Below are 72,089 nucleotides of genomic sequence, written 5' to 3'. Positions count from 1 at the left end.
CCAAACACAAAGGGAAATAATTTAATGAATGTCCTGTTGGCTGAATTTAATACAATGGCAGTACATCACTACATCAGTGACTCACTTTAAAACTTATGTTCAAAGAATGTACCAGGTTCAAAACAAGTTAAACTCAATCTACAGTATTTGTGGCGTGAGGTTGATTACCACAAAAAAAATAAAATAAATAAATAAATAAATAAATAATAATAATAATAATTTCATGTAATCCCTTGTTTATATAAAAAAAATAAAAATAAAAAAACAATCACTATATCCAGCATTTACAATGGAAGTGACTGGGTCCAGTCCATAAACATTAAAATATACACGTTTCAAGTAGAGCCATAAGATGTAAACATTGTACATGTTAACAGGATTTTAGTGTGATAAAATCAGGGTTTTACTGGCATTACAGCGTTTACCAGATTACAGGGTTTACTGGTGTTACGTCATCATGACAATGGAGTTGTAATATTGGATATAACTTTACGCAGATAAAGTTAGTAAGCAATTTTATCACACTAAAATCATGTTACCACTTACACTGTTTACATCTCTGGTCTATAGTTTTGAAACTTTAATGTTTTTAGACATAAATTCACTTCCATTATAAGTGCCTTAGTGTAACCACAATTTTTGCTTTTATAAATAAATGAAGAACAAGTCAAAATTATTATTTTTCGCAATCATCATTATGCTCACAAATTGAGCTTTACTCGTACTGAACCCAGAACATTCCTTTAGTAAAGCACCCAAAAGTGTCCATATGACTTATGTGTCACACCAAGTCATTATTCACTCTCAAATCAAATCATTGATTAAGTCCATAAACAGCACTGAAACCAAATATTGCGGCTATGTCAATAACATCAAACCTCACTGGTTCTTACGGCATGACATCAAGAAGTTTGGTCATGATGGATCTAAAGATCTGAGAGAATTTGAGATTTAAAAGCAACCTGAGAGTGTTTGCAGCTTCAGGAGAGCAAACATACATCTGTGTTATACTTCAATTGTTTCTTTAATTCTTTATATATTCCTATACATTAATTTTATACATTCAATTTTTATTTTTTCTTACTCTTGCTATGCATTATTATTTATGTTTAATGTTATGTTGTGTGCTGTATTGTCTTCACAAGTTGTCTCCATTTTACAATCTTCAACAACACAGCAAGATGTTATAATTTTCCATTGTCTTTGCTTGGTATAATAACACTATTGTTGATTTTGTGCTGGTCAGACAAAGTCAGACTGAGCATTGAGAAGCGCACAACTAATATTATTCAATAAACTCTGCTCACTTTTTACCATAAACTTCTCCTGCCTTCTGCTACATTCCCCTGCTGACTTTGCCCACTCTTTGGCTGGTAGAAGAGTTAACATAAGTAGCTGTTGATGTTGACTGATTTTGGACATCAGACAAAACTCTGATATTTGGATATCTCCTGATGGAGAGAGAGGTCAAGTGGGAGACTGGTTCTAACATTCCTGGCGTTGTCGGTCAGGATAGATGATTTAACATTCATTCAGCAGGGTGGATGATCTAACGGTCACAAGACACACAAGAAAGAATGAGGTTAATGATATGAACATAGCAGCCATATTGGATTGCAGCTGTTTATGGACTTTTTCAATGATTTGATTTGAGAGTTAAAAACGACTGTCCATCATACAAAGTAAATGTATGCCTTCAGATGACTTGGAATATGATGCACGAGTCACATGGACTACTTTCATGACACTTATGGATGCTTTATTAAGTGTTAAATTAAGTCGCTGTGTTCTATCATGGTATTGAATTCAGCCAATGGGACATTCCTTAAATTACTTCCTTTAGTGTTCTGCAGAAGAAAAAAAAAGTGGGGTTTGGAATGACATGAAGGTGACTGGACCGGAACTATCCATTTTAAAATTACTTGCTTAACACTTGAAAGGAGGCTACTGTCAGTATATCTTGCCCATAGGGGTCAGTAGTGCCTCATCAAATTGTAAAAAATTGGTACATGGTTTGACCATTTTAAAATGAGGAGACACAAATACACTCACGTTTACATCACACTGAAAATGTTTAGGTAACTGTAAATAAAGAGAATCCTAATTTGTATCCCAAAATGTCTGAGCATGTGTGTGTGTGGTGAACATGGCTGATTAGTGGTGTTTTGGAATATAAGTCGTCATCTCTGGAAAATCACCTACCCCAGCACCCCCCTCCGGTGTCCCTCATGCTCGGCCCTGGCAGGAGACACAGGCCTCCAGCCAAATCACTGCCACATGCAAATGAGCCCTGTCCATTCAGGCTGAAACACAGAGACAGAAGAGCGTATGGCCGACCAGCGGGACCACCCCTCCCCTGCTAATGTCACCCGCTCAGCGTACAGTCATGAGTGTACGCACACATAAACACACACAAACCCCTTTGTTAATGTAAAGTGCAAAAACCGTGACTTATCTCTCTCTTTCACTAGCAAACAGACCATAAACTCACATAGCCTCTCACATTGAGTTAATGGAAGACTACGTCACATATACACATGACCCCATATGATTCAACACTTCATGCTACAAAAATCTTTAAAACACTTAAAAAAGAGCTACAACATATTTAATTTGGCTATTAGGTAAAACGTGAACAAAGAAATGAACAGGGAAAGTATTTCTAATTAGATAATTTAGAAAGATCAAAATTATTCAATTTTTATTTGTTTATTTCCATTAATTCGATGTGTTTGAACTTCTCACATCAAGAGAAAACTTAATTTTCAAGAAAAGATTAACTGATTAAACAACTACCAGTAAACCTATATTTCTGAGAAAAGCTGTTTTGTGTTGACTATTGGCTGTACACTGCTTTGTTCTCATTCTGAGAGGTGAATGAAATGTCCCTCCCGCAGACAGAAATAAAAACATAAAGCTATTCTTGTTTGAGAAGCTATCAATACAAACACACAACATTCAATTATTTTTGTTTTAATGTTAAAGAAACAGCTACCCTCATTATTATGAAGCCATGGTAAACAAACACAATTATAGAGCTGTCACTATTTGTCGCAAAAGAATTCCAATATTAATATTTGATTTCAGATTTAACAGTATTGATACATTATCAGTCTAATGTAATAATAATACGGTGCATAACATGATGTTTAAATGTAGTTGAATATTTATTAATTTATTGTATTCTAAATTAATTAAAAATAATTGAATTTTAAATATATGTATGTGTATGTGTGTGTGTGTGTGTGTGTGTGTGTGTGTGATGTGTGTGTGTGTGTCTATAGAAAAATACATAATTAGACATATGTCTGTAGTGCTACTAAAAGCCAGTAAGTTACAAATGATAGGCCTAATAGAACAGTTGTTCACAATCATATTATTTAGTTTTTTTATTGTGTCCATTGCATTGCTATTATTATTATTATTATTGTTATTATTATTATTATTATTATTATTATAAGAAAAATAATTAAAATAGTTTAATTTTTGTAATTTAATTCTGTTTAATTCAAATCTGTGTCCGTTTTGTAGCTTTAAATAAACAAAAAGTGTAATAAATCCAATCAGTTGCAAAGTTCTCTCAGAAAATTCAAATTCCTCTCTATACTGTATATGGAGACCTTGGTAGAATCATGTGTATTTCCTGCTTTTCAGTCTATGTCATCAAAATTCCCCTCAATCAAAACACGCAGCACTGTTACTGTACATTCAGGAACACTGGATGCTGCTGTGCTTATTTTCACCCTCTGACTGAAGTTCTATTTCTTCGTACTTCACTGATTATTTCACTGGTTATTTAGTTGAATTAAGCTATAAATTACAAATTAAAATACAAATTTGTATTTCAAAATTATTGTTATTTCTTTCAAAGCAAAACATCAAAGGAACACAAAAAAATAATAATGAGACAGAAAAAAAAGAAAATTATGGGATTTCTGAAATTACTGATGTGAAAAGATCGCCCCTAAAGCGACGCAATAGAAGATCCCATCACACAGTTTTAACGTGACACATCTATTTACCCTTGTTGTGCGACCTTGGGGACATTTTTGTCTTTTTCATTTTCATTTTTTCGATCATTTTGGCTGTTCTAATGCCAACAGCATAAATTTTGCCAAAGGTGTGTATTTTGGGGGGAATTTTGATATTTCAACCTCAGTTCCTATAATACATCTAGAAAACACCGTGTACAGAAAATAGTTACACTCAGGACTTTAAGGACAAAAATATCCCCATTGAAACCCATTAAAACTGCAATAGTTGATCCCAGTGCCATTAAAGCATAAAGTCATGCATGCATATGATATTATGCTTTCATTCCAGAGCCTTGGCTTCAAAATTTATTTATTTTATATTTTCCACCAGATGGCGCCATTTGACTCATATTTAGCATATGGAGCAAATACATGCTTTTTTCCTATTTTCTGTTTGCTGTATTATAGAGCACTGCAGGCCAATTGAATAAATGATGCAGCTAAAATTGTGTGGGTGTGTTGGTATGGATGTCAGAGTGTGTTTTGTATGTGTGTATTGAGAAATTTGTGTGTATGTGTAAAAAACAACAGTGGCATTATGTAAACAAATTGGCATTTGAAGGGTTAAAATCCTGGTTAAAAAATCTAAGTCAGTGAAAGTGGAAAATAATTTTAATATATAATATTTTTATGGCAGTTTTTTGACACAGACTTTTTTGTCCTCTAGGGTCCTGAGTGTGAGTTTTTATTTATTATTTATTTATTTATTTATTTTAAATCTGACAAAAATATAATAATGCATTTAAATCAATGTTGTTGCTAATCATTGACATATCCCAGACTGTTTATTCCCAGATTTTGTATATGGAAAATAATTCTTTTTTTGGGGGAGGGAGGGGGATGGGGGGGCAACAGTGGCATTAATCAAACAAGCTGGCATTTAAAGGTTAAAATACTGAAAATTAATGAATATTTGGTAGTTATGATCAGGACTGATGTTAGTTAAAAAAATTAACTAATTGAAAGTGTAAAATAATATTCATATATAATATTATTATGGCAGTTTTTTACGCTAATATTTTTGTCCTCTAAGGACCTCTGAGTAACTTTTTTTTATTGACGCACAAGGGTTAAAGTTGTTGTCATCTTGTCTGTTTCTTTTCCTTAGCTCTACTTTCTAGGATTATGTCAGAATGAGCTGAAATATTAATCCTGTGTTAAAAAAAAAATAAAAAATCTGCTCTCACATAAAATACATTTTACTGAGGCCAAGGTTCATCTGCTTTGTCTAGGTTGGTTACACATTTGACCTTAAACAGTAACCTCATGGCTACCGAGGATCCAGTCTCTCTCTCTGTATCTTAACTGACTGAGGCATGATGGAACTCAGTGAATGTCTGACCAAATAGAGGAGAGAGATTCCCATGAAAAGAAAATGAGAGAGATGGATGAAGAGAGAGAGAGAGAGAGAGAGAGAGAGAGAGAGAGAGAGAGAGAGAGAGAGAGAGAGAGAGAGAGAGAGAGAGAGAGAGAGAGAGAGAGAAACAATAACAACAAAAACATAAGGGGAGAAAAATATTGCTTCTAGTATTTGTCTTGAACCAATGAGAAAACAGTGTCTCACCTTTGCGGTGCATAGGTCACACTCTGCCTGAGGCTGACGCAGCATCTGGAAGACACTTACTTGAAGAAGAAGAGAGAGAGAAATGGGAAGGAAGAGAGATATATCCAGAGAAATCTTTAGCAGTTTCATGCAAAAAGCCTCAGGAGACTTCTTTACCAGCCACTGTCAGTCAGCCAGGTCAGGCTGTTTGTGTCTCTTCCATCTCTCCCTCTCTAACAGGCTGTGATAGGTGAGCACAAAAGCACACAGCCATTGTCACGGCCACTGTTCCTCCATCTCTACTCTTTAAAAAGCTCCATGAATGGCTCAGATTCAGACATACCTCCACTTTCCTGCCTTCATTAACACATCTGTATGGCTGATCAAGGGATAAGACAGGCCCAGGGCTTGAAAGAAAGGGGCCGCTGACAATGAGAAGGGCTGCTGGTTATAGAAAAGAGGGAGCCATTTGATTGCCAATGAATAGGCATGAGTAAGAGATGGAAAGAAAGAAAGAAAGAAAGAAAGAGAGAAAAAGGGGGAGAAAAAGCATGTAAGTGAGAGAGGGTGAAAGGGAGAGAGAAGGGTCCGATTAATTATTGCAAGGCTGCTAGGTGCCGATTTCGCTTCTCACTCCATTGGCCCGGTGCGGGGCTCTTGCCTCCGGCCGTGACGGTGGGCCTCATTAGCTGGCCTCTTGGGACCTGACAGAAATTGTTAGCTGGATGTGATGGCCAACTCTGTCAGCCCCAGACATTCCCCTCTGCAATCCCCCCCACCACCCCGCCTCTTGTCCGGACAGAAGAGAGGATTCCCTCAACCAGTGAAAAAGAGGCCTAACAAGGCCGCCTGTACAACACCTGTAATCAAACCACTCAAAAAAGTGCCCAGGGAAACCATCAGGGTGGGCGTCTGATTGGAAGGCATAGCGGCTGAAAGCTAAGGCCGATCCATAATTGATGTGTGTGCACAATTATGGGCCTCCAGACATGGGCAAATTGTTGCACAAGTGTGCCTCAAGGATTGTTGAAATTTATCTGCCGTTGCATAAAATCAAGGTTTTCTGCGATCTGGAGATGTTTTGTATAAGAAACCCGGCTGATCTCCATGAGTGAGCGCCTCGCTCAGATAGTTATGCATGAAACTGCGCCCCATCTTTGATTTTTTTCTTGATCTCATTCACTTACAATTCATTAGCCTGCACATGTTTGCGGCACTAATTTGGTCCAAGGTTTTTATCTGGGGTGTTCATTTGATTTTCTTACTTGATGCTTTTGGCAGAGTTTATTTGCCTGCCTGTCCCAAGAGGTGACCATCATCTAGGAAATAGGAGGGTATTCATGCTTTCAAACAAACAGTAGAGGACAACTTCACCTCAAATGCTGTGTAACAATGTTTGGTAGATTTGTGCTAGCAATGAGGTACATCACTGTAGCAACTTTTCATCCACTGTAAATATGTCAGGAGATATACCTCATGCACACAAACACATCAGCACCCTGAAATGACAGCGCTTTGTAGTATGCCAGATGCACTACGTGTCCATACGGGATAAATCTGTACACAGTTTACGTTGTTCCATATATCAGTACTGAGAGCAGCATGACACAGTGTAAATCCTGCAAGCAAAGGACAGAGAAGCTGAGAAATGGAGAATGTGAGGGGAAAAAAGGACATAAAGCTCTGGGGGATAAGGACTGCTCTGAGGAACATAACAACTCACTGACATTTACAAATAACAGAACTGAGAACATTTTGTCCCACAGCTATGAGCTGTGAGTTTGTGATGAGAAAACTACATGATATATCCAACATAGCCTCATGAGAGTATGTCACAATAGTACAAGGTGGCAAATTCGTAGGACGTAATTCATACGAAAATGTGCGACTTATACATCAACCAATCACATACGCTTCACAAACACATGTTTGGATTTAAGAGATTTTATATAGTCATAAAAAATATTGTGATGTTATTTGAGCTTAAACCCTGGATGTGGGCTATCTGTACGCTGCCTGTGACATCAGCAATAACATTCTATTAAGCAGTATTCTAGTCTCTTCAGTAAGGAGCAAACTTAACGGGGAAAAAAATCTATGGTTTTGGATTTGATGAAAAGTCGATGACTTTATGTAAATTCAAGTATGTGAAACTAATCCAAATAAAGAATATTACTTGATAAAGTAGAGAATTATTGATTCTACGGTAACATGATTTCTTGCAGAGAACTGCCAGACCAAACCATAAACCCCCTTGAAACCTTTCCTAAAAAATGTGTGCAAGCAAACAAACAAACAAAGCAGTTGTACAAATTCATAATAAAACGGTGTAGTTAATAAGCTATTATATATAATTATTATTAAAAGCATTCTCATTATAAAAATAATGCATTATGATACTGTATATCAGGGGTCAGCAACCTTTTTGACATGGGGTTCCATTTTTTATTTTCCTGGTCACGATGTGGGTTTATGTTTTCTTTTTTAATCGTATATTGTAATTTTGAAGTGACCATGGTTTAAAGAGGGTGTACCTGTATGCTGGGTTGGAAATCTCAAGGATTAATAGTGGTGTTTTCCTTATTACATCACATGTTGTTCTGAAAGCAAAAAGAAACAAATGAAACACAGAATGTAGTCAAAGTGGGCGCGTATACTCGCATGATTAACCGAAAGTGAAGTGCTGACGGCTCGTGATGCACGAATGGTTTGCATGCGCTGCATGAATCTGTTGGGTATACTGCAGTCTCGTCACATTTTAACTATTTGTTTAGCCACCCATTCAGCTCATTGAAACATGCTGCATGATCATGAGATGTAGATTGGAATGTAGGTGCAGAATTTATATAAATAAAATAGTCTACACCTCTCTCGCCATTGCTGGCATGCCAGTGATTACCCCTGTGCCATAGGTTGCCGACCCTGCTGTATATTAAAAAGAAAAAAATGTAATGCAAAAGCTATTTTAAAATTGTACATGATGTTGTCAAAATGTATGTTTTTTGTTTTGTTTTGTTTTTTGTCTGTGGACTTGCTTACCACAATTACCCCTCACCCATTAACCTGCTGCAATACTCTATTGAAAAGATAATGTCCTGGTTACTTTCGTAACCTCCGTTCCCTGATGGAGGGAATGAGACGTTGTGTCAATATAGTGACACTAGGGGTCACTCTTGGTAGCCTGAAACACCTTTGGTCTTTGAAAAAAGGCCAATGAGAATTTGCGAGTGGTATTTGTATACCACTCCCCCGAACATATGGGTATAAAAGGAGCTGGTATGCATCCACTCATTCAGGTTTTGTTGTATTTTGAGTGGAAATATGTCACATGGTCTTGCCGAGCCTTGTCGAAAGTATGCCATGTGGAGAAGTCCCATGGTAGGTCCTACCCAATGGGGGAGGAGTTTCTACAAATATGGTGACTGGGGCAGTGAGGCCTCTGCTCAAGGAAGATGCAGTTTACCAACAGGGAAATGAATTAGCGGAAGATATACGTCGCATGGGGTCACCTATGGGGAACCAACACATGCGGAGCACCTACCCCAGTACAGGGCTTAGTTAGCACATGTACTGAGCCGGCAGCGAGTTTCTCCGCACACTCGTCTACCACAGGGCTCGGAGGAATTCATCCAGGGAACACACTTTGTGAACACTACTGGGAGTCAACAGTGCATGTCTTCAGCTCAGGGGAGGTGAAAGGCGCTATGTGCAAGCGATACACCCAGCCAACTGTCCTGGACTTACCTGCTTGTGCCTGCCACTACACGGGACAAAACCGGCTCAACCCGGAGATTGTAGAACCTCGCAAAAGTGTTGGGTGTTGCCCAGCCTGCTGCTCTGCAAATGTCTGTTAGAGAGGTGCCACTGGTCAAGGCCCAGGAGGCTGCCACACTCCTGGTAGAGTGGGCTCATAGCCCTGCGGGAGGTGGCACGTCCTGAGTGTGATATGCCATTGCTATGCCGTCAATGACCCAGTGGGCGATCCTCTGCTTGGAGACAGCGCTTCCTTTCTGCTGTCCACCAAAGCAGACAAAGAGCTGCTCAGAGACTCTAAAGCTCTGCGTGCAATCCAAATAGATGCATAAAGCGTGCACCGGACACAGCAACATCACGGCTGGGTCTGCCTCCTCCTGGGGCAGCACTTGCAGGTTCACTACCTGATCCCTAAATGGGGTCGTGGGAACCTTGGGCACATAGCCCGGTTGGGGTCTCAGGATCACGTGAGAGGAGCCCGGACCAAACTCCAGGCAGGTTTTGCTGACAGAGAATGCTTACAGGTCTCCTACCCTCTTGATGGAAGTGAGCGCAGTCAGGAGGGCAGTCTTTAAAGAGAGTGCCTTAAGCTCAGCTGACTGCAGGGGTTCAAAGGGGGCTCCCCGTAGACCCTGAAGAACTACAGAGAGGTCCGATGAGGGAATGAGGCATGGTCTGGAGGGATTCAACCTCCTGGTGCCTCACAGGAACCTGTTGATCAGGTCGTGCTTCCCTAAGGACTTACCATCCACTGTGTCGTGGTGTGCCTCTATAGCGGCTACATACACCTTCAAGGTGGAGGGGGACAGCCGCCCCTCCAACCTCTCCCGCAGGAAGGAAAGCACCGACCCGACTGCACATCTCTGGGGGTCTTCGCATCGGGAAGAACACCACTTAGTGAGCAGGCACCACTTCAAGGCCTACAGGCGCCTCGTAGAGGGAGCCCTAGCCTGAGTGATCGTGTCTACCACCGCGGGTGGTAGACCACTTAAGTCTTCTGTGTCCCGTCCAGGGGCCAGACATGGATATTCCAGAGGTCTGGTCGCGGATGCCAGATGGTGCCCCGTCCCTGAGAAAGAAGGTCCTTCCTCAGGGGAATTCGCCGGGGGGGGGGGGGCTGTCTTGAGGAGCGTGAGGTCTGAGAACCACGTCTGGGTGGGCCAGTAGGGTGCTACCAGGACGACCTGCTCCTCGTCCTCCCAGACCACAGGGTCTGTGCAAGTAGGCTCACTGGGGGAAATGCATATTTGCATAGTCCAGGGGGCCAGCTGTGTGCCAGCGCGTCTATACCGAGAGGTTCCTCGGTCAGGGCGTACCAGAGCGGGCAGCGAGGTCGGTCGCTGAGCACAGTTCCTGCATCAATCCCAGGGCGGAACTACCCTCATGCAGTTCCTTTAGCGCCTTGGCTTAGTGGACTTGCAGGAGAGCCATGGCGTGCAGGGCGGAGGCGGCTTGTCCAGCAGCACTGTAGGCCTTGGGCGTCAGGGACGACATAAACCTACATGCCCTGTACGGGAGCCTACCAGGTGGCGGCACTCTGCGGGCATAGGTGTAACACAAGCGCCTTATCCACTGGGGGGATCACCGAATACCCCTTGGCTGCCCCACCATCAAGGGTAGTGAGGGCAGGGGAGCTGAAAGATCGGGACCGGACAGTAAAAGGTGCCTCCCACAACCTTGTCAGCTCCTTGTGCACTTCCGGGAAGAAAGGAACTGGGGCGGGACGTGGCTGTGAGTGGCGCCGCGGGCCCAGGAACCAATCATCGAGCCGTGAAGGTTCAGGGGAGAGCAGAGGGTTCCACTCTAGCCCGACGCTCGTGGCTGCCTGGGAAAGCATGTCCATCATCTCCGCGTCAGCCTGTGACTGGCCGACCGTACCCGAGGGGGGAAGCCCAGCTCTCCGATGAGGCGCTCGAGAGCTCATCACCTTCGCGGGCTCCAAACAATAGGTCGAACTCGCCGTGTGACGAGCCGGCAGACTCATCCGGAAGCCCGATCGGGGCAGACGAGCATGCTGGGGAATGGGAGGTCCGTGGGGGGATACCCGGCGGAGGTGGTCCCATTGAGGTCCCCCCAGTGCTAGCCACGCTGGCCTCATACCCGTAGGTAGAAGGACCGAGGCGGGGAGCCTCTGGGGTGGCTAGCTTTCTTACGAAGGCAAGCCGCGACTGCAACGTTGCCATGGTCATGTTCTCACAATGAGTACATGACCCATCCATGAATGCTGTCTCCGCGAGGGTAGCGACCAGACACGAAAGACAGCAATCGTGACCGTCAGAAGGCGAAAGATAACGACCGCAACCAGGAATAACACACAAACAGAAAGACATCTTTAAAAAGACGTTCCATATGTGCCGCTCTTTTAGAGAAATACAGTGCATCTGGAAAGTATTCACAGCGCTTCACTTTTTCCACATTTTGTTATGTTACAGCCTTATTCAAAAATGGATTAAATTCATTATTTTCCTCAAAATTCTACAAACAATACCTCATAATGACAACGTGAAAGAAGTTTGTTTGAAATCTTTGCAAATTTATTAAAAATAAAAAACGAAAAAAAAAAAACATCACATGTACATAAGTATTCACAGCCTTTGCTCAATACTTTGTTGAAGCACCTTTGGCACCAGTTACAGCCTCAAGTCTTTTTGAGTATGATGCTACAAGCTTGGCGCACCTATTTTTGGGCAGTTTCTCCCATTCTTCTTTGCAGGACCTCTCAAGCTCCATCAGGTTGCATGGGGAGCGTCGGTGCCCAGCCATTACCCACTGTATACTCTTTTTTTTTAATATACTCTTTTATTTCTGCCGAAGCGCCCAGGGGCATTCTCTGCAGTGCACCAGTGCAGAGGGGCAGAACCCGCTGAAATGTGCCATCAGATCCAGCAGAGGTGAATGAACAGCCGTGAGAATTCAGCTCAGTGAGCATCGACCGTTTGACTCCGAAGAGAAAATCTGAATGAGTGGTTGCATACCAGCTCCTTTTATACCCGCATGTTCGGGTGAGTGGTATGAAAATACCACTCGCCAATTCTTACTGGCCTTTTTTCAAGACCAGAGGTGTTTCTGGCTCCCAAGTGTGACCACTAGTGTCACTACATTGACACAACGTCGATTAAGTGACAGATAGGGAATCTCACTTATCCAATTATGAGAAGTTTTTCTTGAAACAAATTAGAAACAATTCATCTGCTTAATACAAATTATCTGACCTCTGTATACCCACCAGAGATAAACTATAATTGGTATGTAATTAGAATCTTTTAAAATTTTTGTTTAACCCTAGCATATTTTAATTGCACGCTACAGCAGCATATTCTAACCTTGATGGCAAAGTAAAACAATGTACAGCTGTTTATTTCAGCTACAGTAACTATTCAGAAAGAAAGGATATTAATTTGTTACATGAGTGAATTTTAAGGGTCTGACACAGAATATTTTACAGTTGAAATAATATTTATCTTATTATAATAGCTACACAAGAGCAATAGAATACATATACCACCAATTGGCCCAAATTAGACAGGATTACAGGCCAGGGAGTGCTGCTGATTTTATGAGGAGCGATACAGAAAAAGTGTTTGAAAGCATTTATAAATGGCAATAAAAGTTGCTCAGAAAATCTCAACTTCTCAATCTTCTCAAGTATAATCTATTCTATCACCCTAAGTTATCTTATTAAAAATATAAGTTTTAAAAGTTTTCAAACACCTACTCATTCTTTATTATAAAAATGTTTTCTTCACATTTTAGAATAATAGTAAAGTCATCAAAACTATGGAATAACATAAATGGAACTACGGGAATTATGATGTGACTAAGCCAAATACAAAATAAATAAAAACTGTGTTATATTTTAGCATCTTCAAAGTAGTCATCCTTTGCCTAGAATTTGCAGACATGTACTCTTGACATTTTCTCAACCAACTTCTTGGGGTATCACCCTGGGATGCTTTTTAAACAGTATCGAAGGAGTTCCCATCTATCTTGGGCACTTATTAGCTGCTTTTCTTTATTATTTGGTCCAAGACATCAATTTCAAAAACTTTTTTTATTTTTATTAAATTTTAATTTTATAATGAAATAAATTAATATGGTGGCACAATTATATTTTTGTCAACAAAAATAATTTCAAACATTTAAGCATACACCTTCAGATCAAAAGATTTTTAAGATCATGAGAAACATTTCAGTCAAGTGTTCCAAAACTTTTGACTGGTAGTGTATATGATAATAATATGATAATATAAGTATGGAAAGCCTAATCATTTTTTGGTAATTATTATAGAATGTAATAAATTAATTACAATTTGATTCTAATAAATTATTATAGAATTTTGGTTTAACTGTCATGCCAGTTAAACAATTTACATTTTACACTTAAAAAATAATAATAAAGAGGGACCGAAATGGACAGAGACAGATGGAGAGAAAAAAGAGATAGAAGAGTGCGAGAAAGAGAGGGAACAGAAAAGGCAGATAGAGACAGAGAGAGTAAGAGTGAGAGGTGTACATAAGTAGCCAACGTGCAACTTTTTGCAGCTGTGCTGCAGTATCTAGAGTCTTCACCCCTGGGTGTCAACAGGTGAGAGTGGGTGATAAGAGCTTTTGATGTTGCCACACATAATTTATACCTACCAACTTTATTTCTTCTCCTAGACCTCTCTTCAGACTTCAAAGCCCCCCCCCATCTCGCTTTAATCCAGGAGCACACAGGCCCTTCAGTTCAAAGCTCCTTCCCCTGCTCAGAAGCCCCCTCCTCAAAAAACTGCAACCCAAACTTTTCCTTTCCTCTCCTTCCACAGAGTAGCAATTACAACCTCTCTCATGCATTGACCAACCTCTGTTATTAATTAATCCTACAAAGCAGGCTCATTTCCTGCCTCTCTCCGATTGACAAGAGACGCAGGAACAGAGGAGGCTCTTTTCAAAGGCCACTCGGCTCAACCAGAAAAAGAGGCTGTAAAAAAAAAAAGAGTATTGTAGATGAGAAGAAAGACTTGCTCTCCCAAAGTGAGGAGGGCGGAGGGCACATTTGATACCACACTACTTGGAAGTGATTGAATGCTTTGTTGCCAAGAGCTCTTTACTAATCTTCTACCTGGCAAAAAAAAAAAAAAAAAAAAAAAAAAAAATCTTAAGCTCTAGAAAGAGCAGCTGAAGAGAGTGTGAGAGGAGCTGAGAGGGGCTGTCCTGGGTGGCTGCCGGTGGATGCGTTTCTCTGGCGCAGTACTCTCGTTTCATACAAACCTCCGTGCTTGCAGAAAAAAAGCTTTTTCTCAATGAGACTGACAGTTGGAAAGGCACGGAGAGAGTGGAAATGTGAAAGAGAGAATACGGCGAGTGGGAGGGACGGAAAGCTGGCATGATAAAGAGATGCAGGGAGGAGAATTGAAGCAAAGAGATTAAAGTCTTTCATTCAGACAGCGTGATTGTGAGTGGAGGACAGCGAGCAGATAGTTAATTAAGAAGTACTTTATTTGTGTTGGCAGTTCATTGATATGGACAGTGATCTGTGGGAGAATGATGCGGTCCACTGCTTTCTCTGGAATTAACACTGTGAGAAAATGTAATCATATCTAGTAGGGCTATTTCTCTATGTGTTTCTCAAAAGCAGGACGACAATCAGTATGTTTACAAGCACTTTTAAAAGTTTGATTTCAGTCAGACTGAAACATTAATTCATCATGTAAACGCTTTAGCCTAATCTAAAATGTTCCAGTCCAATCTTTGCGAGGTTGGACTAACAGACCTAAAAAATGCAAGGGTCATAAAAATCATTTTGCAAAAACGTAGATGTAGTAACGTGATTTTATGAGACCAGGTTGGTCCAGTATGTATACACGTTAATCGAACCACAATTGGCTTCTGCATTGTGGGCATGCTCAATACGTGCAGCATAGATGAGCATTCTTAAATAATTTCTACACTTCCTCAGCTGATGTCCTTCCTTCAAATATTTGATTACACATTGTGTCATGTATTGAACAGACAAATGAAGGGTGTAGCTCGAATATGCAAAAACCCACCATAGCTTGATTAAAACTGTGCATGTAAACGTACTGAGTGTTCTGTTGTTGTAACAGAGAAACATGTCCAGTTGACTAGAATATCCTCCCTAGATACCCTTCAGTGACCTGGATAACAAACAATCTTTAGTGACAAACTTAAATCTTATAAACAGTCCTGATAAATCTTGGTTCACTAATGTTATTCCACATTGTTATCCTAAATAAAACACACCAGATTACAAAAGGCTTATTATTATCCGTCGAGTATTGACCCTTGAAAATAGTGTGATATTTTGTGTGGAGTTGAAGGCTAAAGGTGGTGCAAAACACTGACAAGTGTGAAGGCCTCTGCCCCCAGCACCCAAAAAACTCCACACAGGAAAAGAAAAAACGAAATATTCAGCTATAGGGACAAACACATGGGCATTCACAGGCCCTGAGCACTGACCCCTAAAAAAGCCAGATGTCTGTCAGGGCCAAGAGCACATTTGCTTGACCCGTCTGCTGATAGCTAGCACTGTTAGCCGTGCTGCACATGGCAGTCTGTGTTTTTCTATAATTTATCAAGCTGGTGTCACCAGAAAAGGTTGGAGCACTCATTTTCTCCCTTTGCAGCAGGTCAAGTTAAATGAAGGGTGAAAGTCTAAAGCAAACAAGATTAATGGCAATACCTGATTAAGAGTGATTTCCTTTTCCCGTCTAGTGTGTGGTCAGAAGCAGTAGTTAGTGCTGTTTCATTACAGAAGCTAACTCACTGTTTTTCCAGCCAATAAAATAAGATAATTTAACCACTCCCGCAAACACTTGGATTCCTAACAGTCAAATGGTCTACCATATTTGAATGGTGTAGAATATTCAGCAGGAAAAATGAGGGCTGGCACTCTGCATACTGAGCACTTCCTTCTTGGTAATATGCTCCCATGGGAGGGTCTTATGAACCATTAACAAACTTCCCACTTCAGATGGGCAGCCATGATGGCAAGATAAACAAACACTTTAAAAAGTTAATATTCCTCGCCTGTTTGCATTGCCTGATTACTTGCATGCTAATTCTGCCTGTGTGTGTAATTTATCAAACTGCCTCTTCTGCTGAAGATCAGGAACTGGCCTCACACTTTGGCAGGTTTGCCCCTCTGTTAAAATCGCCCCATCAGATTATATGAAATATTAGGCCTCATTATTAACAGAACTTCTCTGCACACTGGAAGATTCATACATATGTAATTAAATGATCATCTCATTAATGTTATATAATGTTTGTGTTATGTTTCTGTTCATGGTATGGAGGCATTTAGTGAAAAAAAAATTCCACTTAAGTAAAATATAATAAATTATTGCTTCTGCTTAACATAAGATTTAACAGGCAACAGACAGTTTACAATATAATAAACAATATAATTATAATATGAAATACTATCAATATAACTACATTAAGAATGTGCAAAATCAACCAATGATTTTTTTTTAAAACACTTTAACATTTTTATTTTTCTTTTCTTTTTTTTTTTTTTTTTAAACAAAAAACCAACTCACATTCAAACATATACATACTGTACGCGCACACACACTCCAGCACCTTCTCCCTTATTCATTTGCTTCTGAGCAGGCACTTTTCTGTTATCTAATTAACCCAGATTTGGGGAACTTTAAAGCTGTGGACAGATGCTGAGCCTGTAGAAATGAAGCCGAGTGAGGAAGACACTGAAGAAGATGAGCAGTGATGAGAGAATGACGAGAAACTGAAAGCGATCAAGGACTTTAGGAAGATGCAATGACTATGCTTGTCGTGTACTAACCAAATGATAGAACATTGTTAATATATTCTAAATTGTAAACACATTAAAGCTACATGTACAACATTACATAGTCTGCAAATGTGTTTTATACAGTACATGGTAGAACTGTTTTCTACATGGTAATGTAGTTTAATAACACATTAAGCCACAAGAAGCTGTGTGTTATGGCCGAATTATAGTTCTTTGTCAAACCTACGGTGTAACCTATAAGCGGTGGCCTACGTGGTTGTTTGCGTTTATAGCTCTACATTCGTGTGTCGCGCTGTTCTGTGAGTCCACAGCCAAAATGCTAGTGTATTGAGAGAAAATGCCTTCCTTTATTAAATAATTGTACATTTCATAAACAAAAGCTATATAATGTGTATTTAAATTATCTATTAAATTATTGTAGCATTAATCTAGGTATGTGAACATGTTGACATTTAGACACGTATTATTTATCATACAGTACATGTTGCTTGCTTTGAGGTGAGAAAATAAATCACACATATGCTTGCTCTTGAGTTGCTTAAAAAATAATTAATACATATTTGGCATACTGTGGCACTCCTGGCTGAAAGGGGAAAAAAATCCCATCAAATTAATTAACTCCTTTGACCAACACATGAGTGTTGTTTTCAAAACTTAAAAGCTGGACTTTACAATGCAGAAAGGCAATATAACCAGCTTTGAACAAGTGCTTTATAATTTTCTGACAAATTAGAAGCAGTGGTAGAAATGGCCGAGATTCACTGGGAGTCTCTAGTTGAGGGGCTTTGTTCACTGAGGATGCATTAAATTGAAAATTGCATTGATTGAAAATTGAAAAATTACATTAAAGGCATTTATAATGTTACAATTGACTACTTTTAAAATAAATTGTTTTCTTCGAACTTTCTGTTCATCCAAGAATCCTCTACTTGCAGCAATGCAAGTGTTTGGCATATACTGTTAATTAAAGCTGCAAGTTTAGGACCTGTGAGGAGTCTGTTTCTCAAATTAGAGACTCTGATGTACTTGTATTCTTGTTGTTGTGCACCTGGGTTGCACATCTTCTCTCTCTGTCCCTGTTAGATCAAGTTTGTTTTATTCTTTCAAAACAGAAGTGCATGGCATAGCCTTTATCTCCCAAAAGAAAAATAGATTGATGCATTTGAGGATAAATATGTTTCTTTTTGGTTATTTTTAAAACTGAAATTTGACTTGCAAGTGTAAAGTGACTTATAAAAAAATGTAAGTGTACTCAATACCTCAGCTGAAAAAAGACACTATATTGTGATTTCTACACTTAATTAAGTAGCACAACCATTTAAACGGTTCTAACAAAAATAAATGTTACTAAGTTCACATATTAAATAATTTCATAAGGATTATGTGACATATTATTTTCTAAGTAGACTGGAGTAAAGACAGATGAAAATGGAGCTTTGCCATCATAAATAAAAATGCAATTTAATAATAAAAAAAAGAAAAACAGAACATTCTGAACAAATGTTTTTTTTTTTCGTCTTAAAAAAAAAAAAAAAAAATAGCAAATCTACTGGATATTTCCCTTGATTTTAATGAATGGGCTTTTGCTGTCAGCCACGCTAAACCACACTCCCAGCATTGTGCTTGTGTGTATGTCAAGACTGCAGACATTCTCGAAGAAGAATACGAATACAAATGGCACAGCGTTAATTTGTGCATTAAATTACACACACACATTATGTACTTGTGGATGGTATTGTGAGCAAAGAAACCCGTATATTTGTGCATTCTTGTGGTGTGTGGATTTGTGAATTGAGTGCGTGTGGATCTGCTGCATGCATGTGCCCGTGGATTCCTGTGTGCATTTGTCGATCTGTTGCGTGAATGTGTTCTGGCCACTCACATAGTCAACACTGCACAACCACAGATGCAGAAGATCCCACACATTTATGTGCGGAACCCACAAAGCTTTTGTAGGCAATTTAGTGGAGAAAAAATAAAAATACTCTTTATTCACCTAACAATATAGCCAGTTTGAATGGGAATGCCATTCCTCCATGTTCCCCCCATTTCCAGCCCTGATTAGAAGTGTTGTGGTACAGATTAGAAAGCTCTTGGGTCGAATACAATAATAACAAGTGAAATACAATCAAAACATATCATGTAAAAGTTGTGAAACCCTGTGAGGTTATATGTTGTCAGCAGATATAGCTTTTTGTCATGTTTTTGCTTGTAACTTTATGAAACATAAACAGAATACTGTATAAAAGCAGTACATGCTCCCACTTAAAACAAGACCAAATACAATGTAATATGATGCATAGATCTAAAAATAATCTTGGATAAGAAGTGAAGCTACCTCAGGTATCTTTTTAATCATCCTGGGGTCTCTGGTTACAAGCGGACAGCTGTGGATGTGTTACATTATAGTTACATTTTTGGAGAGGTGCGTGCCAGGCTATTATATAGGCTGAGCCGTAACAGGGCTTCAGACTAACATTTGAGAGCGGTAGCACTGGTGCCACCAAGTTCTACAGATGGTTGCACCAGCACCTGAGTTACCGCTATATTCATACACTAAAATGATTATAAATGACAAAGAAAGCAGATGTTACAACAATCAGATGGAACAGTCTGTTTATTGAATGTACCTAATTTTCTCATTGAAGCTGCGTATGGACACTCTCTATGGCAAACCTCAAGGGGATAAGTACACGATCACACATACACAGGGCAAAGTTACTTAATGAAATCGCATCAAAATTCAGTCTATTACCATTTTTTATGTTAATGCACTCACGCAGTACTTTGTTGTTATTTCGTCGATATCCATGTGACAGGGAAGCGGAAGAGAAAGTAATTATGAGCTGCCGGTGTGTGTGTATGTGTGTGCGTGTGTGTCTGTGTGTGTCTATAGAGGTCCGGTTGAAGAGAACGAGACCTCAGTCACAAAATTTTGTAGGTCTGTGACATCCTCTGTTATGCTACATTCAAAAAACACATCCCAAAATTTTATTGTATTCCCTCACTACCCCGATATATTGATATAAGTTCATGGTAAATATTTTTAAATATCTGTGATGTATGGATTGAAACCTTGGCTACCTTTTGTTGTGGCCATTTAATACAATTTTAAACTAGTTTAATCATCGACACATTATGGATATTAATAGAGGTTTTTAGCAAATATTCAGTGCAGAATCCACGACCCAGCCCATGCTTCTCACAACGCTGTATATGATGATCTGCGAGGCTGAGTGCTCGAGACTGGTCCACGAGTAAATGCACGTCTCTGCGCTGATCTGTCCATTGAGCCTTGAGCTGTGCTGACTGATCCGGATAGAGCTGTTTCCTTTCGCGTTTTGAATGTTTGCCGTTTGATATTTCTCATATGCAACAAAAAATGACAGCGCACAATCAGAGAGTCGGCCAACTTTGTAGTCGCACCAGTGCGACCTCTTGCAAAGTTTAATCGCACTGTTGGGAAAATTTGGCAAAATACCATTTAGTTGCAGTTTGGAGACCTGCGCAACTGCCATAGCTATGCTGAGCCTACAGTCAGGGTTCGACGCAGATGTATAAACTAGCCTTTACAGCACTGGCAAGTTGGCATGAATGTCCTTTAACAACACCCTTGTCCTAATTAGGCCATTGTGCACTGAGCATGGCATTGTTGGTTTCTTCTGTAAGCCATCTGGCATAACGCTGGCAATGCCATAGACACTCAGCACAATACTCCCTCCAAAGGAGGCAGCCACTAAAGTACCAGGGGCCATTGTGGAATAGAAGAGGCTGGGTGCAGTGTAATGGCAGGTGCTATCGCTAGTGCAACAGAAATGCAGAATGAAGATTTGTCTTTAAAGCTACATTGTTCAGGAGTTCCAGAAGTGTCCACATTTTTTGACTCCCTCCTTCAGTCTCTCTCCCTTTTTCTAATTCTCCACCTTTTTGGCCCAAACTTACAAACGTTACTTTCCTCTTATCCATTCAGGGCAATCAGGTCTGTAGGCGTGCGTCTGCCAGAAAATGCCAAAAATTATTCTCTCCTCTTGTTAGATCTTATGCACTAAATGGAAGTGACAGTTTTGCATTTGTAAAGCTAAACTAAGAAAAGAGTAAAGCAAAGCTGCAGAGAAACAGTGTTACAGTGAGACCCTAAGTATTGTCATCTTGAGGGAGACAAATCTCTGTAAAAGTAGGTGGTAAACAAATAAATTAATATATAAATGAGGATTACTGTAGGAGAGATAACGTCTACACAGATTTCGGGTTGAACAGTCTTCACATTTTAAAATACTAAAACTCTTTTCTGAGAAAAGGAGAAGATTCTCGACTGAAACATTGCTGTTGTTGGCAGCATCCAATTAAAGACCTTATAACCCATGGACACACAGTGCCGAATGTTTACGCATGCATATCTTTTCAGCAGCCAAGACAGCATGTCTGTGGATCTCATTAGTGTGAGAGTGTGTGTGCATCTATATGTATGTGGCATAAGTGGCTAAGGTAAAGGAGTAGATACACTTGAGTAACTAGAGAGACGTTAATGCATGTGTGTTTGTATGTGTGCGTGGGTGTATTAGGTCTGTTGAAAGTTTAAAGATTGTTTTGAGGTTGCAATTCCTCTCCCCTTATTCACCATGCGGCTTCGCTCTAGACCCTGCTGACATCACAAAAATCATGCCCTTCCAATCTCAGCCCTCTTTTAATCATTCCTTCCAAACCTAACAGCAAATGCCCTCTCTTCCCCTTCCTATGGTCTCTCTCTCTCTCTCTCTCTGCTTCTGTCCCTCCCTTCAGGCATCTCTTCTATGCTCCTGTCAGTTCAGCACTTTAGGGGAACGCTGAAGCTTTGAAATGCATATTCAGGGCTGCTGAACGCTGGCATGTGTACTCTGCTGAGTAATTTTGGAGGCCAAATGTTTAATTACATGTGACAGGCACAGCAGTGGGGGGCCACAGAGTAACGGCCTACAAAACAACACCCAGTTCTCTTTAAAACCTCCACTTATATTATCACCTCAAACATGGGAAAGCGAGATAGAGGGGCAGATTTCTTTGACTAGAAGTACTTGCTGAAAGTTTTCACCCTTATCATATATTATAGTACACTTTAAAAAGGCCACCATTCATTCAGTGGGTTGCCACTGGTTTTAAGTTATATCAAAGGAATCAACTGTCTGATGTGTGTGTGTGTGTGTGTGTGTGTCTTGTGTTTAGGGATCACCCCTTGTACATGACCCCAATGTAGACCAGAGGGAAGAATTGGGTTTGAAACAGGAAGTGGACCGCAGAGAGGAAGTAGCGAGCACCTGTGCAGGTCAGCGCCATACCATCAAGCCATGCTAATTCCAAACTTACCCTTTGACTTACCTTTTGATTACCGCATTGCCTTGCAGAGTGACGGCAGTGAGTTTAGCACTGTTTCTGATTAACTGAGCTCAGGCTTAAATCTTTATTTGATTAACTTTCCTCATAAAATCATACTACTTACACGTATGTTTCAACGGTCATGGCAAATTATCCTGTTAGCAGCACAACAGGAATGGAGAGTGAGATTTAAGTGCTCAAATTCCAAGCCTGTAATGATCCCATTGGTCAGCTCTGTATGAGACCATCTTGTCATTTAATAAGCTACTGTATACATTGTTAAACGACACAAGAGCCTTTTGTACTCTAATGGCTTTTAATGATGGGCCGAATTTGTTCTAAAATGTAGCATTACAGCTCTGCTTTTGAAAAGACAGATTGTTTACCTTTGTAGGATTCAGGAGTGCTTACAGTTGGTTGTAGGCTGATTGACTGTTACGTAAAAGCACCGAACATGATTTCAATACAGATATTTGTGTTGAACGTTCATCTGGCTTGTCAGTGTAAACGCAGGCATGTCTGGCCAGTTAAAAACATGAAAATTCAATCTAACTTGTTAAATTTGACCCACACATGGGGGATCAGAAAGAGGAGTCTTAAGGCATTAGTGTGTGAGTGTGAGCATGTGTGTGTGAGCAGCAACATGCTGGAATGTTGCGGTGAACTTGCAAGCAGCCACCTCTGCTGGTCTTTGACCACCTTTTCTAAGCACAAAGCAAAATATTCTTTAAAAGCCACAGAATTAAATGGGCATTTTTTTTCCACTGCCAATTTTTTTGTCATGTTTTTTTTTATTTTTATGATCTTTCACTATGTTTGAAATTGATCACACATCACATCGTATTTTGTTGTATATTTATAGTTGTACTATGGCTTTTATTTACAGCTTTAACCCGTGTTACATTTGACCCGGCTAGTCAGTAGTAGTAGATTAACAGAGAGTGGTTGAATTGAAACCACTGTTTGTTGTTATTATTTGTGACATGCCTTTAAAGTTACAGAGGATGGTGTGGAGTAGTAAAAAGCACAAGTTCTTTGGAAACACATGTGGACTGAAAACACGTGTGGATGGCTCTGGTGCAGTAGTCCGCAGATTAGAAACTTGCTTTTTTCTTATCTTTGGATACATGTGGAAAGTAAAGTACTTCCAGCAGATTCACAAAAAGCCATTTCACGCTGTGGCTGGTACTGACACTGTGTCCTGTAAGATCATTGTTGGTCATTTGGTCTTATTACAGTATACTGTATATAATCAATATTTATATTTATGGAATTTAATCTTATATTTGTCGCCACGATTGTGTTTTAAAGTTAAAATCATAGGCACATAGTGTGGCAGGATTCATGATTATATGATAAAATGTATGATTCAACTTAATTACATTATAGAGTACAACAGGGGTACAACTAAACATCTGTTAAAGGGTATGCAACATCAATCTTGGTGCCCCCCCACCCCAACAAATACACACACACACACATGTTGGTGCGGCTATCCTTATGAGGACTCTCCAAAGACATAATGATTTTTATACTGTACAAACAATAGATTCTATCCTCAACCCTAACCCTACCCCTAAACCTAACCCTCACAATAAACTTTCTTTGTTCTCCAAAAACATAGTTTAGTATGTTTTTTTTAAGCAATTTGAATTATGGGGACAATAGAAATGTCCTGATAAACCACATTTATAGCATAATACCCTTGTAATTACCAGTTTGTAACCTAAAAAAAAAGTCCTCGTAAACCACCCAAATCTGCCCCCAACCCACACACACACACACACACACTCACTAAGGAAACATCGATCACGCTGCATAATTGCTTTTCTTATCAAGCCTAGAGTGTTCTCTCTCTCTTTCTCTCCCTCTTCATCACTCCTAGCATTGTCAAAACGACTTTGCACAATCAAAACGAGGGACTGAGCAGTCTTCTACTTTTGATCTTAGAGTAACATAAAATGAATACTACTTTCTAGCTTCCTGAGCTCTAGTATCTCTTCTCCTCTCCTCAGAGGGGAGGTTAGGTTAAATCTCTGTTAGTCAATCGTGTAGGGTACCTGTACTTTAGAGTAACACACTGCAGTCAAGGCAAGTGAGGAAAAAAGAAACAAATGATCAGCACTGTGTATATATGTTGGTAGTTAGACCAAAGCAGATTGCAATAAGTGCAGTACGAACTCTGCAAAGACACACAGACTTAGCAGCATGTTGATCCTCACCTCACCCCTCATTGTCACTTACTCACGAATCCTAGCAGCCTAACTGCCTCAGAGTGAACTTGTTCTTAGGATGTGTCAGTCAGATGGGGGGGGTCGAGGCAGTTGAGTACCCTTCAGAGTCTCACCTCTAGGAACGAACTGCCATCCACTGGAGATCTCTGTCCAGACTGAAGAGTAGAGCAGGGTTTAGAGATAGGTAGCAGTACTCCTAACACACACACACACACACACACACACACACACACACACAGAGAGAGAGAGAGAGAGAGAGAGAGAGAGAGAGAGATATGCATAAAACAGACATTAATACATCCAATCAACTCTTTGAGAATAGCAACAAATATGGATATTTTACATAATAGCTTATATTATTGTATGCTACCGTGAAAATGTGTCTTTTCTTCTCACACATATTTACAGACAAATACAGAAATCACATGACAATCACATAAGACTAAGTGCATTCATTTAATGTTCCCTTTGTTAAGGATTTATAAAGGGGTTTATTAATGACTAATAAGTCATTTACAAATGCATTATATATATATCAGAATCAGAATGAGCTTTATCGCCAGGTATGCTTACACATACAAGGAATTTGTCTTGGTTATAGGAGCTTCCATTGAACAACCATACAAAAACAATACAAAAACAGCAGCAAGACATAGATAATAATAAAAAATAAAAAATAATTATACACATACTTACAGACACCCACATACATACATACACACATACACATGGGTAGTGCAAATCTAATACAATCTGTTATGTACAGTGTAAATACAAATCTGTTATGTACAGTGCAAATGTTTTTTTTTATTTTTTATTTTATTTTTTTTCAGAGGAATGAAATGGCAGAAGAGGTTGGATGTGTTGGATAAATATAAGAAAGACTAAACTGTGTATTGCACTTAGTTATTGCTCAATGGGGCAATTTAACTGTTCATGAGATGGATAGCCTGAGGGAAAAAACTGTTCCCTATCTGTCACTCACTCGACGTTGTGTTGATGTAGTGACACTAGGGGTCACTCTTGGGAGCCCGAGACACCTCTGGTCTTTGATAAAAGGCCAATGAAAATTGGCGAGTGGTATTTGCATGCCACTCCCCCGGACATACGGATATGAAAGGAGCTGGTATGCAACCACTCATTCAGATTTTCTCTTCGGAGCCGAACGGTCATGCTCACTAAGCTGAATTTCTACTCTTCATTCACCTCTGCTGGATCTGACGGTGCATTTCAGCAGCTTCTCCCTCCTCTGCACTGGTGCATTGCAGAGAACGCCCCTGGGTGCTTCGGCAGAAAAAAAAGAGAGTATATTTTCTGAAAGAGGTTTTTTCTCTAAAAACAGTATATTTTTCTAAAAGAGCGACACACACGGAATGTCTTTTTAAAGACGCGTCTTTTTAAAGATGCTTTTCCGATTGTGTGTTATTCCTGGTTGCGGTCGTTATCTCTCAACTTCGGATGGTCATGATCGCTGTCTTTCGTGTCTGGGTGCGACCCACATGATGGCAGCGTTTGTGGATGGTTCATGTTCTCACTGCGAAAAGATGACCATGGCAATGTTGCCGTCGCGGCTTGCTTTCTTAAGAAGGGAAAGCAAGCCTCCCTTCCACCTTGAAGGTATACATTGCCGCCGCCATAGCAGCACATCACGATGCAGTCGACAGTAAGTCCTTAGGGAAGCACGACCTGATCATCAGGTTCCTAAGAGGTGCCAGGAGGCTGAATCCCTCCAGATCGTGCCTCGTTCCCTCATGGGACCTCTCTGTAGTTCTTCGGGGTCTACAGAGTGCCACTTTGAGCCTTTGCGGGTATCCCCCCGTGGACCTCCCATTCCCCAGCACGCTCGTCTGCCCCAGTCGGGCTTCTGGATGAGTCCGCCGGCTCGTCTCACGGCGAGTCTGGCCTCTTGTTCGGAGCCCGCGAAGATGATGAGCTCTCAAGCGCAGCATCGGAGAGCGGGCTTGTCCAGACGGACGCAGAAGCCTCAGCTGGGCTCCCCCCCTCAGGGACGATTGCCCAGTCACAGGCTGATGCAGAAATGATGGACATGCTTTCCCAGGCGGCCGCAAGTGTCGGGTTAGAGTGGAACCCTCTGCTCTCCCCTGAACGCTCGCGGCTCGATGATTGGTTCCTGGGCTCGCGGCACCGCTCAAAGCAGCCATGCCCCACTCTAGTGCCTTTCTTCCCGGAAGTGCACGAGGAGCTGACGAAAATGTGGGAAGCACCTTTACTGCCAGGCCCCGATTCCGCAGTTCCCCCGCCCTCACTACCCTCGATGGCGGGGCGGCCAGGGGCTATACAGCGATTCCCCTGGTGGATAAGGCGCTCGCGGTGCACCTACGCCCGCAGAGTGCCGCCACCTGGCACGGACGCCCTAAGCTCCCGTCCAAGCCCTGTAGGTTCACGTCGTCCCTGACGGCTAAAGCCTACAGCGCTGCTGGACAAGCCGCCTCTGCCCTGCACGCCATGGCTCTCCTGAAGGTCCACCAAGCCAAGGCGTTGAAACCACTGCACGAGGGTAGTTCCGCCCCAGATTTGATGCAGGAACTGCGCTCGGCGACCGACCTCGCTCTCCGAGCGACTAAGATCACGGCGCGCGGACGATGGCCACATTAGTGGTCCAGGAGCGCCACCTTTGGCTCAACCTGGTCGAGATGGGTGAGGCCTACAAGACACGGTTTCTTGCTGCTGCCATTTCCCAGGCTGGCCTATTCAGCGACACTGTCAAGGACTTTGCCCAGCAGTTCTCGGTGGTGAAGCAGCAGACAGAGGCTATCCGGCACATCCTGCCCCAGCGCGGCTCAAGATCCCACACCCCGTCTGCTCGTCGCCGAGGGCATCCCCCTGCGGTGACTGCACCGACTCCGCTGCAGCCCGCCCCTTCGGCCCGGCCCCTGCGTGGAGCCCATCGCAAAAAGCAGAAGCCACCCGTCTCACAGTCAGCCGCTAAGGTCATCAAAGCGCCCCTGAGATGGGCAACCCAGGGACGATGAAACCCACTCACCTGGAGCTGGTAAGACCACTCCATCCCCCGGTGGAGGGCCAGGTGGAAAATCTTTTGTTGCCATTTTGTTTGATTTCGCCACATGCCCAAGTGGCTGCGGTACCCAACAGTTCAGCAAAAGAGCGGTTTCCTTCCTCCCTGGGTCACATACCCGGTGTGCACGGTCGTTATCATGACTACCGTCCACAGGTTTTTCCTTGCAGGACTGGCGCTCCAGCGGTGGTCTTCCCGCCCCTGAGCGCCCAGCTGTGGCACACAGCCGCCCCCGATATGGCAGTCTCCACGTGTTACGAGGACAGGCCTCTTCCTCCCCCATCCCAGGCTGTTCCGGGGTGGTCACAAGGAGCCAGGTAAGTGCTTCGATGTCCCTAGACTCAGCACGGCCACGATGTGGTGTGGCACCTCGAGCTCCGCCCCGCCGCGAGGCCCCACCTGCTGGTATGTCTGAAAACGTTGTTCTCTTGGTCCCCCTTGCTCGGAACTTGGATGCGTGGCTTACGCTTTCCAATCCGTCGCGATGGCTGATCCGGACTGTCCGACTCGGCTACACGATTCAATTCGCCAGGTGCCTGCCCAGGTTCAGCGGTATCCACTTCACCTTGGTCAAGAACGAAAACGCTGCTACCTTGCACGTGGAGATCGCTACCCTCCTACGGAGGGTGCGATAGAACCTGTCCCTCCGGCCGAGATGAAGAAGGGGTTTTACAGCCCCTACTTCATCATACCGATAAAAGGCGGTGGGTTGCGGCCAATCTTGGACCTGCGAGTACTGAACCGGCCCTTACACAGAGTCCCGTTCAAGATGCTGACGCAAAAACGCATTCTGGTGAGCTACCAGCATCAAGATTGGTTTGGGGTAGACCTGAAGGACGCATACTTCCATGTCTCGATCCTTCCTCGACACAGACCCTTCCTGTGGTTTGCATCCTAGGGTCAGGCATATCAGTACAAAGTCCTCCCTTTCGGCCTATCCCTGTCTCCACACATCTTCACGAAGGTTGCAGAGGCAGGCCTTGCCCCGTTAAGGGAGGTGGGCATTCGCATTCTCAACTATCTAGATGACTGGCTAATCCTAGCTCACTCTTGGGATATGTTGTGCACACACAGGGACGTGGTGCTCTCACACCTCAGCCAACTAGGGCTTCGGGTCAACTGGGAAAAGAGCAAGCTCCTCCCGGTTCAGAGCATCTCTTTTCTCGGTTTGGAGCTGGACTCAGTCTCTTTGACAGCACACCTTATGAACGAACGCGCCCAGTCGGTGCTGGCCTGTTTGAAGGCGTTCAAACAGAAAACAGCGGTTCCACTGAAGCTTTTTCAGAGGCTCCTGGGGCATATGGCATCCTCAGCGGTAGCCACCCCACTCGGGTTGATGCATATGAGTGCTGTCACAGCAGGTTACCCTCAGGTGAGAGTGGAGACTCCACCCTCAGGTGGTCCAGCTGATTTGGAGTCGATTTGGACGGGCACAGGTGGACCTGTTTGCCTCCCAAGAATCCTCCCACTGCCCGCTCTGGTACGCCCTGACCGAGGCCCCCCTCGGCATAAACGCGCTGGCACACAGCTGGCCCCCTGGCCTGCGCAAATATGCATTTCCCCCAGTGAGCCTACTTGCACAGACCCTGTGCATGGTCAGGGAGGACGAGGAGCAGGTCATCCTTGTAGCACCCTACTGGCCCACCCATATGTGGTTCTCGGACCTCACGCTCCTCGCGACAGCCCCCCCAGCGAATTCCCCTGAGGAAGGACCTTCTTTCTCAGGGACGGGGCACCATCTAGCACCCACGATCAGACCTCTGGAATCTCCATGTCTGGCCCCTGGACGGGATGCGGAAGACCTATGCAGTGGTAGACACTATCACTCAGGCTAGGTCCCCCTCTACGAGGTGCCTGTATGCCTTTAAGTGGCATCTGTTTGCTAAGTGGTGTTCTTCCCATTGGGAAGACCCCCAGAGATGCGCAGTCGGATCAGTGCTTTCCTTCCTGCAGGAGATGTTGGAAAGGAGGCAGTCCCCTTCCACCTTGAAGGTATACACTGCCGCCGCCATTGCAGCACGTCACGACGCAGTCGACAGTAAGTCCTTAGGGAAGCACGACCTGATCATCAGGTTCCTAAGAGGTGCCAGGAGGCTGAATCCCTCCAGACCGCACTTCGTTCCCTCATGGGACCTCTCTGTAGTTTTTCAGGGTCTACAGAGTGCCACTTTGAGCCTTTGCAGTCTGCTGAGCTTAAGGCACTCTCCTTGAAGACTGCCCTCCTGACTGCGCTCACTTCCATCAAAAGGTTAGGAGACCTGCAAGCATTCTCTGTCAGCGAAACGTGCCTGGAGTTCAGTCTCCGGGCTACTCTCACGTGATCTTGAGACCACGACTGGGCTATGTGCCCAAGGTTCCCACGACCCCTTTTAGGGACCAGGTGGTGAACCTGCAAGCTCTGCCCCAGGAGGAGGCAGACCCAGCCCTGTCGTTGCTGTGTCCAGTGCGCGCTTTACGCATCTATTTGGATCGCACGCAGAGCTTTAGGATCTCTGAGTAGCTCTTTGTCTGCTTTGGTGCACAGCGGAAAGGAAATGCTGTCTCCAAGCAGAGGATCGCCCACTGGCTCATTGACGCCATAACAATGGCATTTCACGCCCAGGACATGCCGCCCCCGGTAGGGCTACGAGCCCATTCTACCAGGGGTGTAGCGGCCTCCTGGGCTCTGGCCAGGGGTGCCTCTCTAACAGACATTTGCAGAGCAGCAGGCTGGGCAACACCCAGCAAGGTTCTACAACCTCCGGGTGGAACCGGTTTCGTCCCAGGTAGTGGCACACAATACAAGCGGATAAGCCCGGGATAGCCGGCCGGGTGTATTGCTTGCACATAGCGCCTTCCTTTTGGGCTGAAGACGTGCACCATTAATTCCCAGTAGTGTTCACAAACTTTGTTCCCTGGTTGACATCCTCCGAGCCCTGTGGCAGTCAAGTTTTTGGAGAGACTCGCTGCCGGCCCAGTAAACGTACTAACTAAGAGTCCTGTTCTGGGGTAGGTGCTCCACATGTGGTGGTTCACTGTAAGGCTAACCCCATGCGATGTATATCTTCAGCTAATTCGTTTCCCTATTGGCAAACTGCGTCTTTCTAGGGCAGAGCCCTCTGCCCCAGTCTCCATGTTTGTAGTAACTCCTTCTCCGTTGGGTAGGATCTACCTTGAAGACTCTCCACATGGTCGGAAAGACCATGTGATGTATTTTTCCACTTAAATATCCCCCCCTCTCTTTGGGCGAGGTGTGGTCTCCGTGGTGTCTTCCCCTTGGGAGGGACACCCCACGGCTAGACCTGGTGGACCAGTCGGATAATCCCCCTTCTTTTTTAGGGAGTGGAAAAAAGAAGGGGAAAAGAGGCCACGACTGGGTTAACCTGTCTCTATCTTTTGGATAGTCGACTTGTCCCCAAAGGGCCACTCGACACTCATAACTATGTTGGGGGAGGTTACATGTCGACCTGGTATACTGGCTACGAGGCACACAGTTCAGCCAGTTGTGGCATTTCGTATAGGGAACCCTAGTGTCACTACATCGACACAACGTCGAGTGAGTGACAGATAGGAAACGTCATGGTTACTTGTGTAACCTCCGTTCCCTGATGGAGGGAATGAGATGTTGTGTCCCTCCTGCCACAACGCTAAACTACCCGCTGAAATGGCCAGACCTTGTCTCGGCTCCTTAGCATAAAACCTGAATGAGTGGTTGCATACCAGCTCCTTTTATACCCGTATGTCCGGAGGAGTGGCATGCAAATACTACTCGCCAATTTTTATTGGCCTTTTATCAAAGACCAGGGGTGTCTTGGGCTTCCAAGAGTGACCCCTAGTGTCACTACATCGATACAATGTCTCGTTCCCTCCATCAGGGAATGGAGGTTACACAAGTAACCATGATGTTCCTGTGCCTGACAGTTCAGGTGCTCAGAGCTCTGAAGCATCGGCCAGAAGGCAACAGTTCAAAAAGGGAGTGGGCAGTGTGAGTGGGGTCCAGAGTGATTTTTCCAGCCTTTTTCCTCAATCTGGAAGTGTATAGTTCTTGAAGGGGGGGCAGGGGGCAACCAATAATCCTCTCAGCAGTCCGAACTGTCCTTTGTAGTCTTCTGATGTCTGATTTCATAGCTGAACCAAACCAGACAGTTATTGAAGTGCAGAGAATAGACTCAATGACTGCTGAGTAGAACTGTATCAGCAGTGCCTGTGGCAGGTTGAATTTCCTCAGCTGGCGAAGGAAATACAACCTCTGCTGGGCCTTTTTCACAATGGAGTTAATGTGGGTCTCCCACTTCAGGTCCTGTGAGATGGTAGTGCCCAGGAACCTGAATGACTCCACTGCTGCCACAGTGCTGTTTAGAATGGTGAGGCGGGTCAGTGTTGGGGTGTTTCTCCTAAAGTCCACAATCATCTCCACCGTTTTGAGCATGTTCAGCTCAAGGTTGTTTTGACTGCACCAGACAGCCAGCTGTTTAACCTCCCTTCGGTATGCAGACTCATCGTCATCTCGGATGAGGCTGATGACAGTGGTGTCATCTGCGAACTTCAGGAGTTTGACAGAGGGGTCCTTTGCGATGCAGTCATTGGTGTAGAGGGAGAAGAGTAGTGGGGAGAGCACACATCCCTGGGGGGCACCAGTGCTGATTGTACAGGTGCTGGAAGTGAGTTTCCCCTGTCTCACAAGCTGCTGCCTGTCCATCAGAAAGCTGGTAATCCACTGACAGATAGACAAGGGAACAGAGAGTTGGTCTAATTTATTCTGGAGTATAGCTGGGATGATGGTGTTGAAAGCAGAACTGAGGTCCACAAAAAGGATCCTTGCATATGTCCCTGGTCTGTCCAGATGTTGCAGGATATGATGCAATCCCATGTTGACTGCATCATCCACAGACCTGTTTGCTCGATAAGCAAATTGAAGGGGATCTATAAAGGGTCCAGTGATGTTCTTCAGGTGGGCCAACACCAGTCTCTCAAATGATTTCATGACCACAGACGTCAGGGCAACAGGTCTGTAGTCATTAAGTCCTGTGATTTTTGGTTTCTTTGGGATGGGGATGATAGTGGAACATTGAAGCAACATGGGACTTCACACTGCTCCAGTGATCTATTGAAGATCTGTGTGAAGATGGGGGCCAGCTGGTTAGCACAGGATCTAAGACATGCAGGTGAAACACCATCTGGGCCCTGTGCTTTCCTTATCCTTTGCTGTCAAAAGACACGGCTTACATCATCTTCACAGATCTTAAGTGCAGGTTGAGTAGCAGGAGGGGGGAGGAGGGGGGTTGCAGGAGGTGTTGGTGTTTGTGTGAAGTGAAGGTCAGAGTGGGTGTGGGGTGTGAGATTGGGCCTTTCAAATCTACAGTAGAACACATTCAGGTCGTTAGCCAGTTGTTGGTCCACCACAGGGTTGGGGGCAGGAGTCCTGTAATTCATAAGTTGTTTCATGCCACTCCACACTGATGCAGCATCGTTAGCTGAAAACTTGTTTTTCTTCTTTTAGCCACTCTGATTCCCTTATTCAGTGTGTTCCTGGCCTGACTGTATAAGACTTTATCCCCAACTCTGTAAGCATCCTCTTTGGCCTGACGAAGCTGCCTGAGTTCCGCTGTAAACCATGATTTGTCGTTGTTAAATGTTAAATAAGTCCTAGTAGGAATGCACATATCCTCACAAAAACTGATATATGATGTAACAGTATCTGTGAGCTCATCCAGATTGGTGTCTGCAGCCTCAAAAACACTCCAATCAGTGCAGTCAAAGCAGGCTTGTAGTTCCAGCTCTGCTTCATTGGTCCATCTCTTTACAGTCCTTAATACAGGCTTAGCAGATTTTAATTTCTGTCTGTAGGTTGGAAGAAGATGAACCAGACAGTGATCAGATAGTCCCAAAGCTGCTCTAGGAACAGAGCGATATGCATCCTTTATTGTTGTGTAGCAGTGATCCAGTATATTTCTGTCTCTGGTTGGGCATGTAATGTGCTGTTTGATCCCCAAGAATAATAATAACTGAGTCCGGGTATTGTTGTTCCGTGTCTGTGATTTGATCAGTCAGCTGTTGCAGCGCTGTGTTCAAACACGCGTTTGGTGCGATATACACACTCACCAGAATAAACGAGGAAAACTCCAGCGGCGAGTAGAAAGGCTTACAGTTATTAAAGAGCGCTTCCAAATTAGGACAGCACATCCTCTTTAATGTTGTTACATCTGTACACCAACTTTCATTGATGTAAAAGCATGTTCCACCGCCTCTCATTTTAACCGTTAACTCCGCGATGCGATCCGCTCTGAACAGCTGAAAGCCCGGCAGATGTAACGCGCTGTCCGGAATGGCTTCATTCAGCCAGGTTTCTGTGAAGCATAAGACAGCAGAGTTTGAAAAGTCCTTGTTTGTGCGGGTGAGGAGATGTAGTTCATCCGTTTTGTTAGGGAGAGAGCATCATTTGCTAGATGAATGCTCGGCAGCATTGTTCGAAAGCCACACCGATGGAGCCTGACCAGCGCGCCTGCTCGTCTCCCTCGCCTGCGTCTCCTAGCGCGTTTAAACAACACAGCCACGCCTCCGACTAGAATGTCAAACAAACGTCCGAATATTCAAAATCCGGGAAAATATTGACTGGTGTATGCTGTCGAATGTTCAGCAGTTCGTCTCTGGTAAAACTGACTGAAAAAAGATTACTAAACACAGGACAAACAAACAAAAATAACAAAACAATAGAAGCGCTCCACACCGCGGCGGCCATCATGATGTGGATATAACAACATGCATAAGAAAGGCAACTTTTCATGCAATGCTTTTCAAATAGTGAGCAATTTTTAACTTACATATTATAACTGCTAAATAAAGACATAATATAAAGGTTACATAAAGATTTACATAAAGGTATCTTTACTTTTAATTACTTTAAGTATGATTATTGGATACTTTATACAACATTAATACAAATAAATTTGCCATTATATTCTTTAAGCAGTTTGACAAAGGGAACTAAGTAATTATTGCAGATCTTTTTATGTGATTATTTGTGTAGCCTATACCGTCTCGCTCATGAGAGTATTGCAAATTTAGGGTGAAGTATATATATTTAGATGAAATATTCCTTGCCATTCTGAAAATTGAATTTTGATGCACACTGCTGTGGTGTTATTTTTCCAGCAATTTTGTTTTATCACAATTTTTTTTTTAGTTGATTCTTTACCAGACTGTACCATGCTGTACATTACTATGTACTGTAATTGTTGACAAATGTTAAAACTAATGAAGAAATAACATGTGTTTAATGTCAGTAAAAACATTCCATATCAAAATAATTCCAGATGATATATTCACCACCAGTACAGACAATGTTTTCTCTTTGAACATTTTACATGATCACACAGGAAGCTGATATGTTGGTTCCAAATGTTCATGTCCCTAAAATCTATCCCATTTTGCTGAATTACTGACAAGCATCATCCCCCATCAGACATTTTTGCATTAATTCAAATCTTTGCATCTTTCCCTCTGGCACTACTTATAGAGCATTATATGAACCACCTACAAAACATGGGTTCTGGTCCCATGGAAATCAAGAAGTAATTCCATTCTCTATGAGATGTTCATATAGATGTTCATATAGACAATGGTGAATGTTATTTGGACGTTGAATTTTTGCTCTAAAATTACATTTTTACTCCACTGATATTTAGGTTTAGGGTTGGAGTTTGGGTTAGGTTAAAATGCATTCCTGACTGTATAACACCATTTACAGCTAAAAGTGACACCCATCTGTGGACATTTATCCTGGAAACTGGAGCTCGCCCTTGCCTGTATGTTTAACAACACTTCCAGCTTTTGCCACTGGGGGCAGTGGTTTGAATTTTATCAAGCACAGACGAATCTCAGCTGCAGATCTTCAAAGTGTGATCATTCTGGACAATATGCAGTTGTTTATATGTATGTGTTGAGGGTGGTGAGGTGGTACAGAATTTCTTGTTCATGCTCATTAGAACAGAGGTGCTCAGGATGGATAGGCTTGTGGCATTTTGTGTTCTGACCAACTGAACCTTACAACATTATTAGAAAGTCCTATAGAAACATCTTTTCTTTACTTATTTTTTTATCAAAACATGTACATAAATAAGATAGAGCTTTAAATATCACCCTTTATAATATGAAACATTTCTGATCTGAGAGTTTATTTAGTATTGCACAGGAGTTACTCATTAGTCGGTTCATCGTATGAAAGGGAGGTGGATTTGGCAGTGAAGAACAAACCCCTGCTGCTCTGGAAACATCATTTGCCGGACACATCAATTTGTTCCTTTGCTACAGAGATCTGGGAGCAATTGGCAATGTTCCAGCTCTCTTTGCTTCGTCTCTCTCTTTTTCTCTTCCCCTGTCTCTCCCCCTCTCTCATCTACATATCTTTGTTATCAGGTTGGTTTTTGTGCGAGTGTGCGGCAGGGTTATCATACCATCTGGACTGAGGCTCCTCGCCACCTCTCACAAATTAAAACCCAACCTGTAAAATCAGCAAAAGAAACAATAAGCACCTTTAATCTCACACTCCATTCACCTGCTTTTCAAAGGGAAAAGAAAAGCCCTTTATTAATTAGACTGGCATCAAGTGGCTGTACATAAAACAATGCCCCTCTCTTTTTATTCTCCTCTCCCATATGACTTTGGGACTGATGGAAAGGCCTCTTTTAAGATGACATTCAAATTCTGACATTTGAATTATTTTGTTTGTATCAGAGAGTCAGGCCTTTGTCAGGCCTGTCGTGGTGTGTGTATGCAACGTCAGGCTATCTCTTTGTAAACCACCGCTGACTGCGTTTGTTTATCCACCTGTGGGAGTTGTGATTGTTTTGGGTTTTTTATTTTATCATAAGAATTTTATGACATGGTAACTTTAACAAGTGTTATTTTGGGAAAATGACAAAAACATATCTGTGAATTTAAGCCTATGGGTTTTCAAGTGAGTCTCAAGTGTGTTCAAAGTAAAATAATTCCAAAATGTACAAAATGAACAAAAAATATTTTATATAGATATGTTTTTAGTGTCAGTTTGGTGTGATAAGTGTTTTATCTCTTAGAAATTGCTAAGAAAGTGCTAAACTGGGTTTCCTCAAAATTGGTTAATTATCAGGAGTGAAAATATTTTTGTTCACGTAAAATATGCATCAAGAAAATTTATTGTCTATCAGTAAGTGACAAGCAATGCCCAGCACAAGCCACCTTTGTGAGATTTTTCCTTTTTTGCCTGTCAAAGTCACGATCTAAAATCAGAATAATCCATCTTGTTGTCGTGTAAAGAATTATGAAATGCTCTTTGGGAAAATGTATTCTTCAAAGAGAGGTAAACCGACTATTTACAAAAGCATTTTAAAGCCAGCATTAACTAGACTGCAAAGTATGCAGATAAGGAGAGGAAGGGGAAAAAAGTTGTGGAAGGTAAAAACGTCTTGGTTACTGATATAACCTCTGTTCCCTGATGGAGGGAACGAGACATTGTGTCGATGTAGTGACACTAGGGGTTTGCTCTTGAGAGCCCCAATCACCTTTGCTTTATTCAGAAAAGGCCAATGAAAATTGGAATTTGCATGCCAATCTCCGCCCCAGACATACGGGTATAAAAGGAGATGGCATGCACCACTCATTCAGAGTTGTGCTGAGGAGCTGAGAGAGAGTCCCAGCCATGTCAGCGGTTGGTTCAGCGCCGCGGCAGGAGGGACACAATGTCTCATTCCCTCCATCAGGGAACAGAGGTTACATCAGTAACCAAGACGTTCCCTGTCTGTCACTCACTCAACGTTGTGTCGATGTAGTGACACTAGGGGTTCCTATACAAAATGCTGCAGGCACTGAACCGTGTCACAAGGTACGGAGGAACGGACACGGCAGGCTGCTGCGTGCCTCACAGCAAGTGCTCGACCACGTTGTGACCTTCCAGCGAGTTAGGTAAGGTGTCTCCCGGGTCCCAATAATGGTGGGAGGAGGATTTACTTGAGGGAGCTACAGGCGGTGGCCTTTCCTGATTTTTGTATTAAGCAATTTCCCGCCGAGCACCTGCTAGAATAGCACTGGGAAGTGCTCTTCCCTCTCCAGGAGGGAGAGCACTACGGAGACCACATCCTACCGGAGTGAGGTTAACATGTGAAGAATACCTCACATGCACTTACCGACGGGGAATCATACCACTAGGAAGACCCTATCTATGGGAGAGGGTACACAGCCACAGTGGCTGAGGCAGAGCAGAGCTCTGATGAGGGGAAACACAGGGTTCACTGAGGGGAACAGTGAGAGGACTCTCAGGAGGCGAACAGGTCCCCCTGCACCTCTCCGAATCTCTCCCAACTCAGCTGGACTGCGTGGGGGTGGAGTCTCCACTCTCCACGGAGCGTTACCTACCATGAGAGTGTGTCCGCTGCATGGTTGAGGATGCCCGGGAGGTGAGTGGCTTGCAGAGACTTCAACGTCTGCTGACTCCAAAGGAGGAGGCGGCGGGCGAGTTGCGACATGTGACGTGAGCGTACCCTGCCCTGGCGGTTTATGTATGCCACATTTGCTGCGTTGTCCATCCGGACCAACACGTGCTTGCCCTGAATCAACGGCCGAAGCCTCCGCAGGGCCAGCGATACTGCCAGCAGGCAGTTGATGTGCCATTGCAGGTGGGGCCCTGTCCAGAGCCCCAATACTGCCTGCCCATTGCACACAGCGCCCCAGCATGAATTTGAGGCATCTGTCATGACCACAACGTGCATTGAGACCTGCTCTAAGGGAACCCCTGCCCATAGAAACGGCAGGTCTGACCAAGGACTGAAAGTTTGATGGCACCGTAGTGTGATAGTCAGGCGCTGGGTGCCGTGGCACCATGCCCACCTCGGGACTCGAGCTGTAGCCAGTGCTGGAGTGGTCACATATGCATCAACCTGAGGGGGAGTACCACCGTCGAGGATGCCAGATGCCTCTGAAACTGTTTCACCAGGACCGCTACCTTCTGCCTGAAGGTTTTCCGAGTCCAACTCCATACCGAGAAAAGAGATGGAACGTGTCAGGAAGCAGCCGCTGTGGCTATCTGCTTCACGAAGAAGGAAGAGAGCCGTGACCGCAATGTTCTCATGGGCATGTTCTCGCAGTGAGAACATGACCCCTCCACGAAAGCTGCCTCACCGTGCTGGAGACCCAAGCACTCGAGACAGATTTCATGGCTCCGAAAAACCAAGTCTGAATGAGTGGTACATGCCATCTCCTTTTATACCCGTATGTCCAGGGCAGAGAGTGGCATGCAAATTCCACTCACCAATTTTCATTGGCCTTTTCTGAATAAATTAAAGGTGATTGGGACTCTCAAGAGCAAACCCCTAGTGTCACTACATCGACACAACTTCGAGTGAGTGACAGGCAGGGAATATTGGTCCCTTAGTCCATAGGCTGGCCACTAGAAAAATACATATGTTGTAAACTCCAAAAAAAAAAAAAAAAAACACATGTTTGGACATCAGCATGGTACTGAGATTTATGGAATCACAGGAATCACCCCCAAGAAAGGTTTACAAATAGAAGATAATTTAAGAGGGTTAAATCTGCATCCCATAAAAAAATATACTGGCCTGATGAGATGCAAGCATGAGAAAACAAAATTAGATGTTTGTTGAAGGAGGAGAGAAGAGGAGGGGGTACCTGCTTTAAGGGGTACCTGGAGGGTAGTGGTAAGGAAGAGAAAAACACAGTAAAAAGGAGGTTGCATTCACAAGAGAGGATTCATGGCCCCTGACCTCACAGGAAAATGGAATCAGCATGCGCTAAGTACAACATCTTGCAGGTTTCAGCCAGGCTTTCAGCAGGAGCTTGGGCCCATAGTGTGCAGAGGGAACTCTGGGGTATCCACCTGAATTTGAACACTATGGAGAGGAAAAAAACGGGAACCACGCTGACCTCTGCTACCAGGCGATGGTATTGACTGTACCACAAACTTTACTAATTCTGTTCGTCCTGACCTTTTTTGTAACTATGAAAAACTGCTCTAGTTATTGCTACAGTAATGAAGCCGCTAAGCTGATTTCTCTTATTTCAAAGCAGTCATATTTATTGTGATATACACTGTTATGTCCTGTCCCAGTCTAGGGTTGGGAAGGAGTAACAAAAAGGTTGGAGTTCCCTTCTCCTGTCCCAGCACTCAAAAATAAGTCAACTTTTAAAATCAAATAATACTTTTATTTAGTTCAAGAAACAGAAAGGAAGTATCAAAGGCTTTAGGAAGGGGCAAGGCCAAAACAACAAACAAATGTACAATTACTAGTGGGAAGTCAGAACTAAATTACCTCACAAACAAAATGCAAATAAACAACATACATCTACCCTAGCTCCCTCACTAGTTAAACACAGGAGAAAATACATGACTTAACAAAATGGCTCCCACCTCCCTACAACTTCCAGATAATTTTACGTGACCAGTCAAGTTCTTTCACACCAGAGTCAATAAACCTTTTCTTTATGGACCTTGCTGTATTAACAAGGGCATTGCCATGCTGGAACAGAAAAGGTATGACTTTTTTAATGGGTGAGGGATGGGCAAGGAGGAGGTGGGAACCGGCAGAACAGTCAACATGACTTTAATCACACACACAGTGGCCGCGTATACACTATATTGCCAAAAGTATTCACTCACCCATCCAAATAATTGAATTCAGGTGTTCCAATCACTTCCATGGCCACAGGTGTATAAAATGAAGCACCTAGGCATGCAGACTGCTTCTACAAACATTTGTGAAAGAATGGGCCGCTCTCAGGAGCTCAGTGAATTCCAGCGTGGTAATGTGATAGGATGCCACCTGTGCAACAAGTCCAGTCGTGAAATTTCCTCGCTACTAAATATTCCACAGTCAACTGTCAGTGGTATTATAACAAAGTGGAAGCGATTAGGAATGACAGCAACTCAGCCACGAAGTGGTAGGCCACGTAAAATGACAGAGCAGTGTCAGCGGATGCTGAGGCGCATAGTGCGCAGAGGTCGCCAACTTTCTGCAGAGTCAATCGCTACAGACCTCCAAAGTTCATGTGGCCTTCAGATTAGCTCAAGAACAGTGCGTAGAGAGCTTCATGGAATTGGTTTCCATGGCCGAGCAGCTGCATCCAAGCCATACATCATCAAGTGCAATGCAAAGCTTCGGACGCAGTGGTGTAAAGCACGCCGCCACTGGACTCTAGAGCAGTGGAGACGTGTTCTCTGGAGTGACGAATCACGCTTCTCCATCTGGCAATCTGATGGACGAGTCTGGGTTTGGCGGTTGCCAGGAGAACGGTACTTGTCTGACTGCATTGTGCCAACTGTGAAGTTTGGTGGAGGGGGATTATGGTGTGGGGTTGTTTTTCAGGAGCTGGGCTTGGCCTTTTAGTTCCAGTGAAAGGAACTCTGAATGCTTCAGCATACCAAGAGATTTTGGACAATTCCATGCTCCCAACTTTGCGGGAACAGTTTGGGGATGGCCCCTTCCTGTTCCAACATGACTGCGCACCAGTGCACAAAGCAAGGTCCATAAAGACATGGATGAGCGAGTTTGGTGTGGAAGAACTTGACTGGCCTGCACAGAGTCCTGACCTCAACCCGATAGAGCACCTTTGGGATGAATTAGAGCGAAGACTGCGAGCCAGGCCTTCTCGTCCAACATCAGTGTCTGACCTCACAAATGCGCTTCTGGAAGAATGGTCAAAAAGTCCCATAAACACACTCCTAAACCTTGTGGAAAGCCTTCCCAGAAGAGTTGAAGCTGTTATAGCTGCAAAGGGTGGGCCGACGTCATATTAAACCCTATGGATTAAGAATGGGATGTCACTTAAATTCATATGCGTCTAAAGGCAGATGAGCGAATACTTTTGGCAATATAGTGTATGTCTCTCTCTCGAACTGGTGCCCGCGGCTCCTCTTTATCACTCTCCTGCTGATTGGGCTGATTCAGTGCTGGGCATAAAGGGTGTAGCTGAAATTGCCAAGTCCTTTAATTAGAGAGGATGTCCTCATACTTTTGGCCATGTAGTGTAGTTTGAAAAAAAATAAATATAATGTCAGATGTTACAACAAAGACACAATGTAAATTGAAATCCAAGTCTGCAAATACAATAGAAATTATATTGTGGATGAAACCATGAACATCCTAAGGCTTTATCATGGTAAAATGTTCCTGGGAGAATGAGAGAGAGAGAGAGAGAGAGAGAGAGAGAAAGAGGAATGCCATTTGTTTGAGTGGCTTTTGGGCTGTAAGGCACAGGGCAGGGGTCAAAGATCACGCCCTTGGCTGTTAACTTCCTTAGTTGACAGTGACATGGTGATGTAAGCCATCCTCATAGTGCTCCTTTGTCATGGCAACAACTGAACTCATTTGAACTGAAATTCCATTAACAGAGTAAAGCTGGCAGAGAGCCAAACCTTTAAAAGCGGACTGACCTGACCGTGACTCTGGTCAACACCTTCAACAATTCATGTGAAAAATAACACTGGCAGACAATGAGTTGTTTGATTGTTTGTTCTCTATGGACTAATGTCCTCTAAAGGAACAGTTATCTGCTGCCATTGCATTGTCACATAGTACGTAAGGTATCCATCTACAAGGTCCATTTAAAGAGAAGAGATTTGAAGAGGATGTAAAGGATTCATAGCATTACATTTACCTGATGAATTTAGTTTGCACGATGTAGAAACGAAGAACCACCCAATATGAATTTGCTACGCAAATTTTAATTGGAAGAATAAAAATAATGGTTAACTTTATCTACGGATCGTTAGATCTACAGTACAGTTCTGCCCATTCTAAAAAATGGCCATACGTTTTTTTGGAGACCACACAATCTGTAAAAAGACTGTGATGCACAATCCAGAAATAATACTAGCATGTAAAGGTTTTCTACAAATAATGTAGAAGGATTAGCACTCTAGTCCTAAAAACATGTAATATTAAATTTTTATTCTTTGTCATTTTCACATTAATGAGGAAAATCTGGCATTACGGATGTCTCATTTGTAAAAGTGGCACTTACTGTTCATGATGAGGGGAAAAACATCCACAATGCTGCAAACTTTGACATCTGAGACATGTATGGTAGGTATGGTATTGTCATGTACAGTATTCCCTGTTTGTGCCTAGACCTTTATGTTGAAATTCTTGTTGCTTAGTTCCCCGTTCCTGTTTCCTGTGTTTGTTTTGTAGTCCTTTGTAGTTTCATTTAATGATTGGCTTACCCCGATTGTTTCCCCAGGTGTTCCTCATTCCCTTGTTTTCCCTTATGCATTTAAGCCCTTGTTTCCCCTGGTTTCTTTGTCAGTCTTTGCATGTGTTCCATTATGCTCTGTGCCTTGTTCCCTGTGTTTGTTTCTTTATATTCTGAGTTACTTTGTTTACCTTATTCTTTGATTAAAAGCTGCATTTAGATCTTTAATCCTCACCTGCCTCATTACAGAAAGACTGACCCAAAATGGATCTAGCAGCTGAATTTTTTAAACAGTCTCGGGCTGACCTTCCTCTTGTGGATTAATGTGCTTGCTTTTGGGGTATTGCGAGCCAATTGAACTATGGCGATTCACACTTAAAATATTTTTTTTGGATTGGTTTGAATTACCACCGCAATGTAGATTATCAGAGATGGGAAAGCTCACATGGAGAGAATATATCAACATCACTCTGGAGAGTTTTTTCCTTTCATGTAAGGATGAACCCAGTGCTCCTAACCTGCCAGTTCTCTCAGCTATGAAGGGCGTTTCTCTGCCGCCGCCTCCTCCGATGGCCACGGAGCTTACCTCGTTGTTTTCAGCACTGTCTTCCATGGTGGATGATCCCCCACTGATGTCAGTGCGTTCGGCCCTGAAGGCCATTCTTCATGGGCTATCAACACCCATGCCTGCCACGGCCATCGAGCCAATGCCCACATCTGCCATGGCCAATGAGCCAATGCCCATGCCTGCCACGGCCAACAAGCCTGTTCTTGAAGACTTGTCCATCCCAGAGCCAGCGTTGCTAGCCTCGTCCATCCCAGAGTCAGCGTTCATGCCCGCTTCAGCCCAAGTGGAATTTTCGGGGAGCCACCATGGCTCCGCCCCTCGAGCCTCCCATGGCTCCACCCCTCAAGCCTCCCATGGCTCCACCCCTCAAGCCTCCCATGGCTCTGCCTTCCTTCATCGAGCCTCCCACGGCTCTGCCTTCCGAGTCTCCCACAGCTGTACTCACGGCCGTTCGGAAGCAGAAGAGAAGAAGGGCTCCTACTCCCCAGGCACTGCCCGTGCTCGCAGCCACTGGGGCTGTTCCCCTGTTACTGCCCGTGCTCATGGCCACAGAGGTCGTTCCCCTGTCACTGCCCATGCTCACGACCACGGAGGTCTTTCCCCTGTCACTGCCAATGCCCATGACCATGGAGGCCATTTCACAGTCGCTGCCAGCACTCCTGACTACGGTGACTCCGCCCACAGAGTCATCCACGACTCCGCCCTCAGAGTCTTCCATAACTCCACCCTCAGAGTCTTCCACAACTCCGTCCGCTCTCCCAGAGACTCCTCCTCCAGCGGTTCCGCCTGCTCTCCCAGAGACTCATTTTATAGCAGCTCTGGCCGCCCCTCTTCCAGCGGCTCCACCTCCTGACCCAGTCCCTGCCCTGTGACCACCTCCCGGGCCTCCTGACCCAGTCCCTGTCCTAAGTCTGCCTCCCGGGCCTCCTAACCCTGTCCTGGCCCTTTGGCCGCCTCCCAGGGTTCCGACCCTCCATCTCCACTTCGGCCCTCCAAGCCCATGAATCCGCCTAGACCCGTCGACCCACCGGCTCCACCGTGGCTCCTCCGGCCCTCAGCTCCACCGTGGTCCGTCATCCCTTTGGCTTCACCGGGGCCCTTCATGCCTCCGGCTCCACCTTGGTCCTCCGAGCCTGCAGCGTCACCCTGGTTCTCCATCCCTCCAGCTCCGCCTTGCTCTCCAGCCTCTCTGATTTCACCTTGGTCTCCCATCTCCCTGGCTCCACCCTGGACTGCTCTGCCAAAAGCTCCACCGTGGGTCACCTTCCCTGTGGCTCTGTCAGGGCGTTCCACTCCGCCAGTTCCGACCAAGTCTCCAGTTCCACCTTCTCCACCTTTGTATCCAGCTCTGCCAGCTATGACCAAGTCTCCTGCTCCGGAAGCTCCACCCTGGTCTATGCTTCCAGCTCCACCCTGGTCTTCTGTTTTGCTTTGTTCCTCTGCATCCTTGCCCCTTGTGCCCCCTTGAACTGCCTGTCTCCCCCTACCTCCCACACCCCATGGACAATTATGTATTTTTTTGGGTGTCTTTGGGGGGGGGGGGGGGGTGCTCTGTCACATATTCCCTGTTTGTGCCTAGAATTTTATGTTGAAATTCTTGTTGCTTAGTTCACCGTTCCTGTTTCCTGTGTTAGTTTGTAGTCCTTTGTAGTTTCATTTTTCTGATTGGCTTACCCCGATTGTTTCCCCAGGTGTTCCTCATTCCCTTGTTTTCCCTTGTGTATTTAAACCCTTGTTCCCTGTCTGTCACTCACTCATCGTTGTGTCCACTAGGGGTTCAATCTTGAGAGCCCCAATCACCTTTGCTTAAAATAGAAAAGGCTAATGAGAAATGGCGAGTGAAATTTGCACACCACTCTCCGCCCCTGGACATACGGGAATAAAAGGAGATGGCATGCACCACTCATTCAGATTTTTTCTTCGGAGCCGAATGCATGCTTGTGTTCGTCCTCTCACCTTTTGCTTACGCTGCTGGATTTTACAGTGCATATCAGCGGTCACCCTCACACGGTCGAGTGTTGTGCTTCCCCTGGGCGCTTCGGCAGCTGAGTCCGCAGGTGCTAAAAGAGTATATTCAAAAGAGTATATTTCCTTCTAAAAGAGCTTCTGCAAACGATTGGTGTCTTTTTAAAGATGTCCTTCCGCGTTTGCGTTACTGGATGGGGCCGTTATCTCTCCCCTCCGGACAGCCATGAAATACTAGCCTCTACTAGTCTCATGTGCTTGGGGCGCCTGCACGCCGAGGCAGCTTTCGTGGAAGGGTTATGTTCTTATTGCGAGAAAATGCCCATTAGAACGTTGCGGTCATGGCTCACTTCCTTCTTCATGAAGCAAGGAGCCACCGCGGCTGCTCCCCGACCCGCTCCGTCCTGGGCTGATGCTCAGCCAGCCGGGTTGGCAAGCACCGCAGGCGATCTGGATGTGGATATGGGATCGTTTTCGCCGGCTCAACCCCCGCGGACCTCCCATCCCCCAGCACGCTCGTTCTATCTGGAAGAGCTGTCGAGCGATACAGGCAGTCCGCCTCAGGGCTGATTTAATGTGTCGTTCACGGCTCACAACGAGGATGAGCTTTCGGTCGCAGCATTGGAGGGTGGGCTTCTGCTGTCGGAAGCGGACGAAGCCAAAGTTCCCACCACTCCTTTTTGGGACCAGGTGGTGAACCTGCAAGTGCTCCCTTCAGAGGAGGAAGGGAGCCTTGTCGTTGCTGTGTCCAGTTCACTCCCTGCGAATCTATCTGGACCGCACACAGAGCTTTAGATGCTCGGAGCAGCTCTTCGTCTGTTTTGGAGGACAGCAGAAGGGGAAAGCTGTCTCCAAGCAGAGGCTAGCCCATTGAATTGTGGATGCCATTTCTCTTGCATACCAATCTCAGGACATGCCGTGCCCTTTGGAAGTCTGGGCACACTCCACTAGAGGTGTTGCGTCCTCCTGGGCACTGGCAAGGGGGACCTCTCTAGTAGACATATGCACAGCTGCGGGTTGGGCTACACCCAATACCTTTGCAAGGTTTTATAACCTACACATAGACCCGGTTTCGACCCGAGTGTTACGTGGTAACAGCAGGTAGACCGGCTGGCCAGATGGGTGTACCGCTTGCATTGCGCCTTTCCCCTTTTTCAAAGGTGATAATGTGCATCTTTTTGTCCACAACAGTTCCCCGTATCCGGTGAACCCCGGACGCCTCTTTAATTCTTAAGCACTGTTCGGTGATGAACTCGGCAGAGGAGTAACGACACCTGGCCCAGTACTCGTGGTATGCCCCTTTTCAGGTGAGCCCATGTGCTCGGTCTCAGTGCTCCATGCGTGGTGATTCCCCCTTCGTAATCCCGTATGATGAGTTTCCATTGTTCGGTTTCCCCATAGGTGAACCCTATATTTCCCCTCGCCACTGTGGCTGCATACCCTCTCTGTAGATAGGGTCCTCTGGTGGTATCATTCCATATGTAAACTTTTCCATTGGTAAGTCCATGTGAGGTATTCTCCACATGTTAACCTCCCTCCGGTAGGATGTGGTCTCCATAGTGCTTTCCTTCCTGGAGAGGGAAGAGCACTTCCCAATGCTATTCTAGAAAGTGCTCGGCGGGAAATTGCTTAATAGCAAATCAGGAAAGGCACCGCCGGTAGCCTACTTGAGTAAATGCCTCTTCCCCCCTTAACGGGACTAGGGAGACACCTTACCTAACTCGCTGAAAGATCACGACATGGTTGAGCGCTCGCTGCAATTCATGCAGCAGCTTGCCCATGTCCACTCTTTTGTACCTCATGACACGGTTCAGCGCCTGCGGCGTTTCCTATAGGAACCCCTAGTGTCACTACTTTGACACAACATTGAGTGAGTGACATACAGGGAACATCTTGGTTACTGATGTAACCTCTGTTCCCTGATGGAGGGAAGGAGACATTGTGTCCCTCCTGCCATGGCACTGAACCGGCCGCTGACATGGTCGGAACTCTCTATAGGTTCCTCAGCATAAATCTGAATGAGCGGTGCACGCCATCTCCTTTTTTATACCCGTATGTCGGGGGGCAGAGAGTGGCATGCAAATTCCACTCGCCAATTCTCATTGGCCTTACCTATTTTAAGCAAAGGAGATTGGGGCCCTCCATCAGGGAACAGAGGTTACATCTGTAAACAAGACGTTTCCCCTGGTTTCTTTGTCAGTCTTTGCATGTGTTCCATATGCTCTGTGCCTTGTTCCCTGTGTTTGTTTCTTTATATACTGAGTTACTTTGTTTACCTTATTGTTTGATTAAAAGCTGCATTTAGATCTTTAATCCTCGCCTGCCTCGTTACAGGTATCCATTAAGGCTGCATGATTGATTGAATTAAGAATGAAATTGCATTATGTCCTTGCGTGATTACTAAACCACAAAAGGCTTTATTCAGCGTTTTGGTCAGTGATATGTGATCAAGCTGCACCATCTAGCGGGTGTGCTAAGCAGCGCAGCAATATTAGATGATGTTAATCATATTACAGTTCAAATCGTCTTGCCAGACAGCGAAAGATGCCTTTGACAGATCCCGGTTTTCTAATCTGAATGTCAATCCATACTTTCCTTACAAACCTTATGGGTGTGTGGAAAGTGCAGATGCATTCCTAATTATATCCAGGTTGGGGCTGATGAAAACTGGTGTCTGTTCCGTTTTTTACTGTAGCGCATCACAGTTGATTTAAAGAAGTAATTTCATGACTTGATGTTGTGTTTTGTGATGTGATTGTTAATCCCGGCTTTTAGTCTCAACAGACTTGCAACACTTTATTCGTGTCCGGAGGTAGATTGAACACAGGCATAAAACTCTCGCAATGTTTGATTATAGAGGACAGCAGAGTAGGTGCATTAATATAGAACAGTGATTTAAAGGGTTTTAACCCACGCATTCCAGCCAATCAGAATTGAGTATTCGAATAGACCATGGTATAATAAACCAATAACATTCTTAAAAAGTTTTTAAAACAGCACATAAAAAAAAAAAAAAAAAAAAAAATGGGTAGTTCACATGAAATACTTTTAGAAAGTTAACATTTCCTATGGTGTGATGTGCTACCTAGTAGGTACTCAACCAGAATATCAAATAAAATATAATAAAATCACATTTATTGTCACTTCATCATGTACAGAAGTGTAATGAGTGAAAAATGCATGGTCACACATTGCAGTATATACATATAGGGAGAAAATATACAATATAAATAATAATAACAGTATAGTATGTACAATATACACATAATAGATGATGTTAAAGAAAAGAAAAGTACACACACAAAGAGGCTCAGATGTGCAAGATACACACAAGATACAGATGTGCAAGATACACAGGAATTCCAATGTACAAGTACTTGACAGTTCTGTATGTTGACCAAGCAATGTGCTGAATGCTAAATACATATGTGTAATGAGTATGTATCAGTGTGTAGAGACAGTTCGACATGTGACAGTAGGCACATAGGCATGACGTGCATGTTGTGGGTGCTATAATAAATAACAGAAGATGTTTGGAGCTGTGTGTGGGGAGTAATCCAGTGTATAGTTGTTAAAGTGCGGTGCAGGAAGTTCAGTGACTGTGTGCTGTTTCCAAACCAGGCGGTGATGCAGCCAGTCAGTAAGCTTTCCACAGTGCAAGTATAGAATGATCTGAGGATGTTGGAACTCATTCCAAACCTCCTCAGCCGTCTGAGGCGATGATGTGCCTTCTTTACTACTGTCTCTGTGTGAATGGTCCATATAAGAGCCTCACTGATGTGAAGACAGAGGAACTTGAAGCTGCAGACTCTCTCCACTAGTGATCCATCAATGGTGATGGGGCTGTGCACTCTGTCCTGTCTCATGAAGTCCACAACAAGCTCTTTGGTCTTGCTGATGTCGAGAGAGAGAGGTTGTTCTCCTGGCACCAGTGTGTCAGATGGCTCACCTCTTCTCTGTAGGCTGACTCATCGCCATTGGTGATCAGACATATTACCTTTGTGTCATCAGAAAACTTGACGAAGACGTTGGAGCTGTGATTGAGGGTCAGTGGTGAAGATATGTTTCTGCCCATTCTGACCACCTGACGTCTGCCTGACAGGAAGTCCAGGATTCAGCTGCACAGGGTGCTGTTCAGACCCAGAGCCTGGAGTTTCATGTCAAGTTTGGAGGGCACTATGGTGTTGAATGCTGAGCTCTTGTCAAGAAACAGCATTCTCACATATAAAAGAGCAGTATGGAGGGTGTATGCTATGGAATCAACAGTGAAGCATTTACCACGGTAAGCAAACTGGAGTGGACAGGCTTAGTTCTGCCGCAATCACAGCGTGGATTAGTCATTAGCAGCTCTTAACCACTAAGGGCTGCTATAACCATATAATTTCAACAGGCCACAGCTGGATGCCTCCAGAACTGAACAGAACTGTTCTTCATGGGAGCAGGATAATCATCAAATGAAATATTTGAATAAGAATCACAATTTTCCATAACATGAATTAGGCTGGAAGTATTGTGACCACATTATTTGTATGATATTTTTCTCAATACATGCATTGCAGTTCAAAACTGTAAGTTATGTTCTTTGTTATTCGTAATCTGTCATTGTATTTTATTAGTAGTTAATATTTGCTATTAACCAATGTAGCCCCAAAGATAACACTGATTATGTTTTTTTTTTATTATTATTCTTTATCAAGCTTATAGAAAAGAGATGGCCAAGAGAATCAGCCAAAGAAAAAACAATTGGCAAACATTCAAAAACAAAAAACATCCAGTAAACGGCAGTTCTGCAGACGGAAATGCCTCGTTGATGAGAGAGGTCAGTGGAGAATTTCCAGAATGGCTCGAGCTGACAGAAAGGCTACAGTAACTCAGATAACCCCTCTGTACAATTTTAGGTAGCAGAATAGCATCTCAGAATGCACAACATGTCAAACACTGATGCGAATGGGCTACAACAGCTAAATACCGTGTCAGGCTCCACTTCTGTCAGCCAAGAACAGAAAGCTGAGGCTGCATTGGGTGGGGGCTCACCAAATCTGGACAGTTAAAGACTGGAAAAACATAGCCTGGTCTGATGAATCTCGATTTCTGCTGAGGTACACATTTCTGTAGGCCCACTTGCAGCCTCAGCTTTATGTTCTTGGCTGACAGAAGTGGAACAAAATATAGAAGTGGAACAGAATATATAGAACTTTTCTAGGAACTCAAACGTTTTACAGAGTATAGGGGGAATCTCCTTAACCACCACCAGTGTGCAGCATCCACCTGGATGATGTGACGGCAGTCATAGTGCGCCAGAATGCCCACCACACACTGGCTGTTGGTGGAGAGGAGAATACAGTGATTTGAACAATTCATATTTATGGCTGATTATTAGGAAGCCATGAAGGATAGAAGCCAATGGGAAAATTTGGCCAGGCCATCAGATTCACAACCCCACTCTTTACGAGAAGCGCCCTGGAATGTTTAATTCAGAGCCTCAGTTAAACGTCTCATCCAATAGATGAATTGAAAATCATAATAATAATTTATAATAAATGAAACACACAATTGTATATAACTGTGTCAAAAACATACTGATGAAGAGCTGCAATTACCTATATATTTGTATTAAAAAAAAAAAAAAAAAATTAAGATGTAGTTGACTTTTATGCAGGAGTCAAGTGAATCTGTGATTTTTTTATTTGTATTTGTAAATTTATATGAAATGTCCAGACGAATCACCAGAACACATACATTTTAAAAACAGACTACTGTCCGCATTCGCATTCGTGTTTGGGGGAAATCGTACTTTTTAAATCTACTATAATACCTTACAAATCACCTAAAGCACAGTTTTAAACAATAATGAAAGGATGTATTTTATTTAACTTTTATTTTATTTTAATTATCTAAAAACATTTTTTTGCATTTTAAATGGGTTCAAATATGCCTTTTTTTTTTTTTTGCCTTCATAGCTACCACTCAACCTCTGTCTACCGATGTTGCTCTGACCGTCACATGAACAAAATAGTCAGAGGGGTAATGCATTCTGGCCTGTGGGCGTAGAACAGAAAATGGAAGATGGAAAATGAAACACTGTGCATTAAAATGAAGAAAACAATGCCCAAGTGGATAAAGAGAGATTGGAAGATTTAACTTATCACTTTTTCACTGTAAATCTTGAAGAAAAGCTTGAAGTTAACTGACATTGATTCCACATTAGCAAGAGACATAAGTGGCCAGCTAATATAAATATCAGTTTATTTCAAAGTATCTTTTCTGTCACGGTTATGCAAAAAAAGTCTTCATATGTTTGGGAATGGGCATTCAATAGCTTTACATTAAGAGAAAAAATCTAGTTAAAAAAGTTTTTAACTGACCCTCTGTCATGTCCAACCTATACTTGGGCTCCTCTTACTAACCATAACTAATGTTGCTGCGCTTTCCTACCTGTGCCTGTTGTTGTCTTGCTGTCAAACACAACGTGAGATACCATTGGATGTGATGTAAGTAAATTACCTCAGGAATTATTAAATAACACCTGGATCAGTTATTGACTAAATCCAAAAAATTGGGCAAAGAAATGTGTTATGGAGAGGCTTGCTTTAAAATCAATCATGTTGAACAATTAAGCCTCTTTATTTTCTTTATTTTCCTGTTTGGATGGAAAATGATGCAGATCAAATTAAATTAATAATTTGTTTTTTATAGCTAAATGGTTTCATTGCTATATACATGACTGTTCCTATAAAAATTCTAATTTAAATTCTAAATATAAAAGTTCAAATTAAATAATTGACATCACATTAGGTTGTAACTTTGTTTAACTGAATTCTTGATTTAAAATATATATATTTTTGTATTCATTTTAGTTTAGATGTTTAGATGTTTCGAATTGTACTTTTTTTTTTTTTTTACATTTTAAAGCAGTTTGAAAAGTGATGAGTTATTAATGGTTCCGTTCTAGGTGTCAATTTTTTGTCACCTTCACATGACTATTTAATATAAAGTTAAAAGGGCTCCAAAGGCCACGCAATTTGCCTATGGGTTTTTGGCTTTTTATCTGTGTTGTTGTTGTTATTGTTGTGTGTGTGTGAGTTGGTTTTTGTGTTTTTTCTTTTTTTTTTTAGGTTACACACTAGTAATTACGAGGGTATTATGTTATAAATTTGGTTTATGAGGACACCCCTAGTGTCCCTATAATTCAAACGGCTTAAAAAAAAAAACATACTAAACAATGTTTTTTTGAAAATGTAAAAATGCCAAAAGGTTTCAATGAGGGTTAGTTTTAAGGGTAGGGATAGGGTTAGGGGATAGAATATATAGATTGTACAGTATAAAAATCATTATGTCTATGGAGTGTCCTCATAATGATAGGAGTACCAACAAAGTGTGTGTGTGTGTGTGTGTGTGTGTGTGTGTGTGTGTGTGTGTGTGTGTGTGTGTGTGTGTGTGTGTGTGCATGTTTTTTTGTGTCACCTTAATTGCACGTGTACACACACATTGAACATATTCATGTGCAAACATATTCACACTACCACAAACAGATATTGATTAGCAATAGTCCAGTTACTTACAGTATTGATTTTTAATTCATTTTAAGTGTATCTAGATTCTACAGATCAGAAAGACCTAATACATAAAAAAGCAACACATAAAACCGATAAAAATCACTGCTGAAATCTGTATTTTCTCCATAAATTCAAAGTGTGCATTAAAAAAAAATTCTTCAAAAATCTGTTTTTAGAATATTATATTACTGTAACATCCTGAACTTACATTGTACACTAATTTCACACACATTTCATTCGCTTTGGAAAAAGTGTCTGCTAAATGTATATGTAAATAGATAGAAAAAAGTGTTAAATGTAAATAGCTGAACAGTGTTCAAGATCTATGTCAGTTAGAGTAGCCTAATGACCTCCAAACTACAGGAAGAGTTTCCTCTGCACTCTTAGACCATTATTATTCCTACAAATACATTGTAAGCAGTTCCTTTGTCAGAGTTTTACTGTTATATCTAGATTGTTATGATGCTAAAAATGTCTAAATGTCATACAGCAAGACAGCGACAAACATTTGACTGTTCTAGTCATCCCATCGTCAAAACTGCTAATCATTTCCTCTTTTTTTTTTTTTTTTGCTTTAGATTTTTGTAAGAACTTATCTAAAGTGGAGGGAGAGAGGTGTGGAAGTTGGGGGGCTGGTCCATTGCCATATCATGGCAATATGACTACTAATATCTAAATCCTCAACTTTGTCCTGTAATTGCTACAAAATCTTTTGGCTTATTTAGAAGAGAGACTTCTCTGCAATTCATCCGCTCACGTATTATCGCAATAAAAAGCGAACATCTACATGAGAAAATGGGAAGAGTGAGACAGAAAGAGAACTAGACAGTGAGTGGGGGGGGGGATATTTTTTTCAATATCCCTCTCTGATGGAATCCTCCAGAGATCATTAAGATCTGTCTCCTCTTTCATATCAGCATGTGAAGACTAGAGTGACACTCTGTAAGCTGCCTGCCTCAGCAGCAGCCTTGTTGCTGGCTCTCCTGTGATTAATTTTCTCGTAATGGGTGCTCCATTTGAAAGGTGCTTTATTTGCATTAGCATTTATAATTACTTAATGACAAATCAGGAAACAAGCGGAAACAAGCTGTCTGCGGCAACTGTTTCAATTAGAGTACCAGTAAAAACATGTCCTACAAGACCGTACAGTACAAGCTGTGTTTTATTTATATAACTGTGAAAATACAGGAAGACTATCTTTAGTCCAAGTAAGACACCTCAAATCAAATCAAAATCAAATCAAATCATTTTATTGTCACACAGCCATACACACAAGTGCAATGGTGTGTGAAATTCTTGGGTGCAGTTCCGATCAACATAGCAGTCGTGACAGTGATGAGACCTACCAATTTACAATAACATCAAATTAACACAGCACAATTTAAACATCTGATATACACATAATTACACACAACAATATACAAATAATAACATACACTGTACAGTATACAATGCACACTATATAGATACACATTATTCAATAAAAAAAAAAAAAAAAATATATAAAAAAGTATATATAGTAGTAAATATAGAATGTACAGTATTGTACTGTATTGACATTCAGGCTGTCAGTTGATAGTCAGTTGTTAAGAGAGAATATAATATAATAATAATATAATTTATGACAGTCCGGTGTGAGATATAAGAGTAAGGGTAATAAAGTAAGGGTAATAAAGTGCAGTGCTGATGTATTTTGATCGTGGGAGATCAAGAGTTCAGAAGTCTGATTGCTTGGGGGAAGAAGCTGTCATGGAGTCGGCTGGTGCGGGTCCTGATGCTGCAATACCGCCTACCTGATGGTAGCAGTGAGAACAGCCCATGGCTCGGGTGGCTGGAGTCTCTGATGATCCTCCGAGCTTTTTTTCACACACCGCCTTGTATATATTTCCTGGAGGGAGGGAAGCTCACCTCCGATGATGTGTCTGGCAGTTCGCACCACACTTTGCAGTGCTTTGCAGTTGTGGGCGGTGCTATTGCCGTACCCGGCGGAGATGCAGCCAGTCAGGATGCTCTCTACAGTGTAGGTGTAGAACCGTGTGAGGATGTGGCGGTTCATTCCAAACTTCCTCAGCCGTCTCAGGAGGAAGAGGCGCTGATGAGCCTTCTTCACAGTGACTTCAGTGTGGATGGACCATGTGAGTTCCTCAGTGATGTGGACACCCAGGAACTTGAAGCTGCTGACTCTCTCCACTGGTGCTCCATTGATGGTGATGGGACTGTGTTCTCTGTCTTTTCTTCTGAAGTCCACCACAAGCTCCTTTGTCTTACTGACGCTGAGGGAGAGGTTGTGCTCCTGACACCAGTGTGTCAGAGTGTGCACCTCCTCTCTGTAGGCTGTTTCATCATTGTCAGTGATCAGACCTACCACCATCGTGTCATCAGCAAACTTAATGATGGCATTGGAGCTGTGTGTTGCCACACAGTCATGTGTGTACAAGGAATACAGTAGTGGGCTGAGAACACAGCCCTGTGGGGCTCCAGTGTTGAGGATCAGCGATGAGGAGATGTTGCTGCCTATTCTAACCACCTGGTGTCTGCTTGACAGGAAGTCCAGGATCCAGCTGCACAGCGAGCTGTTTAAGCCCAGAGCCCAGAGTTTCTCATCTAGCTTGGAGGGCACTATGGTGTTGAATGCTGAGCTGTAGTCTACAAACAACATTCTCACATAAGTGTTCTTTTTTCCAGGTGGGAGAGAGCAGTGTGTATTGTAGATGCAATGGCATCATCAGTGGAGCGGTTGTTGCGGTAAGCAAACTGCAATGGGTCAAGAGAGAGAGGCAGCACAGAGCAGATGCAATCTCTGATTAGTCTCTCAAAGCATTGGCTGATGATGGGGGTCAGAGCAACAGGACGCCAGTCATTTAAGCAAATTATTTTTGATTGCTTTGGAACAGGCACAATGGTGGATGTTTTAAAGCATGTGGGGACTACAGACAAAGAGAGGGAAAGGTTGAAAATGTCCGTAAAAACACCAGCCAGTTGGTCGCGCACGCTCTGATGATGCGGCCCGGAATGCCGTCTGGGCCCGTGGCTTTGCGGATATTCACCCGTCAGAAGGATCGGGTTACATCCGCTACAGAGACAGAGAGTGAACGAACCTCTGTAGCTTCGGCCGCGAGAGCTCTCTCCATGAGGGTGGTTTATTTTCCTCAAAACGAGCATAAAAATATTTAGCTTATCCGGGAGAGAGGCAGCGGTGTTCATGGTGGAGTTTTTATTCCCTTTAAAGTCCGTGATGATGTTAATTCCCTGCCACATGCTTCTAGAGTTGGTGGTGTTAAACTGTCCTTCAATCTTGCTCCTGTACTGATGTTTTGCGGTTCTGATAGTTTTTCGGAGGGCATAACTGGCTTGTTTATGCTCCTCCGCGTTCCCGGAATTAAAAGCGGAGTTCCGCACATTAAGTGCCGTGCGAACATCGCTATTTATCCATGGTTTCTGATTCGGATAGATCCGGATTGTTCTGGTCGGAATCATGTCCTCTACGCACTTTCTGATGAAACACATTACGCTATCAGCGGAAAGCTCGATGTCGTCCTTAGAGGCGGACCGGAACATCTCCCAGTCCGTGTGATCAAAACAGTCTTGTAGTGTAGAATCTAATTGGTCCGACCAGCACTGGATCGTTCTGAGGGTGGGTGCTTCCTGTTTCAGTTTCTGCCTGTAAGCAGGCAGAAGCAGAATGGAAGAGTGGTCCGATTTGCCAAATGGTGGGCGGGGGAGGGATTTGTAGCCATCCCAGAAGGGAGAGTAGCAATGGTCCAAAATCCGGTTCCCTCGTGTGTTGAAACTAAAGTGCTGGTGGTATTTTGGTGCGACTGATTTTAAACTGGCTTTATTAAAGTCCCCGGTCACAATGAACGCGGCCTCAAGGTGCGCGGTTTCCTGCTCACTTATACTCCCATACAGTTCCTTGAGTGCCCGGTCTGTGTCGGCTTGTGGGGGGATGTACACAGCAGTGATAATGACTGCTGTGAATTCCCTCGGTAGCCAGAATGGTCGACACAGAAGTATGAGAAATTCCAGATCAGGAGAGCAGAAAGACTTGATAGAATGTACGTTCCTCTGATCAAACCAGGATTTGTTGATCATAAAACATACACCACCACCTCTACCTATTTGTTTTGCTATAAACAGCTTTAGAAAAAGTTCACAGACATTGTTTTTAATACAGGTTTGTTTAGGTTACTGAATAACATTATTACTTTTATTGAAATGAAAAGCCGTGCTAACAAACTAGTTGCAGCACCACGGGGAGGGTCCTGAAGTTTTGTTTTTTCTCCCCCAAGTTTATTAAGTTTTCAAGCCGTTCATTAAAAAAAAAATAAAATGACACCAGAATAAATTCTTCATTATTAAGCATTCATAGATCACCTAGAGGCACGGCCAGCACAGAGGGTGTTTAGGAGAACTCACAGGACTAAATATCGCTGGGGTGGGTTAGAGCTGATAAGGAAAGGCTGGACTGGGCTTAGATGTGTTGAGATGGGCTGGACTTGGAAGGGCTTGCCTAAGCTAGGCTTTATCCCATTTAAATTAGAAAGCAAACACACAGAACAACATAACAATCCCACAGCATGTCACTCTTTCATGACTCACGTGTTACAGATGCAACAGAGGCTTTGCTGTGTCTTTCCTATCAGAAGCCAATGTTATTGTCAAAGGGAAGTAGACAAATTCCAGTAATAAGCCTGAGGTCATAAAAAAGGATCCTTCATCATATTATTCTGTGTAGTCTGTCAAGTTGGAATGTAATCACTGAAGACCATTCTACTCAGACTTAAAATGAGGGAAACATGCTAATGAGAGTGACTGGTTCTTCACAAAAGCTTGCCAAAGTCATCAGAAAAAGAATGATATTGGTTTCATGTATCTGTGTAAGGGAAAAATCATAATTTCTCCAGATGATTTTCAGCATATTCAAAGGCAAATTTATCTTTTTACAGGGAGAAGCATTGGCAAAATGAAAAAGCATTGCTACTGTATCAGGGATGGAGAACTACAGAGGAGAGAGAAGGTGTTATGCCTCGTTTTCACCTGGTATTACGATGCATCTCGGGTGATGTGATCCCATGTGGTCAGGTGAGACACATCGCTGTTAACACCTGGTCACTAAATGCGTATCCTGTGACTACTTGTGCTCGGATTTGAAGGGGAGGGTCACTGTTTCACGACGACATACATCAGCCACTGTGTCAGTGTGTTACTGAATGATAATAAAGTGCAACAAAGTAAAGACAAAGAAAGCGTTGAAAAAAACGGCAGGCTGTTTCTCCCAGATGCAGTTGAAATTTTATCTAAACACAAACGCAACATTTCGAGCAGAATTATCCTTTATTTTAGTGGATTACCTTTATTAAAGGAGCTTCAGGTGTTCATTCTTGTCATCTCTGTTGATATCAGACACACTAAAGAAGATCCATGAAGCTCCTGTGTTTGTGTATGTATCCGCTTTTTTACATTTTCCGATTGGACATTTAATTATTTTTAAAATTGCTCGTAACCAGCAAATTTTAAACTCTTGTTTAAGCGTAGCGGTTGATTGACAGGTGAGGGGTGGTGCTTCACTGCTGTCAGGACACATACAGGACAGAGGACACCTCAAATGTGATGTGGTCACATGCGTTTTTGATCACATTCGTATGTGGTATTTGTGATCCGACAACAAAACGGTTTAGACCCTATTTAGACCTGTATTTAGGGCTGACCACATGTGATCGGATCACCCGAAATGCATCTTAATACCAGGTGGAACACGGGCCCTTGGTAACTCTGTCGCAGTAGAGTGTCAGTTAAGTCAAGTCATTTTTATTTGTATAGCGCTTTTAACAACACACATCGTTTCAAAGCAGCTTTACAGAAAATCATACATTAACAGAAAATGACAAATGTAATCTATAAAGTCTTAGAGTCATCATAGTGTAGTTTGATTAAATATGAATGTAAATTGTGTATAAAAATAAATAATTAAATAATTAAATCATAATTGTATTTCGGACTCCAGTGAGCAAACCGAAGGCGACTGTGGCAAGGAATACAAAACTTCATAAGATGTTTGTTAATGGAGAAAAATAACCTTGGGATTCATATTCTATTAATGAGACAGGGAAACAAATAGAATAATATTAGCGTAGATGCCATTAAATGTTTTGCAAAGTTATAGAGCATGATAAATGTTTCTTGTTTCCGGCAGACCTAACTAAAGCAGCCTTATTTTGAGTTGATGGATAAATTAGGTGTATGACTGGCTAAATAGATGAGTCTTTAGTCTAGACTTAAATTGAGTGTGTGTGTCTGCGTCCCAAACAGTGTTAGGGAGGCTGTTCCATAGTTTAGGAGCCAAATAGGAAAATTAATACTTCATTTTGTGGATTTTGATATTCTAGGAACTATTATCAGGCCAGAATTTTGCGATTGTAATGAACGTGATGGAATATAGCGCAGTAGAAGTTCACTTAAGTACTGTGGAGCTAGACCATTTAAAGCTTTGTACGTAGTTAACAAAATTTTAAAATTAATATGAAATTTAACAGGTAGCCAGTGTAACAATGATAAAATGGGGCTAATATGATCATATTTCTTGGTTCTAGTCAGCACTCTGGCTGCTGCATTTTGAACCAATTGAAGTTTATTTATTGAACTTGCAGGACATCCTCCCAGTAACGCATTACAATAATCTAGTCTCGAGGTCATGAATGCATGAATTAGTTTTTCGGCATCAGCAACAGACAGCATGTGTCTTAATTTAGTAATATTTCTGAATTGGAAGAATGTTGTTCTACAAACATTGGAAATTTGATTTTCAAAGGACAAATTGGTATCAAATATAACACCTAAGTTCTTCGCTGTAGAAGACGATGTAACAGTACATCCATCGATATTCAAATTATATTTTAGCTGCTTATTTTTAGAGGTTTTTGTTCCAACAGTTAGTACCTCTGTTTTGTCGGAATTGAGTAGAAGGAAATGTCTGGCCATCCAGTCTTTGATTTCACTGATACACTGCGCTAATTTGGAGAATTGTGAAATTCTGTCGGGTTTCGAAGAAATATAAAGATGGGTATTGTCAGCATAACAGTGGAAACTTATTCCAGGATTCCTGATATTATCTCCCAGGGGAAGCATATATAAGCAGAGGCCCTAAAACTGATCCTTGTGGCACTCTGTACTTAACTTTTGTTTGATTTGACAATTCTACCCCAGAAAACTCTTCCATTTGTCTATGAATCCTATGCTATTCTCCAGACACCACTCAGACATCCAGCCATTCAGTGACACTAATCTACTATAAACCTCGTCACCACGATGAGCAGGGAGGGGGGCCAGAGCATATTACGGTGCTCCTCTTTAACATTATCTTTAGTGATCTCCGACTGGCGAAGCCGGACATCTTTAGTGCCAACCTGAATAACAGTTTTAGAAAATCTACGTTTAGCATTAGCCAGCACTTGTAAATTTGATCTGATGTCAGACACTCTGGCACCGGAAATACATTTAACAATAGAGGCTGGAGTATCAACTTCTACGTTCCTTACAATAGAGTCACCAATAACAAGGGCACTTTCAACATGATTCTCAGTGGGTGCATCACTGAGTGGGGAGAATTGATTGGAAATCGTAAGAGGAACGGGAGAGTGTCTCCCCAATATTGCCCTATGAGTATGCTGCTGAGACGTCACCCAAACACCCTGCTGTGGGGGCTCTACAGCCAGAACCAAAGTGTGTGTGTTGCTCGCTGTACTACCCGAATCCGAAACAGTATCTACTGGCTTCTCTTTCTCACTGACCACTTGTGTTCAGATGCATGTCTCTAACTCATTAACCTTTTCCGTCAGCCTGACTAATTCCTTATATTTATCACATGTAAACTCCTCACTGCTGACGGAAGAAGCTAAAGTAAACATATGGCATGCAATGCAGGAAGCAATAATATGAGTGGATGCTAATACTTACTGCAATTGTTTGTTGTTGTTGTTATGGTTGTTCATAAGCGGCAAGGGTTTGAGATCGATGTGAATCCCTCACACAATTGTTTGCTATTGTTGTGTTCCAGATAAGCAGATGTTTGAGATTGATGCAATAATCTGTGTAAAGCACAGAGGAGAAAACAAATGCATGCAGTCAAAATGCGAGATGTAGAAAAGTGGAAAAAGTAAAGAAAAGAAAGAAAATGGGTGAGAGTAACATACTCGCAGTTGAAACAGTAGAAAAGCTAAAAAAAAACAAAGCACGCTGTAAAATAAAATGATAAGCATAGAGGAATAAGCAAGGCTAAGCAGGCTAGCAAGCTACAAACAAACAGACTTGTGCAGCGTGCCGGCAGCAACCGGAACAGCAAACAGGAAAAAGTACAGGATAATGTTGCCTTTGTTGGTTGAGTCATGGGGGACTGGACAGCCCTTATGACTGACCTCCACTCCTGTCGCTCTGCTGTCTTTTGTCTTGCCCTCCTCTCTCAGAGTCTGGAGAAGCAGGGAAAGGAAGATGTATGGTAATGCCCTGTCCAGCTGTACTGAGCCGTCTGGCTGCAAACAAAAAACTTTATAAAAGGCCCATGGAGAGAGGTAAGGGGATACATCAATCAATTAACAATTACCCTGTTGCTAATCAGCTGTCCCTGGCCTCTGTCGAACCCCGGTTTTATAATCCTGTTGGTAGCATCAATTAAATTCTTAAAGTTACTCTATTGAATTTTCCAGATAGAGGAAGAGAAGTGGGAATGAACTGTAACCGAGGCTTAATCGCAGCACAATTGTTCTGCTTTGGCTACTTTTTCACACCTCAATGCTGTTGCACCATTGTGGGCCTGATAGGATCTCCCAGGACATTTTTAGAGAGGAGAGACAGAAAAAAGAGGGAGAGAGTGTGTGCACATATATAGAGGGATTATGAAAGAGTTCTCTCCCTTGGAGGGACATGGTGCAGGTTTACTTACATACAGTATATCCAACACACAGTACTCACTCACAATGAGCCCAGGTGTAGGAAACTCAAATATTGCATTACAAACACATAAACATTGTTAGCAGCACTGTTTCTGAATTGTGTAATTTAAGATACCTGACTGTGCACTGGCTACATTAACTTTTGTAATGTAACCAGCATGTAATGATATTTAAATGATCATATGTTAGCGTAAGTGCTTACAGAATCATGTTACCTCTCATGAATATGTGTAGGACACCAGATTAGATACTGGAGTCAGAAAGTGCTTGCATGTGAATAATGAGTCCCATGTTTGTCATAAGTATGAGAGTCAGGATCTGCATAGTAATGCATGTTTTGCCCTTGTCTTTGTCAAACCCTTCTCTCCTTTTCATTCAAGTCAGGCAATCATGTACTAATAAACACACACACACACACACACACACACACTGCAGTCTATTCAAAATATATTTATTTACAAATGTGAGAAGAGAACATCATTTACAGTATGGCCCCTAAATTTGGCTTAGAATATTTTTTTAACCCTGTACAATAGTTATAGGAATAGGAGTTTTGATAAAATTCGATTCATTAGATATATATGCAATAAAGTAAGCAAACCTTTATTTGTATTGAAGCATAATCAATTTGCGGAGTAATAAAAAGGGTTCTGCAGTGGAAGTGATTTGTAATTTAAAGCAGAGGGAGTGGGAATTTGATAAACTGCCAGTCACCTGACACTGCTGAAGAGAGACTGCTGACTACGGTTTTATTTCCTGAAATAAAACTCTAAAAAGTTGACCTCTGGACCCTGGGCATATTGTCTCCAAAGACCCTCCTTCCCCAACCACTTATCTGCATAATTGCTTTGGACACTGAACACATTAAAGTATCATGACTCATCAATTAAGAAATAACTAGAAACAAAAGAAGGAAAAACTTTGGGGGCTCGACCGGGATTTGAAGACAGTTTTGACTTTAAAACAAACTGTGCCTCTAAACTCTTCAGCTGCTACAGCAATTCATTTTAAAAGAAAGAAAACAGGCCAGTTAAGGCGTATGAAAGGAAATTACATCAAGGAAGACTTTTTGAGTGAACATGTGTATGAGATGAAAATGACAGAGAAAGGGATTGTGTTTGTGTATGAAGGTTCAGTGTTTGAGACACACTCTTTTCCGCAAAGTACTCTTGAGGTAGCTTTGCTGTTGTAGTGCAGAGTGTGACTATGGTGAGTGTATTGGTGAGAAGTCTTGATTTACTGACTACATGACTTTAAGACAGAACAGCTACACTCCAAATCTACGTTTGTTAAGTTACAAATATGGTGTATTGAAAGCAATTGCTTCTACTCATTTACTTAAGCTATTACATGTACCCTTAGAAACTGCACAAGATTGCCTCTTGGATCAAGAAATATTTGCAGTGCATAGTGCCAATCAGGTGTTTTGGAAAGAGCTGTGGTAGTTTTTGTTGCTATTTAGAGTTTTGGGAGAATATAAAATCAAAAGTGCATTTTACTGCAGGGGGACTTTAGCCTACATTTGAGGCATCTATACTCTAGGAAATTCTGTGCATTGGCTAAATATGACCATACTATTTGTGAGCTATTATATCATATTGACTCTATATCATTCAATCACTAGTATCTGTGCCCGTTACGGTCATACATTGGTGATGTGTTGTCCAAATAACAACAATATAAGTATATGGATTTTCTGGTTGTAGCATCCATTTGGAAATCAGGTACAGGTGCTGTGGCTGAGGTGGTCTGTACATGCATGACATGAGACTTGCAGTGGTTATTTGGGAGAGAATTGAGAAAGATAAGCTTAACTGAAAGGCTGCAAGGGGTGTGCAGTGCACCTATGGCTGAACCCACACACTGCTGTGAAAGGACCTCTGGCAAGTTCTGGGAAGCACCGCAAGGTGTATGTTTTTCCGCCAGCAGATTCAGCTGTGGCACTTTCTCATCAGAGCGAGTGTGTGTACTCGGCAGAGTGTGAAAAGGCAGATTTTCCGGTAGCACAAGCCTGAGATGGGCTTCTGCATCTGGGGCCGGCTCGACCAACTCACCTCCCACAGAGCCAAGATACAGCAGCCCTAGGACATGAGAGATGGAGAGGGCTTCATAGAATGAGAGAGTGAGATAGACAGAGAAAGAGAGAAGAGAGAGGTTGCTCCCGGCTCATTTCACTACACAGAAGCCCATCTGCCGGGCTCCCATGGTGGGGCGACATCACTGCTCTTTGCCAAATTACAAAAAAAGCTCTGACGCCACAGGAAGCCAAATGCAATCCAATGAATCCATGCACTGCCATTATTCCTCAGAAAGCTTTAAATGTGCTATCTCTGTCCTTATGGTGGCTTGTTGATTTACTTTTAGTTCCATCATGACTTAAGTTGACACTAATGTGCAGCAAAGAAGCTCTCAGTGCATTTTAGATTTGAAATATGTGTATGGTGTATATACATTTTATTTCTTACAGAGTTAGTTCCATTGGAGGGGTGGGGGTGGGGGGTTCAGAGACAACAAAATGGTGTTTGCAGGCAAAATCTTTGATATTGTAATATTTACTGTTGGCACCTCAGGCTACATGCCACGCTTGACTGTCGCCATCCAGTGAGTCACTCTGTAATGGAGCACATCTGTTGTCTCTCCCCACCCTTTCACCCGTCCTGCCTCTGTCTCTCCGGTTCTCTCTCTTTGTAGCCATCCATTTCTTTAATGTTTTTAAAATCTTAATCTTCTCATGCACTCTATGTGCCTCTTGCCCCTGTCCAGTGCTGAGGAAGTGGTCTGCTCAAATTGATCACTGCTAAGGCTGATAATTAATTGTGATGGAGGCTCCATGAAGTGAACATAGGGGGCTGAGGCCATGCACTGTCACTTGCATACCAATCAGCTAAAGAGACCAATAAGAATGCAGGGGGTTGTGGTCACATGACCTCCAGTATTTTGTCTGATAAATGACGAGTCACAACATTTGCCGCATCTCTCAGAGCCATGTTGTACTGTCTAAAACTCCCTGTCAACAAACCCTCAACACACGCACATTCACTCACACCCCAGCACACCCATGCAACCTACACAACCAACCTTGAATCTGTCGTCAAGGGCCGATTCCAGTCCATGCTTGCAGCACTGTCAGCACACAGGACAGACTAACTTCCCCCCTTTACCTCTAACTCATGCAGTTACTTTATTTAATGTGTTTTGAAGGAGCACAGCAATTTGATTATCAAAGCAACACACACTCCACCCTCAACACTCCCTGAAGTCCTGGAGAAGAGGGGGCTAAATATTTTGCTGTCTTTTGGGAAATTTGTTATGTGTTGTGGACACATAATTCTTTTTGAAGCTGAAGTATCAGTCCAAGTTAGCACTTATTAAAGCAATAAAAACCAGCTAAACTGGGGAGTTTGAACAATTAACATAAAAAAACACTGTTTTAACTCTTTTTTGTGCAAACTATTTCAGTATGATATTGTTGGGCCTCATGTATTTAGATAGAAGACAAAGGCAGGCCTAACACAAGTCGTAAAACCTAACTCAGCCCCCACACATTCCATGTCGTAAATTTTACTGATAAAAATCGTGCCAAAATCAAACAAAGGGAGTGCAAAACAGACTACAAACCATGAAGCCTTGCTCACTAAAGGATCGAACTCTCAACTCCTATTGGATGAGTCACACAACAGAATGTCCCTCAAACATGACATCATCAGGAGTTGAAGTACCTCTGAAATGCTTCCAGAATTTGCTTCCAGCGACTTTGTTCACCGAATATAGACGTAGTTTTTTTTGCTGCTCTCCGGTGCAACCTCGTGGCACAAGGAAGTAATGTCCGACTTGAAACTGTAGCCATACAATCTCCATCTCGCTGGACGAGTTGAGATTACTCTGTGTTCAATCAAACACTCTAACGGATCCGAAGGTGACCGCCGAGCAATTCGCATCTTCATCCGTTTGCCTACAGAAGTGAAGAGATTAAAGATTTCTCTTCCATCTTCAATCAAGCCGACATTTCTGAGTTGTCCTCCAGCCCGCCGAGAATCAACAGCCGTACCGCCCGCCGACAATCAACAGCCGTACCGCCCGCCGACAGAGCGAGGAAACGGCCTCCCGTCATCACCCGAGCCTCAAGGAAACGGGTCAAAGTTAAAGGACGGAGGAAAACACATTCTACTTGTGTCCTCATGCGATACAAGTAAGAGGTTTACGTCTGGGCAGAGATAGAATATTATAGTGTGTTATTCTTGTGTTTCAAGGTTGTTGCTTGTACAGTTTACGGACCGCCATGTCCGCTCATTATTAATACTCAGGGTATTAATTATCACGAATTTGTTTTGCTGTATTGTGGTCCAACCAAATTGGATTGTTGTGCAATTTCGCCATCGCGGGTGAGACAGCAACTGAGTTCATCCACTAAATTGTCAAAATACGTGGGACTGTTTACGAGTCGTCCACCGTGTCTCTGAGCGATGAACTAAACAGCTGCTTTCTCTCCCACGATCGCGAAATCAGCTTTAGGGCTGTCACTTCTCTCTCTCTCGTACTAACCACACACACACACACACACACACACACACACACACACACAAACACACACAGGCACGTGACCCCTCACAAACATTCTGGCACACATTTTGGCTCGTAGATAGCTTAAATGCTAAAGCCCAGCTTTGTCCCTAAGCTATAATACAAGCGGATATACGCGGTAACTGGTAGACGCCATCTCCGCCCCCATTCGCGGTCATATTCCCTGGCCGGAAGTCTCGCGTGACATACTCCCCATGAGAGTCACGTCCGCTATTTTGTGCGTGTCCCTCCTTACACACACACTGTCACACACACACACCCTGTGTGTTATAGAATTATTTTTATTTCCATATCTAATCATATCACTGTTTAGTTTGTAGTTGTAAGTCGGAAGTTTATTGACTGCATTGTATTAATTATTAATTGATATTACTGCATAAATAAACTTTTGTTTATATTACAAAGAGAAGTGTTTTTGGTTTGTTTTGCATACACCTGTGTCATGCTGACGGGATGTCAGTGCTCGGATTCAAACCTTCATTCATTGTTTTTTTTTCCCGAAAATCGATATTCTTCGGATGCCGATTTTCCTAAGAAAACAATCTAATATTGAGACTGTTTTACTATTCGGTTATTAGTCCCTGATTTCAGGGTGGTGCCCCGTCAATGTTAATCCTTATTAATATTCGATTGATTTTTGAAAATTGATAATTATCTTTGAATTTGAATGATCAATAAGCTAGTATTAATTTTAATTAATGTTTCATCGATGTTAACAATTAACGATTATCTTTGATAAATGTTGATTTAAAGGATTTAAAAAAGCTAACACTGATTCTAATCAATGTTCTATTGATTTTAATAATTAATAATTATCTTTGATAATTATTAATTATTGCTAATAACCAAACTTGCTCCTAAACGTAGCACACTACATTCACTGGAGTCCCATATGAGGTTTTAATGAGTTAGATCCAATTAATTAATTTAAATATTAATTATTAACTACAGAAATAATTATTAATTATTTCTGATAGTAACACTGATCTAAACAACCGGTAAAGCCCAACAATATATATATATATATATATATATATATATATATATATATATATATATATATATATATATACATGTATATATATGTATACTGTATATAATTCTTTCATTCTATTATAATTCTATTATATATGTATAATTGTATAAAAATTTATAATTATAAATATTATATTAATATACTGTAAAATCACATTGGGGATGGGATATACTACTTTTCCTTTTAATCCGATAAATCCTTTTAAAGGCCAATATCATTGATTTCTAAACCAATATCGATACCTCTATTAAATAGATTTTTTTTTCATGATTTCTGAGGATAAAACATTTAACAGTCATAAATTTAACAATAATGGGCCTAAACTGCTTCCGTTTTAGTTTATAATTTATTAACAACAATAACAGAACATTTTCAATCTTTTATCAAATTTAACACTAAAATTCACATTTTGCTTAATTGTTATTTAGTGTGAAACAACCCCAGATGATGTTTCTCTGTCTTTCTGTCATTACCTCAGATGAGCATCACTCCCTTCTGTTGCACTGAGCGATCTGACTGAGTGCTTTTTGTGACTGCATTTCTGCATGTTAAGATGAGCTGAAGGATAAATAGTACCTATGCTAAGCAAATGTATTTGATAATAAAGTGAACATTTTTTTATTTCAATTCAAATCTCATGAAACAAAATAATTTTCATATAAGTAAATAATAAAATCACTAGTTTAATAATAATAATAAAATATTATCAAGAATTTGTGATTATGATGTTGTATCAGTACTTCTGATACAACATCTGTATTGGAAGTATCAGTAGGATTGATATGCCCATTCTCATGTCACATTACATCTTATTGGTAAGAACACTTACCAATAAGAAGTGATACCATAGTGCATGTAACATGTACAACACAACTAAAAATGTAAAACATAAATACAAATGAAGGACACTGGTGTAGATTTATGGTGTCTGAACTCTATGCTTGTTTAATGCTGCATGCTGCCACAATGGACCGCAACCCAACTTGCCCTCCCTGCTTTATGCTGTTGACATGGACTTTGAAGAAAATCCCAGTATTTTCTCTTGTTTAACTGAAATTCAAACTACATCTGTGGAAGTGCCAGAGAATTTATAATATTCTTTTTTCTGCAATGATAAAGGTCTTCGCTATTTCTGTGGATATCGGCTTGGTCATGTGTGTAATTGCTTCGTGCAGCCACAGATCCTCAAATGCACCAATGTAAATATTAAAGAGAGCAGAGGCATAATAAAACATTGTTTAAACAATACAGGACAGGTCTCTTTACGCTGTCCATCTGTACTGAGGCTCTATCTAGATAGGACCTGTTACACAGTCAGAAGAACAAGAGCTATACATGAGGAGAGAAAGGAATGAACTGAAGTGAACACAGGCACAAAGGGAGGGATAAAAAAGAAAAGGAGAGGATGGGGCAAATATATCAGTCAGACTTTTTAATGGTATTGATTACCTACAAGGCTACCAAGCAAATGCAGGTCTGATATCCCACTGTCACCTTGACCTTGGGCCAGCCATAGCCTTGTGACCTCTCACCCTATAACCCTTACTGTCTGACCTGCATAATCCTGCCTTGTGGACAGTCCACGGGGGAAAAGGGTCACCAATACCTCCCTTGTCTCCAAATGAGAATTGACTTACCTCCCCTTGGATGCTGGAAATGTGGGTTAAATTATGTCAATAATGTTTCACAAGAACAATTTTTTCCAAGAATAGTCGACAACAAAATTAATTGACATTTTTTGTGGAGATAGGTTCCAGGGCTGTGCTCAACCAAAGCTCTTGAAGGGAGTTGTTGGATGCTAACTGCTTGGCCATATTGATCGCGCGCTTGAATTGCGCACACATGCACACACACACACACACACACACACACACACACACACACACACACACACACTCTGAAGAGCATTGAGATTCAGACATAGGGCACAGGGAGCCTGTGCACACCACCACCGTCCTAATGGTAATTGCTTTCGATCTTCACTCGTAAATCCATGATTTACTGGCTTCTCCTGATGAATAGCTGACACTAAATATTTTGGATAGAAAAATGTATCACAGTGTTTTCTTCATGTCATTTCCCTTTTTTTTCCATTCTCTTCAGGATGCTCAGGGCGCAGGTGGAGGATGCCAAGAGGAGAACTTCATTCATATTACAAAGTAGAAAAGCAGCGGTTAAACACGGTAGTGGATCATTTGGAGAGGACGCTTTGCTTTGTCCTACACTGCTCCATCTCAGCAGCCTCCTCTTTTTGAATGAGGGGTGGGGAGAAAAGAAATAGCTCTTTCAGCCCTGTGGCATAATTACTTCAGATGGATTGCAGCAGGAATTGCTTGTCTCTCACTGAAACAGCAAGGTGCCATTAATTGCCCTCTAAACACATAATTCAGGGTTGTGCTCGGACATCTTTGGACTCCTAATAAATGCAGTGTTTGACTGAACTGATTGCAGCTGTATGTCATCAGGAAACAAACTCTTGGTTCTAGCTTGTGAAAAATTACACAGTAACTATGTTTCCATCCAAGGATTATTTATGAAAAAAGTTTTAGTGCATCAAAATAAAGCTGATGGAAAATTATCTGTAAAATTTCACAAGTGTCGACATAATATTTTTTCCATTTAACTCTAGTGCATAAACTCTATGTCAATACTTCAAATGTTGCGACAAACTGGTTTGGAAACAGTTTTTGTCGAGAAAATTGGCATTAACGCAAAAATATAGTGTCACATGACAGAATTTACCCCAATCGTTAGTCTGTGTTAATCATGACAACAAGGTATTTATTGTACATGATTATAGATTGATCTTAACGGCATAACACAGATCCGATGCTGCAAACATGACACTTCCAGGAGTGCCAACACAAATATCTCGTATCATGCACATCGACAAGTGCACGGAGAACAAATGAATGGCCACTGTTTGCGATTAATTGAATCCATCCATTTCTTTATTAAAGCTGCTTTTCCACACCATTCAAAATAATAGACAGCAGTCATGGAATTAGCCCATAATAAAAAATAAATAAAAAAACTAATTTCTATGCACAAAGATGTTTTAAATAAAAAATAATTACACAATACTAGGAGATAAGCATCAGTGTGCTTTTCTGGAACACTAACATAACCCAATTCTATAAAATTATTGTTTAGCTTACTTTTGAAAAAAAATGCCGGCAAAATTCCTTGTATTAAATTAAATAAATTAGCCTACCAAATGAATAAAGCATTAAATAAAATAATTAATTACCAAATGGAAAAAAAGTATATTTTTAGACCTATATATGTCTTTTCTTTACACAAACTTAAATTAGCCCTACTCTGTTCTGTAGATGAAAAAAGTCAGCTGAATGACATTCTCAGAATGTTCTACACTTTTTTCAAGACTATAAACTATCAGAACTATTTGTCTAATGCTGTTCACTTTCAGAAAACAAGCTTTTGAACATTTTAAAACTTTTAAGTATTTTAAATCTAGCCCTCTTTACCTCTGATCAAATGTGCTGAGATTCTTCTGAAAATGTAAATAGCATTATGACACTAAAATTAATTTTAGATGACAATCAAGTTCAGTTTGTCGTTAAAAGTTGCTGGACAAATATGCAGGACATAATGCAGTTGTGATGATGATGCTTTAGATTAGATGATTGTTCAAAATAGCCTATTGAATTTCAGAAATGTATGATTTGTAAACCCTGATATCACACTGCATCAATTTTTTTTTAATAGCTGTGCACACAGCATATACACATCGATGGATGGTCCTTATACTAAGACCGAAAGTTTCAGTCTCAGGTAAAAGCAGAGGTGGTGGTGTATGTTTTATGATCAACAAATCCTGGTGTGATCAGAGGAACGTACATTCTTTCAAGTCTTTCTGCTCTCCTGATCTGGAATTTCTCATGCTTCTGTGTCAACCATTCTGGCTACCGAGGGAATTCACAGCGGTCATTATCACTGCTGTGTACATCCCCCCACAAGCTGACACAGACTGGGCACTCAAGGAACTGTACAGGATTATAAGTAAGCAGGAAACCGCGCACCCTGAGTTCATTGTGACCGGGGACTTTAATAAAGTCAGTTTCAAATCAGTCGCACCAAAATACCACCAACACATTAGTTTTAACACACGAGGGGACCGGGTTTTGGACCATTGCTACTCTCCCTTCCGGGACGGCTACGAATCCCTCCCCTGCCCACCATTTGGCAAATCGGACCACTCTTCCATTCTGCTTCTGCCCGCTTACAGGCAGAAACTGAAACAGAAAGCACCCACCCTCAGAACGATCCAGTGCTGGTCGGACCAATCAGACTCTAAGCTACAAGACTGTTTTGATCACGCAGACTGGGAGATGTTCCGGTCCGCCTCTGATGACGACATCGAGCTTTACGCTGATAGCGAAACGTGTTTCATCAGAAAGTGCGTAGAGGACGTCATTCCGACCAGAGCAATACGGATCTACCTGAACCAGAAACGTCATGGTTACTGGTGTAACCTCCATTCCCTGATGGAGGGAACGAGACGTTGGTGTCAATGTAGTGACACTAG

The sequence above is a fragment of the Myxocyprinus asiaticus genome, chromosome 9 (genome assembly GCF_019703515.2).
Source record: "Myxocyprinus asiaticus isolate MX2 ecotype Aquarium Trade chromosome 9, UBuf_Myxa_2, whole genome shotgun sequence".
Taxonomy (NCBI): domain Eukaryota; kingdom Metazoa; phylum Chordata; class Actinopteri; order Cypriniformes; family Catostomidae; genus Myxocyprinus; species Myxocyprinus asiaticus.
This window is presented reverse-complemented; position numbering follows the sequence as displayed.